The sequence below is a fragment of the Arachis ipaensis genome, chromosome B4, assembly GCF_059453495.1.
Source record: "Arachis ipaensis isolate K30076 ecotype BB chromosome B4, ASM5945349v1, whole genome shotgun sequence".
Classification (NCBI taxonomy): Eukaryota; Viridiplantae; Streptophyta; class Magnoliopsida; order Fabales; family Fabaceae; genus Arachis; species Arachis ipaensis.
This window is the reverse complement of record NC_142439.1, coordinates 12,116,858-12,188,946: the sequence shown is the minus strand read 5'-3', so window position 1 is coordinate 12,188,946 and position 72,089 is coordinate 12,116,858. Positions and strand designations below refer to the sequence as shown.

At 30.7% G+C, this 72,089-nt stretch overlaps 5 protein-coding genes and 1 pseudogene across 6 annotated transcripts; 2 read left to right on the top strand and 4 right to left on the bottom strand.

Annotated features, from left to right (window-relative positions):
- Window positions 1-2,687: 2,687 nt before the first annotated feature.
- Window positions 2,688-6,291, bottom strand: LOC107638942 (protein WHAT'S THIS FACTOR 9, mitochondrial pseudogene; annotated as a pseudogene). The gene is made up of 2 exons (XR_015880668.1): window positions 5,987-6,291; window positions 2,688-4,206 (listed from the first exon to the last, which is right to left on the bottom strand). The product of XR_015880668.1 is annotated as a protein WHAT'S THIS FACTOR 9, mitochondrial pseudogene (transcript).
- Window positions 6,292-14,888: 8,597 nt separating this feature from the next.
- On the top strand, window positions 14,889-15,844 carry LOC148566683 (uncharacterized). The gene is made up of 3 exons (XM_088483450.1): window positions 14,889-15,397; window positions 15,507-15,570; window positions 15,704-15,844. Exons 1-3 carry the CDS (start codon window positions 14,889-14,891, stop codon window positions 15,842-15,844), a joined length of 714 nt encoding a protein of 237 aa, XP_088339576.1.
- Window positions 15,845-28,866: 13,022 nt separating this feature from the next.
- LOC107638943 (ent-kaurenoic acid oxidase 1) lies at window positions 28,867-36,116 on the top strand. Its single transcript, XM_016342341.3, has 8 exons — window positions 28,867-29,495; window positions 33,305-33,782; window positions 34,401-34,664; window positions 34,750-34,839; window positions 34,915-34,993; window positions 35,140-35,249; window positions 35,350-35,468; window positions 35,580-36,116. The coding sequence occupies exons 1-8, from the start codon at window positions 29,266-29,268 to the stop codon at window positions 35,680-35,682; spliced, it is 1,473 nt and encodes a 490-aa protein (XP_016197827.1). The 5' UTR covers window positions 28,867-29,265; the 3' UTR covers window positions 35,683-36,116.
- A 1,005-nt stretch (window positions 36,117-37,121) lies between these two features.
- On the bottom strand, window positions 37,122-41,598 carry TRB1 (telomere repeat binding factor 1). The gene is made up of 7 exons (XM_016342342.3): window positions 41,395-41,598; window positions 40,592-40,769; window positions 40,050-40,267; window positions 39,813-39,897; window positions 38,884-38,967; window positions 37,798-38,145; window positions 37,122-37,521 (listed from the first exon to the last, which is right to left on the bottom strand). The coding sequence occupies exons 2-7, from the start codon at window positions 40,739-40,741 to the stop codon at window positions 37,507-37,509; spliced, it is 900 nt and encodes a 299-aa protein (XP_016197828.1). The 5' UTR covers window positions 40,742-40,769; window positions 41,395-41,598; the 3' UTR covers window positions 37,122-37,506.
- Window positions 41,599-49,489: 7,891 nt separating this feature from the next.
- On the bottom strand, window positions 49,490-52,570 carry LOC148566682 (uncharacterized). Its single transcript, XM_088484378.1, has 6 exons — window positions 51,503-52,570; window positions 50,755-51,349; window positions 50,242-50,663; window positions 50,033-50,095; window positions 49,826-49,939; window positions 49,490-49,729 (listed from the first exon to the last, which is right to left on the bottom strand). The coding sequence occupies exons 1-6, from the start codon at window positions 52,568-52,570 to the stop codon at window positions 49,490-49,492; spliced, it is 2,502 nt and encodes an 833-aa protein (XP_088340504.1).
- A 7-nt stretch (window positions 52,571-52,577) lies between these two features.
- Window positions 52,578-53,287, bottom strand: LOC148566681 (uncharacterized). Its single transcript, XM_088484377.1, has 2 exons — window positions 52,711-53,287; window positions 52,578-52,591 (listed from the first exon to the last, which is right to left on the bottom strand). Exons 1-2 carry the CDS (start codon window positions 53,285-53,287, stop codon window positions 52,578-52,580), a joined length of 591 nt encoding a protein of 196 aa, XP_088340503.1.
- Window positions 53,288-72,089: the final 18,802 nt, after the last annotated feature.

The following is a 72,089-nucleotide window of genomic DNA, read 5'->3' as shown; positions in this document are numbered from 1 at the left end:
GGATCCCACAGGCGATACCCCTTAACACCGTCAGCATAACCCAAGAATATACATTTTCTAGACTTTGGGTCTAGCTTTGTTCTTTCTTGGGAATTGTACATCACGTACACAGGACAACCAAATATATGTAAAGAAGAATAATTAGGTGGCTTACCTTGCCACATCTCCATTGGTGTCTTTAACCCAATTGCAGTTGATGGTGACCGATTTATCACATAACAGGCGGTTTTAACAGCTTCTTCCCAAAAAGACTTGGCTAAACCTGCAGTTTGCAACATAGCTCGTGCTCTTTCTAGGAGAGTCCTATTCATTCGCTCTGCTACACCATTTTGCTGAGGCGTATATGCAACTGTGAATTGTCGTTGAATACCTGCTTGCTTGCAAAATGTTAGAAAATCACCATCAACATATTCTCCTCCATTATCTGTCCTTAAACACTTGATCTTCTTTCCAGATTCAAGTTCTAACTTTGCTTTGAACTCTTTGAACATCGCAAACACGTCTAACTTTTTCTTGATCGGGTACACCCATAGCCTCCTAGAGTAATCATCAATAAATGATACAAGATATTTTGCTCCTCCTAGGGACATCTCCGGCGATTCCCACACATCAGAATGAATCAACTCTAATATGTGCTTGCTCCGAGCAGTTGATCTACCAAACGTCAATCTATGTTGTTTGCTTGTAATGCAGTGCTTACAAAACGGTAAGTTTACCGATTTGAGCCCGGGAATGAGATTACGTTCTACAAGAATCTTCAAGCCTCGTTCTGACATGTGGCCTAGTTTGCAATGCCATATCATCGTCATTTCTTCTTGGCTTGTTGAAGCAACTGATGCCTCTGCCTCTTGCAAAGTATCTCCCATAAGCATGTATAGATTTGCTGTAATCTTTTCTGCTTTTATTACCACAAGAGCTCCTTTAACAACTTTTAAGATCCCATCTTCAATATGGGTCTTACAACCAAGTTCATCCAATTGCCCAATCGACAACAAATTCTTCTTCAAGTCTTTCACGTGTCTTACTCCTTGAAGTGAACGAATAGAACCATCAAACATTTTTATTTTGACAGTACCCATTCCAACAATTTCTAAGGCATGATCGTTTCCCATAAACACAGATCCTTCCAAGACAGGTTCATATGTACAAAACCAATCACGATGAGGAGTCATGTGCCATGTTGCTCCTGAATCAACAATCCAAACATCAGTGAGCTGTTTACTGCCTTTAGAACCAATTGTTGCTTCGCCATACAGGATTTCTCCATCATCAGAGGTACTTGCAACACATCCTTGAAAACTTGATCCTTCTGGAACCTTCTCTATACTCTTCTTATTCCAACAATCTTTCTTGAAGTGCCCTCTTTTACCACAATTGTAGCATTTGACCTGCTTCTTACTTTGTGACTTTGGTCTACTTTGACTCCCACTGAAACCACGCTCCATTGATCTCCCTCTTGTCATCAACAAAGCCTCTGCTTGTTTTGAGCTTTCTAATCTATCTTCCTTATTCTTGCGCCTAGATTCTTCTTCAAGAACCGCAGCAGCCATGTCATCAAAAGAAAGATAATCAGTCAAAACATTATTAGTTAAGTTAATGATAAGCTGATCATATGAATCTGGTAGACTTTGAAGTAAGAGATCTGCACGTTCGTTTTCCGCTATGGTATATTCCAACGATGAGAGTTGGGAAAATAACGTATTTAGATTGTTGATGTGATCCGTTGCCGATGTGGATTCACTCATTCGAAGAGTATAAAGTCTTCTCTTCAAGAATATCTTGTTGTGAAGTGACTTGACTTCATATAATTTGGTGAGAGCATCCCAAATTTCCTTTGCTGTCTTTTTCTCTGCTACACTTGATAAAACCGAGTCAGCTAGTGCCAAGTGTAAGTTTGCAACAGCATTGTTATCCATCTCCTTCCATTTTTCATCTGTAATTCCAGTGGGTCTTTCTTCAATTGCTGTCACGCAATTGTCTTTTCTCATAATAGCTTTTATCTTTAATTTCCATATGGAAAAATTACTCCCACTGAATTTTGGAATTTCATACTTTGCTGTCATTTTTTTTTAGACGGTAACTCGCAGCGAAAAAAAAAATATTAATCAGCAACCTTTGGCTCTGATACCACTGTTAGGTACCAGACAAATGACACAGCAAAATATAGAGATGAAAAATTAGAAATTTGTATAAAATATGGAAACAATTGAATAACTTTCTTTGAGAATTACAACTTCTCTCTATCACAAGGAGACTACAAAACACTCTCTCTTGACAAAAGAAGAACACACTTCTCTCTATATATATATAGAAGAAAACTACTCAAAGAAATATTATGTTATTCTATCTGGATGACTTGATTGAAATGAATTAAAGAAAAATTCAATTTATAGGTGAGTCTCTTCAATATGAACCATCCGTCAATTAGAGGTATATAATTCTTCTCTTTTTCAACCACTAAAATTCTAAGGTTATAAATTAAGATTATTTATTACCTCTCATTTTATTTAGTTATTATTTATTTATATATTTTCTAAAATTAGCTTTACTAATTTTCACAAAATATAGTTAATCAGATTGTCACTTAACACTAATCACGAGTGATAATATTTTTCCTAATAAATAGATACGGAACTGAAAATATCTTAGGACAATAATAATACAACTAAATCTGCCACCAATCCATATTGAAATAGCTAATAGACCATTTCATTCTCATTCAGTAAAAAACAGTGTGGCGTTTGATCTGTTTTTCTTTTTCCCATAATAAATGTTTAAATTTTCATACAACCTGTTCCGCAGAGCAAGCTGCAATCTCATGCTCCTCTTTATCAACATTATCTGAATCTAAATCCTGTTTTGAACTACTCTTAGAAAATCGATTATTCACCCTCCTGTTCTTTAAAATCACTTGTGATTTCTTCATCAACTTGATATACTTCTTCCTAACACCCAACAAAGGATGCTTCTGAAAAGCTGATCTATCGAAACTATAGGCTTCCTTAAGAATAACTGAACAAGTGTTGTTCCTAAAAGATAGATAAAACATATGAGGATGCCGCTCAAATGCTCTGTGCATTTTCTGTGGCAACCCAAAATACTTTTTGAGGCAAAAGAGCTTCTTCCTCTCTGCAGAATGTTCAACAAAAAGCGAAAGCAATTCATGAAGAACCCCAATAAGTCGTTTCTCAGCTATGTCACTGTTTGGATCCAAGTTTGAGAAATCATCATAAGGTGAAATATAAGGAAGCTTTTGAAACTCATCTAGCCAATTCTGAATCTTTGTCCTCAACCTCAAACCTTTTGATGGGAATAAGGGAAATTCAATGGCCTCCATTGTTCCCCCAAAGATAAAACCTTTTTTCATCACATTCTCTTCCATTACAGAGAAAATCTTTTCTCTTCTTTCAACAGCCAATGCCTTCAATCCACCTTCCATCTCCACAAACTTGAAAGAGTCGTCAAGATTTCGTTCTGGATACTGCAAAAAGTCTTCAGGCAACCCCAAATACCACTGCATCCCTTGAATTATCTTTAAAGGAAGAACGTTCTCTCTGGTCATCAATATCATCTTCTTCAACCTGGATTGTAAATCCTCCCTGCAATCTTTGTATACTCTCTTCTCATCCTTGTCAATCTCGGCTGCTTCTGGTGTCAACCTGAACCAAGGAAGATTGTATTGAGGACCTGTAAACTCCTCGAAGATGGATGGATACTGTCTCATAAATCTGGCAACCTTCATGGGCACATCCAATTGTAATCCCCTCTTCGACACATCGGAGATAGGGATGCACTCATTGGGATCCCGAGCAATGCAGTTTTTTAGGGCAATTATTGGCTTGAGCAGAATGGACTGGTGGATGTCCTCAATCGAGTCATAGTATGAATCTTTCTTCCATTTCATGTACACATTGACATAACTATACCTCTGGATATGTAAAAGACTATTAACAGAAACCTTGCCATCAAAGGAGATGATTGATTCTCCAAAGCGCCCAAGCAACTTTTTGACTGTTTTGACTGCAGGTTTGTTAAAGACAAAGAACATTGATTGAAAGCTTATTAGCAGCAGGAGTACTTGCCAGTAAATGAACCAGGAGAAAAAGGGAAGTCTTGGTTTCAAACTTTTGATTGGTAATATCTTTCTGAGGAAGCTTGGTATTGAGCCAACCAACTACAACGACAGAGAGAAAGAGTGTGTTTAACCTGTTTATCATAAAAGCAATGAAAATGATTCAGCCAGAGATGTAAAGAATGCGTATTCAAAAAATTAATGAAATTGTGAATCTAAAGCTTAAGCACAAAAAGCATCTAAAGCCATTCACCAAAACTAACATTATGCCAAGACCTATTATCCATTGATAGTTGATAATATTTCCAACTTGTCAACATTGGTTACAATAACAAAGAAGACAATAAAGCACAATCCTGCAACATTCAAAAACACCAACAACATTTGTACCTCTATTTTTTCATACGATCACCCGATCAAAGAGATTTAACATATAAGTCATCAAATATCAGGAAATCATATAAATTTAGAAAATACCAGAAGAAGATCATGCACTATTTGCCTTAACTAAAAATATTTAGCCATCATATTACAAAATACATCACAGGTAAGACTTAAGAGCATTATATTATAGTAGCTAGAACATGCAACAAACCAAAAGTACAATAGTCAACTAGATATACATATGATTTAACACTCCTTTATCATATTCATTTATATCATAACTAGACAAAAAAAAAAAAAAAGAAATGATGGTACAACTAGATAAAGCCAATCCTCTAGAGTTAAGGATCCACTCGTAAAAGTAAGACGGATCAATGCAACCTAACCCTATATATATATATCATCCCTTATACACAAGGTTGCAAGACCGGACCGGTCAATAAACCGGTAAAATCACTGGTTCAATAGTTCACTGGTTCGACCGGAATTCAACCGGCTTAATTAAATATTAAATAAAATTATTAAAAAACCTATATAGAATTTTAAATATATAAATTCAATAATTTCTAACCTAATACAATTCAAAATTTCACAATTTCACATAATAAATTATCCATGATTTAATATTAGAAGTTCACAAACAACTTCAAAACATCAAAATTCATAACTAAAAACAACCAAAATGCATATAATGACAAACACATAATGTTCTACTATCAAAAGAAATATTTAACAAACAAGTTTTCAACTAATTAAAGGTGCAACTCATCACAAATCATAATCATCCTTAAGTATTGTGAACAACAAAGAGAAAGAATTGTAATTTCATCCACAAGCGGGATTAATTGCACCTTCAAGAAACTCCAGTGAGTTGAAGCCTTGAAAGTGGGGATTAAGTAAAACGATTCAAAGGCAGCATTTTTGCGGGAAAAAGAGAAAATAAAGAGAAAAGAATCTTCGATCAACTTTAACAAAACACAAAGACGTGGATAACAAATAACATGAATATAACTATATAAGTGATGAACAAATGAAAGCTCAACTGTCATGAAAAATGTTGCAACTGTGTATTAACCTTTTTTTTTTTAATTTGGTGTACTACTTTTAATATTAAACGTCATTTATCTTTTTTATAACTAACAGAAAATATCTTTTATACTCTAAAAAGGTGCATTAAAAAAATACTAAACGTCATTTCTCTTTTTTATACTAAAACATTTCTTCTGGAAATTTCTGTAAGATATTCCATGCGCATATCACCGTGGATTAATTTCTCTTTCATTCTTATATAGCAGGGAATGATTACAAACAGCCTATGACAAACAAAATTTTCGCTAACATTAACTGGTAGGGAGACACAAAGGTTACTAGAGTAATACAAAATTAACGCAGCAAACTCCACAATAAAACTAAATCAGCAAAAAAATAAAAAATAATTCAGAAAAAGGGGACACCAGACACAGAGGGGAGTGACGAATTAGCTCAGCAAACTACACAGCATAACTAATTAACTATTATCACAGTGCTTACCGGCGACGAAGAGGAAGGAGAGTGACGGCGACGATAGAGGAGACGGCGCGACACCGGCGAACAGAGAGAGAGGGGGCTCGAACAGAGAAGAGGAGATGCGGTGGCTGTGGGTTCTGCGGGGGCTGCAGTGGGTGCGGGTGCTGCGGTGGGTGCGGCGGCTGCGTTCTACGGGGCTGGGGGGCTCGGCCGCTAGGGTTCTTTTCATCTTTTGTTTGTTCTTTCAATTTTGAGAGAGGAGAGGAGAATAGGGGTGGCCACTGTCGGGTAGGGGCATGCTCTACTCGACCCGGCTCCGCCTCCGTCGTACAACAAGTTGCATAGAACTCGTCCCGCTTTTATATTCGCGGATAATAAAACGTTGAACTCTAATTTGTTTCTGCGGTTACCCGCCTCGCTCCTACCCACTCCTATAGTTATTAAAATTCAATAAATAAAATTAAATTTCAAAATTTATATAATCATCATCACATACATAACACAAATTAAAGTAAAAATTTAAATATGATACAATATTATTAATCATTTACTAATTATTTTGCATATATTATACATATTATATATATATTATATATATAGCGCAGCGGATAGGGGATATTACCTAAACTCGATCCCGTTCCGCCTCTCCTAAGAACTCGTCCCACTAAAAATTCGCCCCGAACAGGTAAAGGCGGGGTGGATACCCGCGAGTTCGGGTGGTATTGCCATCCCTAAAGGAGAAGAGAGGAGTGAGACTGGGGCGTCTGGACTGCGTCGGTAGAAAACTTAGGTGTTTTTTTTTTAAGCTCAAAACGGCGCCATTTTAAAGGAGACTCCCAAACTGAAAAATTTTTAAAGACTGGCCGGTTTCATCGGTTCACTAATTAACTATTGGTTCGACCGATTTTTTAACTGGTCTTTTGCCAATATTATAAGTTTTACCTGAATTTCAAAGTACCTTAGTTCTTATTATTAACAAAGCAAAAATAGTCACAACTTATATATTATAGTGCATCATATCTAGCTATCCTATTTATCTTAATTCAGTGCGTCACAAAATGAGAAAATTTCTATATCTAAGCAAAATATTTAATTAAGTCAAATCAAATTATTATAACTTTTTAAATCATGCATTCTTTCTTTTTTCTGTTTTCTTTTCTTTTTCCTTCTTCTTTTCTTACTCTTTGTCTTTTTCTTTTTCTAAATTTGCGCAGATTCTTCTTCTTCTTCCCTTCTTTTCCTTCTTTTTCTTTTTCTTCTTCTGTGCGTCTTTTTTTTTCTTTTTTATTATCGTCATCACCAACAATACTAACATTTTACGAATATTTTTATTAGTTCTAATTTTGTTTGTTGTCATAATTAAATAATTTTGGTTCATTTCTTAATTTATTTCGATTCATTTGTGTGTTAATCGAGGTTCACTTGATGCTGCTGATAAGTATTGACCAAATTTTTTATTCCTTAAGTAATTTCGGTTTATTTCTTAGTTTAATTGAGATTCATTTAGATCCAGAAATGAATTCGATGTATTTTTACTAATGATTGAGTCTTTTTTTAACAAAAAGTAATGAAATTATTTATTATCACTTTATTCAATTGTATTAGATTTCATTCTATTCCATTCAATTTGTCTTGAAAGATATTTGTCCATTATATAAAATTAAATTCAGAAATACCTATGTCTAGAAGAAGAAGAAAAAAAAACCTACGTGTACGAATTTGTAAGAAGGAGGAGGAGAAGGAGGAGGAGGAAATGGAGAAATAGAAAGACCTGTGAAAGAAGAAGAAGGATGAAAGGAGGAAGAAACGGAAAAATAGAAGGAAAAAACGAAGACGAAGAAGTTGCATTATTAAAACTATATACTATATACTATCAGAGTGCCATTTATAAATTGCAACAAGCTGAAAGCCAAAAGAAATTCTCACAAAGAGTGCAACGTGATTCTTTTTACAAATAAGTTCTCTTGGGAATTCCATTTCATTGAATAAATATAATACTTCAAGCGCATTAGCAGTAGTTGAAAATAAAACTGAGACAAAGAGAGACATACAGAGGGATGACACATAGCGTAGCAGTGACGATTTGAGAAGAGGGACATTGCAGCCACCTGCTGCCACGACGGCGACAGCGAGGGCGTTGACTACGGCAACAACGTCAAGAACAGAAAGTCTTCTCAATTCGGTGGTTTCTTGGGAGGGGTTTTCAGTTACTTTGCTTAGTGTTAGAGTTTGTTGGGTTGATCCGGATCTCTGTTTCTGTCTATGGGTCGGGTTTGTCCGGCCCATTCTGTAACAAAAAAATATTTTTTTGTTATATGAAGCCCATAATTTTATTTTTATTACCAAAGCCCAAAAATAATTTTGAAAAATTGTATGAGTCACGAAATTAGACTAGAATAACATGTATATTCGAAAATGATACTCAATTTGGTATCTCAATTTGTAAACAAGTTTTAGTTTAATCTTTATATTTTAATTACTTCTATTTAGTCTATTAATTTTACTAACATGACTTATATTAGTCATTAAAACAATTTTTAATGGAATGCAGACATGAACATTTGGATATCACATTAGACTCTGTAATCATTTTAATTTTAACATTTAAATAGTCTAAAAATATTATAGGTGATGTTTGTTAAAAAAAATTTTCCTAAACCAAGTGATACAGTATTGTTTTGGAACTATTTAAGTACCAAAACTAAAACGATGTCATTTTACAAATTCTAACGTGATATTTGACTATTTATATAAATGTTCTATTAATATTTATGTACCAAAAATTATTCTAAGAACTAATGTTAATCACATTTATAAAATTTAAAGATTAAATAAAAACAACTAAAATTTCAAAAACTAAAATTAAAACTCACGTATAAATTTAAAAACTAAATTGAGTATTAACTCATACCTTTAATAAAATGATATAATTAGTTAAATATAATCTCATCTACCACTAACATATATTTCTCTGTATATATGACTACGATTAATATATATTAACCATATCGGTTCAACTAGGTATCCTTTAAATATGGTATAATTTTCAGCCTTTTCTTACAGTAATTCAAAAAAAATAAAACTAACACATCTAAAAATTATAAATAGATTTAGTGTCTTTAAGAATTAAATTTATATTTAAAATTCAAATTAAATCAAACTAACATTTAAAATTTAAATCTTAAATTTCTGTTTTAAATTTAATATATTTAATATAATAATATTTTATAATTTAAATACACATATAAAATTTAAATTACTCAAAATTTAAAATTTAACTTTTAAAATTCTAAAGGTTTTGATTAAGTTCTATTTAGTAGTGTGTTAATGATCAAAAGATATTATTTTTGTTGCATAGTTTCATAGTCAATTAGCTTGCTGGGTTGGTTGCATGGGCTGGTTACACTGAAATTAAAAGAAATACATCTATTTGTTGGGATGAGAATAAAGATAAAAACTTGTACAAGTAATTAGCGTGGATTATTACGATTCAGGACGTGTACTTAATTAGTTTGAGTAAAGAAGCAAAAAGTAATTTAGAGTTTATAAGAGAAGATGTAGTTGGTATAGTCATAAAAAATTGTGTTTTTATTTTTCAATTATAACACATCTAATAGTATGATATTATATACAAAATATTCTTAAAACACATCTAAAATGATAAAAATCTAGTTTTTAGATATAAACGTTTTCAAAATCGTTAAATTCTAGTTTTTAAATAAAAACGTACATAATACAATTAATCTTTTGATTTTTGATTCAATAAAATGCATTTAATATTTATTATTTAAATTATTGGTTGGATTTTTTTGTTACTTTTCAATGATAACACATCTAATAGTATGATATTATATGCAAAATATTTTAAAACACATCTAAAATCGCAAAAATCTATGATGTGTTATAATCTAAAAATAACAACACAATTTTAAATTAATTGTTGATTATAATAATTTTAAAAACTAATAAGTATCGAAAAAAATTCTAACTAATAATTTAAATAATAAATATTATATTCATTTGATCGAATAAAAAATCAAAAAATTAATTGTATTATTAACGTTTAAATTTAAATATTTAAAGTTAGCCTGATTTTGGATGTGTTTTAAAAATATTTTGAATAAAATATCATACTATCATATGTGTTATAATTGATAAATAACAACAGAATTTTTATGACCATATCAACTACATCTTCTTTCTTAAACTCCAGATTTTTTTTTTGCTTCTTTACTCAAATTACTTACTTAGAAAGTACTTTATTTACAACAACTTTATTAATAAAATTAAATAAGATCAATCTTATTCCAATTAAATCAGCAGAGTGTTTTTATGTTTAAATTAAAATATAATTAAAAATATTGAACATGATATTTCTTAACAAATTACATAAATACATGTGTGAAAAATAATGATACCTTTCACCAATACAAAATGAGAGAGTGCTTCAGCTGGAAGGTGGTGATAGTCTTCACCAATGAAGACGAGATGGAGAATTCAGCTGTCAGCGTCCTTTTTGGTTTGGGATTCACTAATGCATGTGAATGTTCCGTAGAATAAGGAATTTAAAAAACTGTATCTATTACGTGAAGTTACGAAAGTAAAGCAAAGTCACTGTAACCACCAATGAAGTGGGTGGGTTTTAAAATTTAAATTTAAATTAAAATCTAATTATAGATATGTATCTACAAAATAAGAACATGCTACACTAAAAAAATAATTAAATATTATTTAAATTTAGTTAAAAACTGATTAAAAGCTGATTAATATTGTACAACTAGCATTTCCCTAACCATATATAGTAACATGGGAACTAGTACGTAATTACGTATAATTAAGAATGTTATGGGTTAAAAGCACCAATTATGACAACTGATTGGTTTGGTTTACGTAGCAGTGAAAGTCTTCAATGCCATCCCGCGATATGATTATCATGCATGTTCCTGGATCGCTTAATTGTTGGAAAATAATCCACAGTAAGATGCCTCCACATGTATATATAATAATATAATGACGACAAATATTAGGTAATCACTTTTTTTTTCTTATATTTGAGCTACCAAGAACACTGAAACAAGTTTGAAGCTAAGGCAAAGGATTTTCAACAACCAAATATGGTCCTGTATGTACCATTATTATTATTTCACTAATTTTGTTTCTCCTAGACAAATATATATGGAGAAGATTGATGCCTCTTGAGTGAATTTGAATCCCCAATTGAATTTAGAGAAAGATGTCTCTATTAATTCTTCAAATGTAACGACCCACAATATTATCTAATAACTTTGTCCAAATTTTTCAAAGAAAGTATCACATTAGAACCTTTATCTAATTCTTCAATTTTTTTTTTCTTGGGTTTGTGGGTTAATTAGAACCTTTATTTTACAGTATATATAAACAATTATTATCTACATAAAGTTTATTTTTCTTTTTTTATGTTATAAAAGTTATTCATTCCTCCAATATAAGAAAAAAAGGAAAGATTGCTAATGAGTAATAGCTCAAATGACATAGTCTCTCCATATTCAATTAAGAGGTTGCGGGTTCGAGTCTCTTATATTTAGTAAAAAAAAAAGAAAAAGAAAGATTAGTTTAAAAAATTGTTAGGAAGATTTTATTATTAAAAAGAATTTTTAATAATAAAATTATTAACAATCATTAACTTCTCTTTTAACAAGTATCATATTTAAGAGGAAAGACCATATTTTTTTATAAAAAAATAAATACATTCTTAATAATTTCTTTACTTATTTTTGTTAATTTGTATGTTAATGTCTGTTATATTCTCTAAAATTTTTGCTGATTAATTATTTTTTTAATTTTTTATTTTTTCTGTGATTTTCCATCATTTTTTCTCTAATTATCAATAGAAAATAAAAATAAAAAAAATTGTAAAAATTAGTTAAATTTTGGGGCAGATAAAATTTATTGATATCAAAAATTCTGAAATGAATAAAAAAATTATATTATGATATATTTTTTTCAATATTTACTTATTTTTAGCTATCATAAATATTAAAAAAATTTGTGATTAATGATTGTGAAATTAATTGTATTGTCTAATAATTAATTTCTGATAACCGTTCTTTTAGTGTTATTTATTTTAAAAAAATTATCCACATTATTTTAATTATAATCTTATATCTTCTATTAGTTTTTTCCCTTCTTTAACATTATCAAGAAAACATTAAAAAACCAAAGGTCACTCCCTCTTCTCCAACCCCTCTCCCCACCCCCACACACACGCAATAAAAAAAAAAGGTCACAAATAAGACACATACACGCAATAGAAAAAAGAAGGTCAGAAAGAAGACCTAACGCAGTGACCGTGCATCCTCTCTCTGGGGTCTCAGCTCACTCAATCGAGAAACACACCGCCCAACTTTTTACAGGGTTAAACCCAAAAGCATCCTACAAGATACAAACTTGTTGTCATCTCCAGTGGTCCCGGCGTCTCCATTTCGTTCAACAGGTAAATTTTCTGACAATCGAATAACAAGTTAAGGTTTTGCCTTAACTGTTGTAGTCCCAACATAATCTTCTCTTCACTCTTTTTTCTTTTGCTTTTCTTTTCATTTTCCGTAGCTTTCCTTTCGGTCATTTCATCAACTAAAGTTTTGTCTTCTGAAAATATCTAGTTAATACCTTTATGTGAATGGGCTCAATTCAACTATCCTTTCTGATTATTTTTTTGCCTAATACTAAAATTTTTGTTGCTCTCGCATATTGCTGAGTCTTAATTTGAACCAATATAAGAGATTGTCATATATTTGGACATGCATGTATCATTCAAGGCAACGTTCCTCCCCGATTTAAAAGGAAAAAAAGAAATGTTTGATTTCCAAAACAAGGGATCTCTGATACTTGGATATGTCCAACATCTGATTCTTATTAACTTCTTTTTTTATACTTTTTGTTACTAGATTGTGACAAGTGGGTAGTTGCTACTTTTGTTAATCATCTTGATTAGGAACCTACATTTAAGGTAACATACTAAAATGTAAGTTATTAACATGAGAGAAGTTTAAAGGATAATAACAGAAAACTATTTTTTATTAATTTTTTTTTAGCAAATTAATTAATTCAATTTCACTGAGGTTGTATTAGCCGTGTGAAATTCATTAATTTTGGTATTACTATATTGTATCCAATAAGAAAAAATATTAAGCAGATAATTTAAAATATTTTTAAGAGTTAAAAAAAATCATATTTATAATTTTTGAATATTCATTTTGGTCTTTTATATTTTATTATTGATCTAATTTTTGTATATTTTTTTTTTCATATCGTTTGTAATGCATATTCTAATTAACAAATTTATAATTTATGATTGTTTGTTTAAATTATTATTAGTAGTAGTGGTTAGGCTTCTGAAACTTCTGAACAGTATAATTAGTATTAGCAGAAATTTAATTTACTAGAATAAATAACGATATTTTTGTTCATCTATTTCTTCTTTTGTTTATCAATGGTTGATGTTTCTTCTTTATGTTTGTTCTTTATGTTTCTGGATTCAATTTTATCACCTGTTTTTCTTGAATTTGTTGAAATCTCCTATTAGAGTTTGCTTTATTATAATGCTCTCTTTTGCAGTAAGAGACAAGATCTTTTGTTTGTTCTTGAATCTTTATACCAAGTCTCTGTATCTGATAAAGTTGAATGGCGATGGATGCCAATAGAGAAGATCCAAACAGGTATAGTGCTGAGCATTAGAGAAGATGTTTTCTTTGCTGTATTTTTAATTCCATTGAAGTCTCATCTACTTTTCCATTCAATATATTTTAGATTAACTTGTGAAAATTTTAATGTCAATTAAATATCGATATTATGCCATCTATAGTTTTTTTTAAATTCTTTCTCAGATATTTTTCATGTTGTAATTTAATTTTATTACCTTTTCATTTATATGTAGGCCAGATTTCAGAAGTTGTCGTAATCTGTAAAATATGTTGTATAGTAGTTTTTCAAAGTGATTTGTTGGGTATTTTTCATAAATATGCTTTTAATTTGTTACTTTTTTATTTTTTTTGTATACTTAGTTAGTTGGTTTCTTGGTTAAAAGTCTCAGTCTTAGATTCTAATCATACCATTATATGCTAATAGGAGGTTTTTAGCAACCCAGCAATATTGGCCCTACGAAAAAGAACGGATTTTTAGATTTTGCCTTTTCAATAACCAGGTAACCAAATATATTATAGAATATTATATCATGCATGTTAACCGATTAAAGAGGTGGGTTAAATCCTTAACTTCGAATTTAGATTTGTTTTTAATTCATATTCAGTTAGTGGTCTTTTCTACTTTTCTCCTCTTGATAGTTTCTTTTTCCTGTTAGATAAGTTTGATTAACTAAACCCTGAGTTTCTGATCTTTCTAATTTGAAATGGGTGTAGACTACAACAACTCTAAAAAAATTAGTTTTGATAAATTATCAATGTGCATTCAAAATAAATAATATAATGTTTACTAATCATACATATATTGATACTGACTTTAAAAATTCAGCATTTATTAATACGTGAAAAGATGATTCGAAATTTATGTACATGATTTGGTTTCAGAATCCATCAAGATAATAGCAATTTCTTTTTCATTGTTTCTTTCAAAACTTCAGTATTTTTTCTTAGACATTCAAAAAGATCTCATATGTATTAGTTACTTAGTTATCTATTTTTGTGATGCTCATTATAATGCCAGTTTATTTACGTGATTATTGTTCTCTTGTGTTGCTCAGTTGGTAATAATGGTAGATTTAAAGATATATATACCTCTCTTTGCTAAATAATTACGTAAAATTATGTGAAACATTTTTAGCATGTTTTGTTAGACATGAATTAACTTTAGGAAGAAATTTGAATATAGGGTGACAGAGCTCTTCCCCCAACTTCTGTTTCAACTCATGGCGACTGGCGAGGGATTAGGGCCAATGTTCTATGTCATTGACGAGCTAGATAATTGTTTAGTGTTGGAGGTGATAAGAAAGAATGATCAATTGTTGATAACTGACACCTCATTTGAACAGATTACATCTTTCTATTTTATCAATAGAGGGGCATCTGTTCAATTTAGGTATGTTGGTTTCGGAATTTTTTTTATCTCATTGTGGAATAAGGACAACCAGCCCATCCAAATTTACTTTGATCCTGACTGCTATGTGCCTGAGCTAATGGACCCAGAGACACTTGATAATGTATCAAGAGTGTTCCACATAAAGTATGCCAGGATTGATGAGGACTCATCAGCTGATGTGATGGTTCTATCTGGGTCTGAACCATCTGATGATCAGTTTTCATCAGACGGTGATGAAAACAATGATCAAGATGAGACACTGGTAGGGGATAATCCGCATAATCTGATAGATTTGTCTAGTGGAAGCAGTTTATCATTGGAGGTCAACGAACAAAGTAACGTGACAAACGAATTGTCTGATCATAGGTAATGTTAGATGTAACTTTTTTTTCCTTGTGTTTTGGATTTTAATATCATGGGATAGCTTGCTATTTTTTATTGTGGTGACTAACATATTTAAATTATTCTGAATTAGATACGCTCCAGAGGTTTATTATGAAAAGATCATCACAGTTTCGGATCTGGGTCAATCTAGATTGGTAACTTGATCTCAAAAGAGTCATTTCTTTTATTTTTTTCTTCTTGCAAGCTTATTGAATATTCTTCCTAAATCTGTTATTCATTGTGTATGAAAATACTATGTTTATGTTAACTATGAATTATTCATTGCAGTATCTGACTTCGAAATTTGTTGCGTATCTTAAACTATTCGGAGATGGTTCGATTTGGACGATCACTGGTCCAGATTTCAATGTAGAGAAGAATGTGTTATTTTTCCACTTACTGAAAAGTGGAGGAAGAGGTGGAGAATAGAAGTTTGGGGTCGGGTGGAGTGAATGTTGTCGAGTATACAATTTAAAGGAGGGGGACAACATTACCTTGAAACTCAACTCGATACCTAACCGCCAGATAGAGTTGTCGATTCAGCGATGTTAGGCCTCCTATATATAACTGTTTAATAGACATTTTGAACTATATGTTAAGTTGTTTTGGACATATTTTGTTTTTTGATTAATGAACAAATTTATATATGTTGTAAATATTTTGTTTTGGTATCAATAAGTATCTTGATGTTATGTGTTTTTAAGATTATACGTAATAGTAAATTACATCTTTATTGGACTTCTTTTTTCTATTTTTTTAGTGTCTAACAATTGTTATTATATTTTATTATCTTTTATTATCTTAGAAAATATAGTATACTATTTATTAACATATTGAATAATTGTTGTATTCTATCATTTTATTTTAATATAGTGATAATTTTACAATTATCCAAATTTAATACAACATATCTATTTTTATAGAATACATTTTAGTTATATTCTTAATATTTTTCTTTTAAAATTATTTAAATTTCGTAAACCCGTGCATTTCACGGGTTATCACGCTAGTATTAACCATATATAATAACATGGGAACTAATACGTATAATTAAGAATGTTATGGGTTAAAGCACCAATTATTGGTTTATGTAGCGGTGAAAATCTTCAATGCCATCCGGCGTTATGATTATCATGCATGTTCCTGGATCGCTTAGTTGTTGGAAAATAATCCACAGTAAGATGCCTCCACATGTATATATAATATAATGACGACAAATATTAGGTAATCACTTTTTTTTTCTTTTATTTGAGCTACCAAGAACACTGGAACAAGCTTGAAGCTAAGGCAAAGGATTTTCAACAACCAAATATGGTCCTGTACCATTATTATTATTTCACTAATTTTGTTTCTCCTATACAAATATGTTAATGTTGCAAGTGTGAGAAGTGTTGAAATTAGTCCCACATCAAAGAAAGTAAGAAAGAGTGAAGAGTTATATAAGATGAGAGACTCATTAACTTACTACCTTAAAGTTTTGAGTTGGATGTGGTGTTTTCTCATCTTATGTTCTCTCACGGACGAATACTCGTGGTGGAGAACCTAGTGTGAGGAGTGTTAAAATTAGTCTCACATGAAAGAAAGTAAGGAAGAGTGAGGAGTTTATAAGATGAGTTTTGAGTTGGATGTGGTGTTTTTTCATCTTATGTTCTCTTGCTTGATTCCTCCCCAAAGTCTTTCTAGTAATCGAAAACTCTCCATGGTGACCCAACAAAATATATATGGAGAAGATTGATGCCTCTTGAGTGGATTTGAACTCCCAATTGAATTTAGAGAAAGATGTCTCTATTAATTCTTCAAATGTAACGACCCACAATATTCAAAGAAAGTATCACATTATACATGAACTCTGTTTCAAACCATTGGCAAGTTATATTATATGTTGTTTTTCCAAGTTTCAAAATGATTTCAGTGACTGAGGAGACTTGCAAGGAGCCAATATTATACATATTATCCTTTCATCTTCACTTCTTTCACTCATTTAATGATTTTCATAATTTAAATCATCAAGCGTCATTTGAACAAGTTTGACCTATATTTTTGCCTAAAATTTTAAATATTCTAAAGTGAATAATTAATAAAATAATAAAAAATGAGAAACGAATAATTTTTCATATCGATAATATTATTATGTGTGTAATTCAGTGCTCGTTCTTAAATGTTTTTTACTTAATACTTCACTCTTTGTTAATTAAACAAATATTTATTCTCCAATAATTATATTTTATTTTAATAATTTATATTTAAAATTTAAGATTAGGATTTATGATATTTAATTTTGTATTTTTTTATCTTTAATAGTAAGTTAATTTTGAAAATCGCTACACTATTTTTTTTTAAATCGTTGTAGTATTGTACAAAGCTTTGTTGTTGTTGTTGTTATTGTTGTTGTTGTCGCATTCGGTAATGTTTTAATAATAATTAAACATTTATTTTATTTTATTGGTTCTACAGCAACATGTTTATTTTAGATTAGACATGATATCTCTTTACCTAACTAATGTGAGAATTAGAAGGTGAGATTTGAGGGTGAAGAAGGTTAGAATAAAAAATAGCATACTTTTTGAATAGATGTAACATGACGACAGATGGAGCGATGGCGTGGATTGTTGTTGTTCAGTTGTTGTTGAAGAAACAACCAAAACAAAAGATATTTATACTATGATTTTGCTAAGTGGATTCCATTTTGGTATTGTTGAAAGGATAATAAAATCAGCACCACTTTCATAAAGTTCTGTCAAAAATGTTACTATATCCATAAAATCCTTTTAGTGAAGTGTGTTCAAAAGAGAAAAAGAGACTCAAAATATAATTTAACACACCGCCGACCTAGTAGGATGACATCAACTCAACAAAGATATTTCTTATATTTGCTTTTAGAATATCATCCTAGTTATTTTTAAAACAAAAGTATTCTAAATTAATATTAATTCAATAAACTAATTAAAAATTATTCAATAGCTAAAAAGATAAACATAAAAAAATAAAAACCAAAAATAATAATAAAAACAATATTTAAAAGTGAATCAGAATAAAACTAATTTAAAATTTATTATTTAGAATATAAAATTTTAATATTTAAAATTTAAAATTTTAGAATTAAAGATTTAAGATTTAGGATGGTTGAAAGTATCAGGTGACTAACCACGATTAGTGACTAGTGACGGTGAATAAAATTATAATATTAAGATGAATGGAAAGATGTGAAAAAAAGGTAAAAGAATATTTTTAAAAAAAATGTGAATAAGTGAATTTATTTGTTTGTTGACTAAAATGGATTGATTAGATAGTTGGCTCTTAGCATGGATTGATTTGGTTAATTATTAAAGAAAGAATATGCAATACATTTTTTTCTGGAATTTGTCTATGAATTGTGAAGTAGTGGAAGTCTTTTGTGGCCTTTTTAATCTTGAGATTTATTTCATCAATAAAACGTATGCAACTTGGAGCAACACCTGAATATCAATCAAGAAAAAGTGTTGTGCCACAAAAACGGAAATTGAATAGATTTGCGATTCATTTTTTCTGGAAGAAATAATATCTCTACATGATTCGTTGTTTCAAGGAATGTGCTCTTTTTTATTTTTATATGCAATTTGGCTATCTTATTCCTTATCTAGTGATAGTGGGGAATGAATGAAGAATCCTTTGATCAATCTGGGAATTAAGTACAAAATATTATGATTAGACACATCAAAGAGAAAAAACATAAGCAAGTTGGATAGGTTTAGTAGTTAATTCATTAGTCCGCTTAAGTAAATGTTGGAGTTTTGAATTTCATTTTATACATGTAATAATTCATTGACTAGCAGTAAATCCTTAAATAGAATTTCAATATATGACGAATTAGTCATTAACGTACTGAATTAAAAAACACCTTAAAAAACCGAAAAAAAACAAAAAAATATTATCTCATAAAACAATAGTTAAATATCTATTTTTAAAATATATATAAAATTTAAATTTTTAATATATTTATCGTGTACTTATTAAAATTAAAAATTTTAAAATTTCTAATAGTAATAATTTTTAACATTGACACATATATATTAGCTAAATTCAAAATTCACAATTTTTTGTTTTGTCCTCTGCAACCCCAAACGAGCAGGCAAACAAGGAATCTAGCATTTCCTGAATGGTATGACTTTAATTATCTCCATCTAATTCCAACTACCAAACATTTGAAATTGACCTTTTACAATAATTTTTGTGAAGCATACTTTTAAGCAGAGCTAAACAAGCATTGCGCAAGTGAGGAATGTTTAATTGATTTGGATAAACAATACGTGTTTCTTTTAAAATAATTGGTTAAGTTTAAACTAATTGTGGGCTCCATTACATAAAATTTAGAGGGTTAATTATTTTCTACTAACAATGTGACTAGTACACTCAACTTTTGTTAGATGCTCTTTCTTTTTAATTCACTTTTCTCTTTCTCAATCACTCACTTCTCCATTTTGAAAGGCCTTGTTAGTTTTTATTTTTTAAAATCGTTAGAAATTCATTAGTCTTTATTTTAGTAAATTATGTAGCATCATCACCTAATCTAGTAATGATAGATAGTAAATTAAGCAGGAAAATTGGTGTGATTGTGAGCATGATCATTCATAGATCATAATCTTGGTGTGTGTGGTGATCCTGTAAGGTTTCAAATCGACGACAGTGTATGGCATTTTGCAATTGGATTTGAACTATTTTGAAACTCAACTTATTGCATTCACTTTAGGGAACATAATATAAGATAATGTAACTCTTCGGGGGCCCTATTTTTCTCCTAAGAATATAAATTCACACCATAGTGCGATCTATGAACACCCAATACACAAAGATATAACATATCTTTGATATCCAGATTATCCACCCACTTTTCCTTGTCCACATACATTATGGTAAATTTCTAATTGTGTTACTTAATTTTCCTAAACTATTAGTTTATGCATTTAATTACTTTTTCTATATTTGGTCAAAGTTCTAATATGCTGGATTCCTCATTTAAAAAAGTAAAAAGTGCTATATCTTTACCTAAGCAGATATACGTTTGGCTTGCTGCTTCTTTCTTCTTTGCATTTCTTTTTATCGATATAGCTAAGTTTTAGTTAAAAATTACAAAAACGATCGATATAGCATAACATTTTTTATACATAATATAAAATTTTTTGCACACAATACAACTCGATATAGCACAAAAACTTGTTATACATAACACAATTTTTGCTGCACTCTCATAAATTGTTTCTGCCGTTGTTTTTTTTATATACTAATTTTCTATTTTTTATCTAATAATTTTGTGGAGTTCTAATGATACTTGTTATTATTTTATATGCATTTTATTAGTTGGGTGAGTAGGTATGGGATACTTTAAAGATTTCTGTATTACTTATTACAAATGTGTTGTGTATTAAAATTTTTGTGTTTAGTAGTTTTGTAGAAAAAGAAGAAGATGATGATAATAATGATAATAATGATAACTAAGAAGGATAGATAAGAAAGAAGAGAAGAAATCAAACAAAAAAAAGAAGTCGAATTGATGATAATGAAGGAAAAGAAAAAAGAAAAACAAGGAGAAGAATTTAATATTGGTTAAAAAAGAATTTAATTTTGATGCACTTTAAATGTAAAATCATTTTACACGTGCATCCAATCGTATAATATCATATTAGCAAAAATAACAATTTTTTATATTCCCCGCATAAATGGTTATTCAAAGAGAACGGTTATAAAAATGCTAACGTTTTTGTTGAAATATTTTATCAGTTTTATTAGAGAATTAATATTTTTTTCAGCCAATAAATCAAAGAGTTTAATTTTGATGCACTAACAGTGTAAACAATCACATCTGTTCTTTTAGATGATCATTCACGCGGTTAATGTAAAAAGTAGTTATTTTTACTGATTTGACGTTACGTAATTAAATACACGTATAAAACTACTTTACAGATAGATAGTGCATCAAAATTAAATTTAAAATTTTCAAAAATTTAAATTTATATATCTAAATACAAAAGAATTGCACATTTTAATATCAAAATTAAGAAGCCAACATTTTCTTTCAGCCATCAAATTGCATGTCCGGAATTTACATTTTAAAATTCGCACCTCCAAAATTATAAATCCAATTTTACAAACATACACAAAAGCTGCAAAGTCCATCCCTATCTCAGTTTATAGTTTCTTGGCTGATATTAAATCATAGAAGTTGACTTTATCAATTGATAGGATACAACAAAATTAAAAATAAAATGCGAGTTGATTCAATTAGGAATTGATGTGAATAAGTACAAATAAGCCACAAGCGAATTCCACTATACTTTATATGTATATTATCAAAGAAAAGAAATAAGAAATCCACTAATACTGACATATGATCTACGCAACCTTAGCCCTCAAACATGGCTCTTTTGGTGGCCCATTGATCGAGTTCAAATCATCACTGTTTAGTTCAAAAGGATTTTATTTTATAACGAAACGCAATATAATGTTAATAGAAAGTTCCAATTTTTATTTGTGTAATGGAAGTTGCCATCATATTCTGTTGTGTTTTGTTTTGCTTTATTTTATTTTATTTCTTCTGCACTACACATAGGCAAGTTTAATTTCATGATAATTTGTGGGGAATGGGAATTATTTACACGTCATATGGATAGGATACAATAATACTTGCAGATGAATTGACATAACACAAGCAAAAAACATTAATAAAAAGAGTAAAAAATATCTAGTAAAGAATAATTTGACTTATTTGAGAGCGTAAAGAATAATTTGACTTATTTGATGGATAATTTTTAATCTGCATATAGTATTTTTAAACTAATTCATATTGTTATATCCAATAATAAGGTCCCCAACATGTAGATTATAGTAATAATTTATTAAAAAAGTTGGTAATATAAGTTTACATCTTCAAATAATATTTTAGTCTAACACAGTATTTATACAATTGTTAAAAATATAATTATTTATGTATTTTTTTTGTCAATTTAAATTTTTGAGAAAAATTATTTCATAATATGGTATCAGAATTTTGATAACCGAAAAATCTATAATTCTCTCCTATTATCCCCTAAAAGAAAAAAAAGTTTAATTACTCTTTTGGTTTCTATAGTTTTACCAAATTTTTAATTAGGTCTCTATACTTTTTTTTCTTTTCAATTGGGTTTCTATAGGTTATTTTTTTTTTCAATTTAGTCCCTACCGTGACAAAATCGTTTGAAATAGCAGAATATTCTGTAAAAGAAATCGAATATTCTCATGATTGGATTAAAATACCTAATTAATGACACCTCTATTTTTTAAAATACCAAAAATACCCCAAAATCAAAGAATCCTAACAAGCCCTAAGTTATTATTCTTCTAAATTCCCAATTGGATTTCTCCTCCGTTGCACTCTGCTGCCGTTTTCCGTGGCATCGTCGTCGTTCGTTGCTGGGTGGTTATTGTCCCTCTGCATCGTCCACGGGTCCATAGGTGCTCTGCTCTGCTCCGTTCATCCGCCTTGTCCATTGCATCGCCTCGCTGCGCTTCGCGGTGCCTTGCCTCAAATCGCTGCTCCTCGGCCCCGTTTATAGTAGGATATGTGTGTTGCAATGCCTTTTTTCTTAGATGTAACTTGAGTAATTTGTGTAAACCTCGAGTAATTAGTAAATAATTAACCAATAAATTAATTATTATTCAAAAAAATTAGAAAATTAAATTTTATAGTTTAAAAAAATAAAAATAATTAAAATATGAACTTTAACACTAATTTTAAAGATTTGGCCTAGAATTAGACCGAACGGGTTAAACCAGTTGGACTAGGTCCAAACTGAACCCATGGCTCATCATATAAATACCAAACTCAGCCAATCTTTCTTCCTCATGGGCCTCATTCCATGAGGAACGCTGAATCAAGTGGGGAGGGGCTGAACATGGAGCTCAAACCCTAACTCCAACTTCAAATTCAATTATCTTTCAATCCGGAGTTCCGATTGGCGCACTGTTTGTGGCCACACGACTACCGCAATGAGCTCTACAAAACTCACCGTACAATTTAGTTGATAAGTCACATTTTCTCACCCAGCTGCTCCTCCTATAATTTCAAAAATTCTTGAGCCTTGGTGTTGAGATTTCGTTGAATCTTAATGTTTAGAAGCAAATTAATATTGAGATATTGCTGAGTCTTGCTCCAATTTTACGTTAGCAAGGTAAGACAACGCTTCGTTTCAGTCGTCGTGGTCGACGGAAAAGAAAGAAATGAATGAATGTTTTTTTGGGAAAATGTATAAGAATACACCTACCGAGACGGAAGCCAAAAGTTCTCTTTTCGGTAATTACTAAGGATAGCACTCTATTTTATTTAAGTAAGCTCATCTACCATTACTGGCAGTAAAGCCTCCATCCAGTAGATCTTAAGCTAGGATAGGCCGGTGAGTGAGAATTCTGCTCATTGCAGTCACCTCCGGAGTTCTTCACACCTGGATAACTTTTTTGTTAAGGCCCCAGCTCTTAGCCCGATTCAAATGCCGCTGATGCGTAACACATCTTTTGTGTCCTTGAGCATATAGGACACAGCGCCGTCTACATACATTCATACTCTAACCTTTGTGACAAATATGTGGTATAGTGAAATCCCTATTGATTGAGTAATGTTTATTGGTATTAGATGTGAATTATGGGTTTTGAGGCATATTGATGGAAATTGGAGGATAATTAGTGGTGTCGGTAAGCTAAATTTTGGGTCGCGGTAACTGAATTTCTGTTTGGTGCACTATTTGGGGCTGTGAACATTTGCAAAACGGTGATAACTTGTGGTGTTCTGAGTTAGGGAGGAATCGACCAAGGTATAGTTTTGGTTTCTCGTAGATAATATATATGCTTTCTTTGTACGCAAGTAAATGTTATTCCGGAGCGTTGCACTTTTAATTTTTCGCTTTTGTTTTAACTATTCTTCAAGACTCTTCGAATATTATATTCCTTCAATTATATTATGTATGTATATTTTATTTTAGATATCGTAATATCACACCACTTCTATTTTATGACTTAAACGTAAAACCCTATGTGATAGGGTGTTACAGCTTGCAATGGATGCAATTGTTAAAATGATTGGAATTATGTTAATTTATACAAGTATTCCGAGTAAACGTTATCCAAGTATGTTTTTGCTTGCAAGTGTTGGTGGAGATGTTGATGTGTGCTATTGCTTTCAGTTTAACCGTTCTATAGAAAGTGATAGGACACCGAAAATGAAAATTGAGAAGTAGCTAAAGAACACAGTGTAGTCAAGTCTCAAGAGTGAAAGGAAACAATTAAAAAGTAAACTCATTGTTAAGAGTCATGCTGATCTCTTCAGTTTTATTTTATGTTATTTTAAAAATATGATTTTTTGTACAAATCTTTGTCTGATAAAAAATTAGTTTTGATTATGAGTTTTGCCTATATTAATTAGTTGTTGAATTTTAGTTTTTATTGTGCTAAAAAATTTTGATTATGAGTTTTGATTATGTATTTTGTCTATAATTAATTAATTATGTTAGAAATAAGAGAAGAGGTGAGGTTGGGGATAGGGTGTTTGATTAAATGCCTTTGAAAGAGTTGACTTGAACGGAAAAGGTTGATGGTTTTTCTGTGTTAAAAGAAAGTGTAAATTAGTAAATTTACATTTTATAAACATTTTTTTAATGTTTACTGTTAATAAGGACTTAATTACAAATTCTAATATGGTATAGAAATTCAATTGTAAAGAAAAAAAAAATATAGAAACCTAATTAAAAATTTGGTAAAACTATAAAAAATGACAAAGTAATTTGACCAAGAAAAAACAAAGCATAAAACAAATAAAAAGAGAAAAAGAATAGTTATGCCCAAAATTCGAACAAATCTAAAAAAAAAAATTATTATTTAAAAAATGAATTAGAGATATAATTATTTATATATTTTTTATTAATTTAAATTAAAAAAATAATTTTATGATGATCATATTTATGTTTTAATTCTTATATAATCTAATCCTTTTTTTTCTATAAGTCTTCATAGTTTAATTTCCTACAATTTGAATAATTTTGATCTTTATAAAATTAAAATAAAATATATTGAACTTATGGATCTATTCGTTTTCAAAAATAAAACAGAGAAAACTTTTATATAGAAATAAAAATGTGATAACTAAGGCTATAAAAATCTTGAAAGACCAATAATAGTTAATTTCAAGGATCAAAAACAAATTTTGGACATTATTATCGTCATGGCTTTTAGAGATATCCATTGGTATTACTTGAATTTAATTTTGAAGATCTTCAAGCGATTGGTGCTGTGATGTGTTAATAGATTAATTTTATGCTAAATTATTAAATTCAAATGGGTGCAACCGTGAAAACAGTGCATAAATATTTTAGTTCAATACGAAGTAGTATAAATTTTTTAAAGACAAATGCTAAGAAGTAGGGGCAATACTTTTTAGTAGAAGAAAAATAAAGAGTTAATTAATGTTGATTCAAATACAAAAGTTGAGTTATTTAGTTAAATTTTTATAATTTTATTAAATTTTCAATTAAGTCTTTATATATTTTTTTAATTAGTTTTATATATTATATGTTTATTTGAGTGTCATTATTTTGATAACAAAAGATCTTTTTTAAATAAAAAAAATTATTTTTTAGTGTGTTTGATAGATTTTTAGTAGTAAAAATAAAAGTACTAGAAAAATAAAAAAATATCCTTTTTGAAAAGTTACAATTTACATCTTTTTTTTTTAAATTAAAGATATTTTTTCTTTAAAAAAAGATGTTTTTCATGTAATAAATAAACAAAAAAGTACTTTTATATTATTAAATCCAAACATAAAATTACTTTTACTTTTTCATAAGATCTTTTAAAAAAAGACAACTCAAAAATAGATCTTTTCTTCACCCAAACAAACCCTATATCAGATTTTGTAATTAAATCTCTTGCGTGATAAAAATATTGGAATTAATAGAATATTCAAAACAAATATACATAATATTTGACTGAATATTTTATTTTATTTAATAAAATATTTAGTTTGTGATAGTATACTTATTTTAAAAATTTAATATGGTATAAGGATCTAATTAAAAAATAAAAAATTTTAATTAAAATTTTAATAAAATTATCGATGGAGTAATTAAATCAATACAAAATAAATATAAAAAATATTAATCGGCTAATATTTTTTTATGAGCGTGGCAATAAACAAATTCAATATTTTGAAGTCAAATTTAATAAAAGATCAGATAATTTGGTGATCTTGTGTTAAAGTAAAAGTAATAAAAAAGAGTAAGGAAATAAAATTTTGATTGAGTGATAGATATAAGGTTGATATTACAATTTGAATTTGTATATACCTGAATAAAAATGGGCTCACAACAAAGTATAATGTTAATTAATTTTGGTTGATTGAGTAGTCAAATTATTCGTTTATTTAAGTAAGTGTTAAGATTCGAATTTCGTTTTGTGTATGCAATAATCCACTGTTTAAGTAAGTGTTGGGAGATTCTAATTCGACCTTGTGTGTGTAATAATTTATATTGGTCAACGACAAACTTTTAAATATATAGTAGTTAATGATAGGCTTTTAAATGGAACTCAGATATACAACAGATTAATCTTTAACCTGTCAAAATAGTAGGTTACCGTGAATAACAAAAAAAATATAATATATAAAGGGTTAAAGTTTAGGAACAGTATAAAGCCATAATTTTTATTTTTTAGTATTTTTTAATGCATTAGTTTTTTTATTTTATATTTAAATTATTATCGAAATAAATAAATAATTTTAGATGTAATAAATATATAATCATAAATGTTATATATATAAAATTACAGTCTAGCTATACATTCAAATATTTTTGGCAATCAAGTCCAACTAAATTGACCAAAACTTAACAAAAATCAATTTTATCACACTAGCATGTATCACACGCGCTTTCAATAATGCAACTTGTTTCTCCTTCTCCATTTCCTCCTCCTCCTCCTTTTGAATTCGTGCCTGATGCTATGTTTTCTTCTCTTCTTCTTTTTCTTTTTCATTATTTTTCTCTTTTGTTATGGTTATCACTTATCACTAACAATACTAATATTTTGCTAACATCTTTATTAATTCTGATTTTCTATAGTGACATCATTAAATAATTTCGGAACCGAAAATATTATTAAAACAAAACCATTGTATAATATCAAATGAACCGAAAATTGTCCATTATATAAATTTGAATTCAGAAACGCGTCTCGAATGAACCGAAAATATTATCAAAACGAAACCATTGTATAATACCAAATAAGCCGAAAATTGTCCATTATATAAATTCGAATTCAGAAATACTTGCGTCTCGAATGAACCAAAAATATTATCAAAACAAAACCGTTGTATAATACCAAATGAACCGAAAATGGTGTTCATAAACAACTGAATTTAGCAATTCCATTCCATTCAAAATTGAATAATCCAAACCTCGTCCATTTGATTCGATTCAGAAGAAAAATCCAACTCGCTCTCATTCAGAAGAGGAGGAGGAGGAGAAGGAGGCGCGTAATTTAAAAAGTTATTATAACAATTTGGTTAGACTTGGTTAAGTATTTTTTTTAATGTAAAAATTTATTCATAAAATTATAGATATTAAGTTAAATAAGATAACTTTTTGTTATTATCTCTCTATCATTATTGGATTTTAACAGAAGTTAGATCCTTTATCACTTGCAAAATTTGTCCACCAACAAACTGAGATTTTTAGTCAATAAATTATAACTCAAATGATATGGTCTCCTCGTACTCATTTAAGAGATCGCGAATTCGAGTCTCCCTATCTCTAGTTAAAAAAAAAAATGGGCTAAGATTTTTATCTTAACAAAATTGATTGCATTTTATATCATTAAGAAAATTTGTTTATAATGTTAATTTGAGATATAAATATTAAGCTGATGAATATTAATGACTTATTTTGTTTGTGTTTTTGTTTTAGTATTTTATGTTTATATTGAAAATAATAAAATTATATTTTTACTTTTTTACAAAATTTTAAAAATAAAAAATACTGAAAATAAAATCCTAAACCAAATGATTTTTTTTAATAAATAAAATAAATTATTTATTTACTGATAAATTCTTTGTTAAATTATTTATAATTTTTTTTTATTATTTATCAATTTATAGTAACAATCGTTGCTACCATCAACAAAACAAGCAATAAAAAAGATCACTTTATATTTAAATTATTTCTTAAAAAAATCAAACAAAAGAAACCCTCAATTTGTTGATGCTTGAAACTACATTGAAGTTTTTTTTTTCCCTAGAACGATGAGACGGATGTGTCGGGTGAAATATTTATAATTTTATACTCCATATATAGAATTCAGGTGTTGCAAATTTTGAAATTATACTATTAAAATTTGGATAGAGCTAAGCTCAAAACATATCGAATCATTGTGAAGCCTAAATAGGTATCTATAAATACTCAATAAAACAAGAAGTATGTTGTCGTCTTGAAATGAAGACAAAGCCTTCATTTAAATTAAACCTAATAATATGTATTTTATACGAAATATTTGATTGGGTATAGTATATAGTATATACGCATTATTGATTTGTAATGTAATTAGTTAGAGAGGACAATACTAAAATTGAGGGGAATGAAATGAAGGCCGGCCACCTCTATTATCCATATGTTGTGTTTACTTTACACAAATCCATTTTGGCCATAAATTAATTTTGCCTTTTTCTTTTTATTAATAGTTATTAGTGTAATAATGTCCCCTCTCCTCTCTCCTCACTCCTCACTCACACACTCACTCTCTCCCCTATAAAAGGGACTAACATGGTTGTGTAGAAGAAGTATTATTAGTAGTAGAAAGTAGTGGTGATGATGATGGAGATAGGAGTGGTGGTGGTGGTGGTGGCCATTGTAGTAGTAGTAGTATTAATGGTTATGAAGAATGTGAATTGGTGGCTGTATGAATCCAAATTGGGGGAAAAGCAGTACTCTCTGCCACCAGGTGACATGGGATGGCCCTTCATTGGCAATATGTGGTCCTTCCTCAGAGCTTTCAAGTCCTCTGATCCTGATTCCTTCCTCTCTGCTTTTGTCTCCAGGTATCTTGCTCGCTCCGATCTTATTGCGGCTTGTTAGAAATATAACTATTTATATGTTTTCTACTATCAGTTTAAGCTTTTAAGAGAAGGGATTCGTCGCGAGAATCTTATTACATGCTGGGGATAGTTTTAATTTGTATGTGTGTATGCTTTGAAACTGGATGATAGGTTCTAGCTAGTAGTAAGTATAGGCTTAAGGCATGTTTGGTTTGAAAATCTAGATTATAATAATTTAATGAAAAAGTTACAAGGGCAAAGGCCTTTTTTTTCTTTCATAAACTATGATTTAATCATGCATTTAGTTGTATGGTTCCACAGCTTTGTTGTGTTGAGCAAATTAAAGCTGCTAATGTTCGTGGCCCTAGTAATGCAAGATAACATGCTTTTTCACTTTATTTCTTAAGATGGCAGAAAAGCTTGGAGTATTGTGAAATTACCATAAACCTATGTGCATGTATATCTTTCTAGATTGACTTTTTTTTTCCCAAAAACAACTTCCAAACACTTAATATTATACCTTCATTTATTTTTTTTTTACCTTTTCTTTGACTCAGATTATAATGTTGGAATTAAAATAAATAAATAAAAGATACAAAAAGACAGAGGAGCAACACTTATATTACATCAGAAAAAAAAGAAGAGACGCACTTATTTGTCATTTTCCTTGTCACTTAACACTTTGATTCTATGTTGTGGCATAGAATCCACCATATGTCAACAACACTATACTCCTACTTTCACCTTAATTACTTTATTGCTTTTAATTAATTATTTATGTACATTTTTATTCACGTTATATAGGAATTTTAAAATATATATATATATATATATATATATATATATATATTTTTTTTTACTTTATTCAAAATTTCACAATATAAAAAACTTAATCATTTATTTTAGATTTAAAATTTATTTATTTATTCTTTTGTCATATATTACATATAAAAATATGAGGAATGCTAGGGACCAGTAACTTTTGTGATTTGTAGCTATCAAATAGCCATCAATGATGATTTTAATGGTGTGAGATTTCATCTAATAGCTCACTTTTCTTTGCTGGTTACATGCTGGCCAGAATTTAACAAAGTTGCTGCCCCTAAACTTTTCCTAAAAATATATTTAAGTTTCATAAATTTAAACTAGATAAATTTTCAATATAAAAAGAAATCATACTACATAATTATAAAAAAATTAACCATTGGTATAAAAATATAGAATAATTTTATCTTTATAATCAAATTTCATAATCGATATGATTAAACTAGATTCGTATTTATAATCAGACTTTACAAAAAAGAAAAAAGAAAAAAAAAGAATCAGTTACACAAAGCTTTTTGTTTTAAAAGAATATTTGATTTTTTTTTACCAAAGATACGAGACTCGAACCCGCAACCTCTTAATTGAGTATGGAAAGACTATGTCATTTGAGCTATTACTCATTGGCAAAAGAATACTTGATTTGCCAAGAAGCAATAGCTTAAATGACATAGTCTCCTCATACTCAATTAAGAGGTTGCGGGTTCGAGTCTCCATATCTTCGGTAAAAAAAAAAAAATACTTGATTTTCACATTCACTAATTGAATAATCATTTAATTAATTTTTTTTCTTTTTAGGAAAATATTAAAATGAAAAGATATTCCGTTTTTAAGTTTTGATGTCCGGATACGTACGTCAGGTTATGCAGTGTGGGCCTCCCATTATTTGGAATTGCTTAGGCCCTATTTTTTTTTTTTTTAGTTTCTTGTGGCTACGGTTTAGGGCCTGTCACATTATTGTCTTAATTTTTGGGATTTTGTGGATTAATTTGAGATAAATATAACTTAATGATGATTAATAAATTTTGGAGATAAACTTCAGCATAAGAAATAATAAAATAATTAAAAGTTCTAATTTTGTCAATTTTTTATTTTTTTAGTATGGTATACGTAATTTAGATATATGTGATTTTTTTTCTAAAAAAAAAAAGTTAACAAATAAGAATTTATTTAACTAATTTTATTGTTGGGATAATTGAATTTCTCGGGTATTTAACATTTTTATTTTTTAAGTTTTAATCATTATTCACTAGAAAAGTTACCTACCTAAATATATGATTACCTAATATTGGATATTTTTAGAATCCAAAGCAAAAGGTCATATGTTTATATTTGTATAATTTTTTAATATAATAATAATAATAAAATATAATTAGATATATATGTAAAACATTTATTATACTATAATTGCATACAAATTATAAATCCATAAAAGTGTAGAAATTACGGATTAAAATTCTCAGAGTGAAATTCATTTAAAATTGAAAATAGAGTGCATTGCATGTGAATCCAGTCCAAAAAACAAATGAAGGGAAGTAGACATGTTACTTTATCATTCTAAACGAAATCTTATTCAAAAAGATCAATTTTCCATAATGGATAGTAATGTTATGTTACATGGCATAAAGTTCTTCACTATTATGTGCTCTTCTGTCATATTCCGTAGGAATAGTTTTCTCTTTTTTAGAAAAAGTGGAGAATAATTATAATTCATGAAGCTTGAGGGGAGCAATGTTTTCAGTACCATTTGGCAGTGCTACCAATTTGAATCTGAACATATCTTTTGGTCATGCATAATTTGTTAAAACCTTATATCAATTGAGTTTTTACTTTTATTTTTATTTTTTAAAAATTGAGTGAAAGAAATTCAAGAAACAAAAAAGGAAATGAAGTACAAAATGATGATGGAGACAGTATGGGTCTATTAAGAAGATCTCACTTTGACCACCAAAAACAAATAACTCATTTAAAAAATAATTTATTTATTCAGATATAGAAATTTATTTATTTATTTATTTTTTATTTATTGAAGTATTGTGTATGTTATAACTCGCTGTGGTTGAAGAATATTATGGGCAGTGACTCAGTGATGCACTAGGAAGAAGCATCAAAATATATTAGTATAAAGTTTCTATATTTATAGGTGTTTGCTATAGTATCTAAAAGTTATTATCTAATTGCTAAAAAAAGTTAAATAATTAATTTTAAAATTTAAAAATATAAAAATTAAAAAATTCTAAATATTTAAAAGTTATTATAAAAGATAAGTTAGACACTAAATGAAAGATACTGTAGAATTAATCTTATTTATCATATGATGATACAAAATTCAAATGATTCACCTTCTTACTAGTATAAGTGATGAAAACTTTATGTTGATATTGACTTTTGATTGGAAATGATGTTAAACAAAAATCTGTTAGAATTAAAATAAATTTAACTTAATTGGTTTACACTTGATGTCTTTGAAAAAAATCCTGGCTTCATATTTTATAGAGATAACGTTGGGATAAAGATTTTTACTTGAAATTCAATCAAATCTGAATATATAAATACATAAAATCCCTTTAAAAATTTTCATATCTTGAAAGATCCCCCTTTTCTTTGTTTTTATGCAGCTGTTGCTGGATCACATAGTGTTATGTTTTATCTTTTTTGGATAATAATGATTTTCTTTGTTCTGTTTGTTCTTTTTCTGCATCACACCCCAAAAGTAGAAACCTCTTGTCCTTGGTACAACTGGTAGTAGGGTTATCAAAATAATTTTGATAAGTTAACCTAAGAACACTAACTATGAAATGTAATTGATAAGGCTTAATATAAAAAAACAAGTTAGTTATGTAAAATTGTACCAAAATTATATTATTGCATTATCTTGGTCTGCTACCATGTGACACTAATATAGGACTATTTGTGTTTGAACTTTAATACTCCATGTATATTCAATAACTAACATTTTTATTTTCCAATTAAAAATAAAATATGCACAGATTTGGAAAAACTGGAATGTACAAGGCTTTGATGTTTGGGAACCCAAGTGTGATTGTGACAACACCAGAAACATGCAAAAGGGTGTTAACAGATGATGAAAAATTCAAACCAGGTTGGCCTAGATCAACCATTGAGCTTGTTGGCAAGAAGTCATTCATTTCCATGGCGTACGAAGAACACAAGCGCCTCCGGCGTCTGACATCTTCGTCCATCAATGGCATGGAGGCGCTGTCGCTTTACTTGACATACATTGAAAAAAATGTGATAAGTTCTTTGGAGAAATGGACCAAAATGGGACAAATTGAGTTCTTAACTGAGATAAGGAAGCTTACATTTAAGATCATAATGCATATTTTCCTAAGCAATGAAAGTGAACCTATTATGGAAGCATTGGAAAGGGAATACACTGCTCTTAACTATGGAATTAGAGCCATGAAGATTAATATTCCTGGATTTGCATACCATAAAGCATTCAAGGTAATTGTTATTATGTTCTTCTAATTTGAATGAAATAAAGCACTGCCACAACAGTTTCAAAAAGGTTAATGGTTAAAGCTATTTGAAAATATTTAGTTACCAACTTCTCATGTTAACAACTTTATTTGTTAAAGATAGTGTATGTTAATGAAGCTGATTAGAAAGATAGTCAAGATAATTTAAATAATTCATTGGAAAATGAAAATACTTTTGCTCAGTCTATGGAAGATAAAGAAGATAATCTTTTTCTTTTTTTAAACCTTTTTGGTTTCTAATCAAGCATAATAGAGGGTAGTTATACTTATTTATTATCATTGTGCACATTCTTCAAACCAAGTTAAAGTTTGTTTATGTAAGATTCAGATTGTAACAGAATGTAGAACTATCAAAAACGGATTTAATTAGAATACTGGAAGTATGAAGAAACAAAAAAATGAACACTGTCACACTAGCTATTATCATAGATTTTAACTCTCACTACTTGAATAGTTATACAAATAAGATAATCTAATTTCACGACAATGTAAAAAGTTTTATATATATTGTCAATGTATCACAGTTAAACTCATTCAAAACGCGACATTTTATCGTCATTTAAGGGTGTTTCTTTTTTTTCAGGCTAGAAAAAATCTATTGTCTGTATTTCAATCTATTGTGGATGAGAGAAGGAAATTAAGGAAGGAATATTCGCCTATGAAAGCCAAGGATATGATGGATTCTCTGCTAGATGCTGAAGATGACAATGGAAGAAAGTTGAGTGATGAAGAAATCATTGATGTCATGCTGATGTACTTGAATGCTGGCCATGAATCTTCAGGACATATTACTATGTGGGCAACCTATTTCCTCCAAAAGCACCCTGAATATTTCCAAAAGGCTAAGGTTTCTGCTTGCTTAATGAATTTTTCATATCCATATGGTTCATTTCGAATTCGAGTTTAATTTTAATGCGCTGATCCTCGAATAGGAAGAGCAAGAGGAAATCATAAGGAGAAGACCTTCTACACAGAAAGGGTTGACACTGAAGGAAATTAGACAGATGGATTTTCTCTACAAGGTAGATTATTTGTTGACCGTTGATTTCGTCGTCTTAATTTCAAATGAAAATATGTTAATGTTAATTTCGTTCTAGGTGATTGATGAAACAATGCGTGTGATTACATTCTCACTGGTGGTTTTTAGGGAGGCGAAATCCGATGTCGTTATGAATGGTTAGTCCATGTTCTTGTTAGTTGTTAATACTTAATACTAGTTTCTTCTACTAATATCACAACAATTTGCTGTCAAAACATAAAAAGGAAAAGAAGAAGAAGAAAGAGTACTAATAACTCTATATGGAATTTGGATGAACACACAGGTTACACCATTCCAAAAGGTTGGAAAGCTCTTGTGTGGTTCAGATCAGTTCATCTTGATCCTGAGATATATCCTAATCCAAAGGAATTTAATCCCCACAGATGGGATAATGTAAGTTACATAAAACTCTATGTTCTTCAATTCTTGTCTGAATTGAGTTTGTTCCATGTCATATTATTTAACTTCGATAATTTTTTTTTTTTTTAAATAGAATGAACATAAGGCTGGAGAATTCCTTCCCTTTGGAGGAGGAAGTAGACTCTGTCCTGGGAATGATCTTGCTAAGATGGAAATAGCAGTTTTTCTTCACCATTTCCTTCTTAATTACCAGTCAGTAATTCTTAGAATTTAATTTGTATGTACTGAATTTGATTATATATTAGCATAGTGAGAGCAAAGTATTTCTAATAACTACTTTTCTGTTTTTCATATATGCAACAGATTTGAACAGCTTAATCCTAAATGCCCTGTGAGATACCTACCTCATACAAGGCCAATGGACAATTGCTTGGGAAGGTTAAAGAAACGTTCAACATCAACCTAAAATGGAAGAACATAGAATGCATGTGACATGACCATGGCTATTTGTAGTGTGAAAATTCATCTTCATGTTTGCCCTCAGATAAATCCACAAGTCCAAACCTACTTTGAGCTAAGATATCATAGAAGAAGGAGGGAGGGGAATTTCACAATCTACACAAATGTAAGAAATAAGAAAATTTATGAAAGTTCCATCTATCATCATTTATGCACTACTTAGTAATGTATGTGGTCCATCTAGGTGACTGCAAATGTTCTGAAAAAATGGACACATGTAATTTTAGTTTCACTAGCTGCTACTCATAGAAAGGAATTGAGTATAGTTTCTTTCTATGGTTCTCATTTGCATATTTCTTCTTGGTGCATGAAATTCATTAATCTAAAGTTGTAAACTATAGCCCAACATTTTTAATGTAATGGGTAATGGGTTGGTGGTGACTTAATCTTTTTAAGTTAAAATCAATAGAGAATAAGTTAAGTTCAATAATAATTCTCAGACAAGTCATCTAAAATCTTGACATCATTATTTTCCCAACTTAGTATTGATGTCCTTGTTTCTCAAGAATGATTACTCATTTCATGGTTTTTCCGGGAAGTAAAAAAAGTGACAATTAAACTACCCCTTCCACAAAAGGTTCAATCCTCTCAGATAATATTAAGAGCATTACCCAATTCAGTTCATATGTATGAATGCGGAAAAGGGGGCAAAGAAGTCCACTAAAATAAATGTCCTTAGTAACTAAAGTGAGGAAACAAGAAAATATTTGCATGTGAATTATAATTTCAGTTTATTTGATGTATAGTTAAGCATACATGTATTTACCGTACTAAAGTTATAGAAATTGTGAATAGGCACAGATACAGTTAGGAGGTGACTTACAAACTTACAGTGTCTAAAGTCTAAACTATGGCCAGTGTGCTTATCATTAGTAATCACTTAGGAGGAGAATATAAAATTATAAACAGGGTAGAATGCTATTAGCACCCTTTTTTAAACAATATCAATAAAAATACTATTTAACAATTTTATATTTCAATTAAAATGATTCAATTATTTTATTTTATATTACAAACTTTATAGTCAAGGGGATTTCATAAAGACACCCAAAAAAGAAACCAAGGATGATATGACCTTCAAATTTGTGACTATTAAATAAAGTTCGACAGCAATTAGAATCTACGTGGGATTGGTAGGGGAATGTGGGGACTGAACCTCCCAACATAAACCACACACTCCTAATAAGAGGGAGTTGTCTTCTACCAATTTAAGGAATATGGTAATAATAAATTCATAAAAATATCTTGTTTGTTTTCCTTTAATTGGAAAGTAAAAGACAGCTGGTTCCAACAGAAATCACAAAGCAGTCAACACTTCCAACAACATGGAGATTATATTTCAGTCTTGCTTTTCCACTTAACACGGGTTAAACATATGTCAAATAATGAACTAAAAAAGCTGTTTATGTTATTTGAAAAAATATCAACAGATTCCCATACACCTAAAATCTGCTTTCTACAAATGTTACATACAATGATCAACCATTATGCAACAATGACGGGAACAACAGCTCTGAAGAAATTACATGAAAGATTTAAGAGATGTTTCTATCTACAATAAGGATTTTCAAGATCCAAAAAAAAAAAAAAAAAAAAAGAATAATCTCTAATAAATGTAAAAACCTGCATATAGCCACTAGAAAAACCTCCAATATAGATGTGTAAGATATAGACATTAGACAATGCCCAGCAGAAGATAAATATGTATCTGGCTGTCAGTCCTACTGATTGCCATGGTAGATCGCTCTTCACGTCAATTCTTCAACTTCGATTAAGCATGGATCATCTACAAATTTAAATATGTAAAATGAATTAAAGCACAAAATTTATGTACAATGTCTCCAAAATGATAAATCCTCCATAACTAGATCACATATTTGAGACACTGTCCCTCCCTTATATCCAGGTTAAGATGACATTTGCTAGGCATATTTAAACATGAAGCTCTAATTCTAAATTATTTTTCCCCCAAGTTTTCATACAAAATAATATTCTAAAATCTAAATGTTCCAGCGGACGTATTAGAGTATCTCAAAAGAAGAGGAAAAATAATGAGTTTTACCATCTTTGGGGTGTTTCGACCCTTCAGTGTTTTCATAGCAGCATCTGCAAAAGCTTGTGCCGCCTCTGCATCAGCTTCTGCTGTCTCTGCCTCTCTTGCTGCCTCTTCAGCTTCTGCTATGGCAGCTTCTGCTTCTGCAACTGCTCGAGCAGCAACTGCAGCTGCCTCTTGTGCAGACATCGACCTTATCTTTGCTAATTCTAAATCTACCTGAGACTTCGTAAGGACATTGGTCTCTTCCTTGTCACCTCTCAAAGAGGCTTTCTGCCTCCCATCCATTAACAAGCTTGAGCTTCTTCTTCTGTCAGAATATGCTGGCGTAGGTGCAATCCTATATCTGCGTTTTACCTGAAATATCAACTCACCCACTAAGATCTCTGGTTGAAAATGTTAAACATAACTGCGACAAAATGAAAAGTATAGCATCCAGACTCCAGAATAGTGGATTCCTGAAAATAATACAACAAACAATTGCTTCTAATTCATTGCAGAAAACAAAGAAATCTTGCACAAGTCCATGCATGAATTCACAGTTAAAAGTCGCATGTAGATGCCCAAAAGGGCAAAATCCCATTCAATTTACCCAACTGGCAGCTGTATGTAAGCAAAGCAATATATCAATAAATAAGAGGAACAGCAACTGCGACAACAACTGATATCAAGGACATGAACTAGGTAAAATTCAGAGGCTTGGCATCCATTTCAAGCCTACATTTTGTAATTTCTCATTTTAGCAGAAGTGTAATATGTAACTCAGGTGGACACTGGGTAAAAGTATTCATGGTAGGACACTAAGTGGCCTACATTTCAGTTTGACATTTCTCCATGAACAAGCGACTAAAATTAGGGAGATAGGTAGAAAATTGTATGGTTAGAATTACAATTGACACTTTTTCTTCTCTCCATCTTAACCACATTCTGCTTTTGTCAAAAAGAAATTACAATTTGCACCTTTCTTTCGTGAATGTAAATGCATAATATTGTGCGAAACAAAACCAGTATTAGTCACCAGGTGAATAAAAATGCATTTATTGTTTCATATTCAAGTCATCCAAATATCGTCCACAACAGATGGATATGAGATACCTTGATCAGCTTTCCACATGCTGTCAAATACTTTAACTTTGCTGACAACAACCTTTTGAAGTCAGGTGGTGCCCAATATTGGTCCTACATATTACAATCCAATGACATTTAACTAATATCGAAACAAAAAGAATATAATATCTCATGAAATGTAAAACACAGTAGTATCATACAAAACAGAATCTATGATAATTTATAAGTTAATAACAAACACGAGGATTTCACAATTTACAAACAGGGTTAACGTCATTGCTCAACCACATAACGTTCGGTGCATGGAGAGTTCAAACGGTGTCACATTTTTTAAGCATCATTTCCACCACAAAGCATATTGATGATTCCAATTTCAAAAGATGCTTAACCGGTAACCAAGAAGAAAAAGGGAAAACAACCAATCCCACTAAGGGATATATATATATATATATGAAAACAGTCAATCATCTAGTCTAAAACTAATAAATTGAATCATATATACGTCAAATAAAAAAGTTTGAAGCCATAAATCATAAACATATCACAATAATAATCACAAAACACTTAGACTGAACAAAATAAAAAGGCACTTAAAACAGTATAGAAATTCTTATCCAATTAACACAAACTAAAAGCCCTTCCATTCTTCCACAAGGAGGATTAGAGAAGAATTTTAAGACAATAAGAACATACATATTAAGAGGAAGACTAGAGTGAGAAGGAATATAGAGAATTGTATGGTATTTTCAATTTCCAACTCATAATAATGAGACTGCATAACACATCAGGGCCAAGAAAACCACATTAGCCAAATTTTGTGACTGAAAACAGATCTTGTCTACAATCATAAATTAATTACACGAACTAAAAAATCATCCCAAAAACCAAAATTAAAAAAAAAAAAACAAATGAATAAAAAGTAGAACAGGGATTATACTTCAAAATAAGAATAATACCTCTATGAAAGCTGCAATAGTTGTCTTATTAGAACCACCAGTTTCCTTCAAGGTAGTTATTGCCTCCATTATAAGGTTATCCAATCTGTAAAATTTAAACATGATATTCATAAACAGATACCATTAACAATTGCGCATACAACTTCAACTACTAAAGTTCCACTTTTTTCTGCAAACCAGGTAGAGAAATTATAGTGAAATGTTTTAACAAATTTGAAACAAAATAGAGAGTCCAACCTTACAATAGACCTTTTTGGACCAGAAAATGGCACCACCTCTCTAGAAACTTGAATAGGCTTAACATCAACAATATCTTCATCACTTGGAGTAAAAGGAGGGACAGCGAAAGGGTTCTCGTCGTGTTTTGGGGCTTGATGCACCCTTCTGATAGCCAACCTAGACTTTTCCCTAGAACTCCATCCATTTGCCATCACACTCAGATTTCTCCATTTATCCTATCCAGTATAGCCCATATCAGCACCACACATATAAGTCAATTTGTATAATAACATTGCGAACATAGCGGAAATGGATATTGTCACTCCTATTTTTATAATGCTACTCTTCTTTCTGTAAATACATGCAAACATACAATGTGCAAAAATCATGTGTGAAGAAGTGGTATTATCAAAAATAGGAGTGGCAATAACATTTCCCTAACATAGATGGTCCAATACAAATTCATTATGATATGTATAAAATTTTGCACTTCTTGAAAGTATGACCTTCAACTTTGAGAAATAAAGCACCAACAAAGACAAAAGTACCAAGATACAGACCTTGAGATCCACATTGGACCGCAGATACAAAACACCACTAAATTCTGGATCCTTGAGTATTGTACGCCATTTACCAACCCCATGCTTGACAACTCCAGCTTTAAGAGCTGCTTCCTCTTCAGATGTCCATTTCTGCTTAGGAGCACCCATCAGGAGTAGCAGAGAACTACTCTCTTGGCTGCAAGGGTACGTTTTACAAATATTAAATCCACCTTAAATATCAAAAACACAAGTTTTCAGAATCTGAAACTGTAGAAACTCTAACTGCAAAACATTTCCTATCCAATAATGAATCTTAAAATGTTCTTAACTATAAATACATAATTTTATATTCAAACTTCAACTTTGGGGGCATGGCTTAAGAATCACTCATCATCCTAATAATAGCATAAAACACATGCCCTAGGTACTTACTCAACCAAAAATTATAGATCCAGCTTCAAAGCTTTTAAACCACATCCAATTCTTCAATTCCACAAGCTCCGAAACATTCAATTTCACGAACAACATGTTTTACCAAACCATCCAACAAGATCGTGCTAACAAATAGAACTACCCTAATGCTCGATTCATAATTTCATTTCTAGAACAATACCAGAACCAGAGAACATGCAATGCAAATGAAAACCAGTTCCGAATCAAATAACAGACCTAAGAATTGAGCATCATCGGAAAAAGAAGAACCCGATCACAAAAGCGTTAAGCATGATTTTACACAACAAATATATAGAAAGAGGTTATGATGTAAAAAAAACCCTAATCGGAGAGAGAGAGAGAGAGAGAGAGAGAGAGAGAGAGAGAACCTCAATTGGGGAAGAAAGTGACGAAGAAGAAAGAGAAGGTGAAAGAAAGAGGCGTTAGGGTCGCCAGTTTGGTGTGAAATTGCATATCCTTCTCAGCCACTCGACTCTCGTCCCGCGCCAGACGCCTCAGCCCTCAACCGCGGACCACACGACCAACTTCTACGTTCAACTCACCTTTCTATCTTCTTGTCTTTTATCATTTTCAATAAATAAATCATCTTTTAGTAATAATAAAGACTTGTTTGGATTCCATTTTAGAAAATATTTTTTTTATAAAAAATATTTTATAAAAATAAAAATAATTTTATGTTTCAGTATTTTATATAAAAAAAATTATTTATTAATTATGTTTGGATAAAATAAAAGTATTTTTTTGGTTATTTATTATATAAAAAATATTTTTAAAAAAATTTAAAAAATATAAATGGTAGCTACTTAAATTTTATTTTAATTTTTTTAATACTTTTATTTTTATTATTAGAAATTTGCTAAACTTACTAAAAAATAAAAAAGTTTTTTTTATTAAAAAAATTATCGACTCGTACTTGGAACCTCTTAATTGAGTATGGAAAGGTTATGCCATTTGAACTATAACTCATTGGCTGATTTGATAGAATTAAGTATTTAACGAAAATTGTAATTTAACCATTTTTAATTATCAAATGAAGATACGTGCAGGTGAGTTTTTATCTATACCAATATATCTATACCAATATAAAAAAATAGTAATACATTTACGGACAAAATAATTCATTTTATAGACACTATTTGCCCTCAAATAATTCATTTTACAAATCAAATTTATGGACAAAATAGTAATAATACATTTTTGTTTATAATTAAAAAAAAGTCATTAACACATTAAATAACTGCTGCAATCGTGAGGAAATTAAATAACTGCTCCACTTACAAATATTTCTCACAGTTGTCGATCCTTTTTTTCTACATCTTGCTATCTTTTGATTCTGACATGCATTTACTAAAAAAGGGATACCTGCAAATCATCGTGAGAGAATTTGACAAGGAAGTTGATACAATTTTTATTCCAACTCCATTGCCAAATACAGGTACCTTTTGAAAAATAATAATAGACGTTATGATAATACAAGTGATTGGTATTTTATATTTACTGTTTATTTTATTTTTGAGTACTAATTTTTAATTTTTAAAAGAAAATTCAAAGGACAAGTACTTTTTATCTTATTCCATTTTTACATTTAAAGTTTGTATTTTTTTGTATAATTATAGATCGAGCACCACTACTCAAATATATTCTATAGTACTAAAATTTATCTATAAATATATTCTATATTTATTAAAATTTATCAATATTTTTTTTTGCATTGTTTGATACATATTATATATTATTAAAGTCTATGTTTATTAATTGATACATATTATTAAAGTCTATGTTTATAATTTCCTAAACTATCTAAACTATTAATTATGTAGAGTATTAAATTTGACATTTATTTATAAAGAGTATTAAAATTGACATTTACTAATTTTTTAAATTATTGCAAAAAGATTAATTAATTTAATATTATTCATCTGTCATATGATTGGCATATAAAAGATGTAAAAAAATTTATACTTACCAATGGTAGAGTAAAAAATCTCTACGTATATTTTGTTAATTTTTTTCTTTATTTTTAATATGTTCTATATTAAAAAATATTATTTTTCATTAATTATTAGATTGACATATAACACAATAAATATAATAAATATAGTAAAATACGAACTTTGTTAATTGATTTTTTAAATATTTTGGCAACTTAGGATAAGAATTTTGTTAATTGATTTTGTTAATCTCTTTCTTATTTTTAATCTATTTTACATTGGATAATATTATTTTTTATTAATTATTAGATTGACATATAACATTTAAATGTCTTAAGATAAGAACTGTGTTATATATTTTTTCGTTATTTCAACTTTCATGATTATTTAGTTCTCTTTATTTTTCTATGTCATAGGCCAAATAAGTTTTAATTTATTATTTTTCTTTTATATATATATATTCTATTTTAAAAATTATTTTATTTTTTTAGGTTTTCGAATATGTTTTATTGTATTTTTCTTTTACTTTAAAAATTTTATGGTCGAAGATATTCTGTTAAACGATTCTAACCATATGATCAAGGAAGAAGTTCAAGATAATAAGTTTGAATTTTGGTAATTTATTGAGTCTAATTGAAATAAACACATTGAAATACAATAAGCAGAATCGTTAATGCAACATTTATTAATGAATAATTACTAAAAGAAATATTATCTATACCAATATATAATGGGGATATGGAATTGTGGTATCCAATTTTTTCTTCTTATTTTATCCTTGTTTTCTTTTTATTAAAAATTGGCTTTATCCCATGACAGAACTTAAAAATAGATTTCAATAAAAAAAACTGCTACTACGTTTTCAATTCTTTTTATTTTATTTTATTTTATTTTTTTAAAAACTGGCTTTAACCCACGACAGATTTAAAACTGATTCACTTTCAACCCACGACAGAATTTAAAGCTAATTCAGTTTCAATTAAAAAAAACTATTAATACGTACTCAATTTAAATACGATTCACTTTCAATAACAAAAACTTCTGCACCTTCAATCGTACTTTACTCAAGAGAGTTAAATATCTGTTTCACTTTCAATGGTGCTCTTGCAATCGTTTTTCTTCTTTGCGTCTTGCTACCTTATGTTCTGACAAATATAATTGGAAAATTCAACGAATCAGCAAACATATTATATCAACTAATATAATTTCTATCCTAAATCCATTGCCAAGATTAACTACAATTAGACAAATGGTAAGAGCCATCCATCATCATCATCATTTTGTTTCAGGTAACATAAAACTTAACATGTATTATGATAATTTAATTTTTTCGGCTATAAATTCAATTTTTGCTTAATATCTGTATTCTACTCTTTGAAAAATCTAGAATTGAAAGCGCATGATAATGGAGTTGGTCCAAATAACAGACGATGTCATAGTAACATAATTGGTTGGTATTCTATAACAAAATTAATTAAATTAATATACACTATTTATATATTTCTGATGCTTATTATTTAACTTAAAAAAATTATATATAATAGAGTACTCCTTAATAAAAAATACAAAAAGTTACTAGAATTTGGTGTCCAATTTTTTTTAGACTTCGTATATCCTTACATAATTTATTTCATAAAATAAATTTAGTGGACAAAATAATAATTTTTTTTAATATTCCATCTTTATCATATAGTATATAAATAATTAAAAAATTAAAATAAATAATGTATTCATAAAACTAATAATAACAAATAGAATAAAGAGAAAAAATATTAACATATCGCCTATTTTTTGCCACGTGTATTTTTAAATTTGAGTGATTAAATATATTTTACAAAGTAATAAGTATAAAATGAAAATAAATTTGTTTCTCTAAATTATTAATTTAATAATATTAAATATATAATAAATTTCTAATGTGAAATGTTAACATATAAACACAAAAAATAAAGATAAATTAGAGTATAACAAATAAACTATTTTTTTTAAAATATTTCTGCAATCTTAACGGACAAAATACTCATCATATTGTTAATTTATCATAATAAATTAAAAAAATAAATTTAAAAATGTCACAAATTAATGGACGATATTCAAACTTTGAAAAAAATCAATAAAAAAATTATAATAGAAGAATATTATTTTTAAAATATTCTCTATTTTAGAATAAAATTAAACAAATTTAAAATAATTAAAATCACCTTTATACGCGACATAAAAGTTAACTTTAATCATGATAACTAATTTTACTTTTATGAATTCAAATTATGCTTATTATCTGTATTGCTCTTTAAAAATATAGGTCTGGAATCATATTATAATGAAGTTGTTCAAGTAAAAGATGTGGTGATGTCCTAACTGGTTAGTACCCTATATATTTAAAACATGTAATAACGTCGTTTTAAGTCATTTTGCCTATACATTAAATCTTAATATAGAAGATTAACAAAATTAATTAACTTAATTTACGCGATTTGATTTGATTTCTGAGAACTAATTTTTAATTCTTTTAAGATAATCTACAACATATTAAGTTTGTATTTTTTTTTTTTTGTATTAGTATAGGTCGAGACATACACCACTGCTACTAATTCAATGCCTCAATCAATCTCTTATAATGAACCAGTTACAAACAATGCTAAAAGTCATGCAAATATGAAGTTAGTACTCACTTACTCTACTTATATTTTTAATATTTTATCTTCATCGCATAATATTCATTTAAAATATTTTTTGTATTGAATAAATTAAGAGGTTTGATATTGTACACTACTATATAAAATGCCTAATGTTAAACAAAATTATGAATTCTATAATAAAAAAAATAAAACAAATAATTAACAAATACTATAAATTTTAAATTGGCAATACATTCATAAAACTAATAATAACAATAACTTTGTAATAAAATTTTGGTAACAACATATATCTTTTAAAATTAAATAGTAAAATTAGAAAAGATCTCCCTTAAACACAAAATAACAACTATTGAAAAATAGTACAAAAATATGTCTTATTTTATCTCATGTATTTATTAATGTATTGTATAAATTATATGGATCCTTTTTATTATAGAATCTTTACCCAATTAAAAATTTAATAGATAGTAAAATTTGGTCATGGAAAAATGTGTTCTAATTTTTTAAAAAATATTAAAATACTATATTAAATATTATAAGTCAATAGCTAACTAAATTAAAAATATAGATAACATTGTATATATTTTTATGAGTTATCGGACAAATTTTTATTGAATAACTAATTTAAGTACAAACTAAAAAAATGCTACTACAAATATATATTATTTAATGGCAATAACCCAATACACATAACATCATTTAATGATAAAAAATAAATCTTAATTAAATTGCAGTAACTAAATAATAAGTCCTTGATGATAAAAAAAATTATCAAATTAAAATTTAATAATGTATGAAATATAACATAAACACCAAAAAAAAAAAACAAAATAAAATACAATGAATAAACTAATTTTTAAAAATATTTTCGCAATTTTAGCGGACAAAATCTTCATCATATCGTTATTTTGTCATAATAAATTAAAAAAATTAATTTAAAAATACTATAAATTAATAGACGACATTCAAAACTTTTAAAGAAATACAATAGAAGCATTATCATTCTGAAAATACTTTTTGTATATTTTAGAATAGTTGAGAATAAAAATTTACTCTATCGAATATTTCACCTCATATATTACCTAGAACTTTAAACTATGACGATTTTATATTACCTCTTTGTTGTGTGGTTTTATAATTTAACATTTTAAAGTGTTTTATAGTAATTTTAATTTCAACAAAATATGATATAAATAAGATCACGTCAATATTAAAATAAAAAATATTTATCTAATAAATTAGAAAAGTAAATAATATATTAACAGAAAAATAAAATTAATTTCTTAAAAACAATAGAAAAGCGGCTGAACAGGCACGTTAGTGCCTGTTGAGCCACTGGTAATTTATAATTTATATTAGTAATTTGACAAATTAAAATGTGTCACCAAATATTTTTATTATAATTAAAATAAAAAATTTTCTTAGCTTCCAAAATTAACAAATTCCCTCTCTTATTCTTCTTCTTTATTTTTTTCTCTCTTTTCTCTCATTCTCTATTTTTTTTCTACCTTTATGTTTTACAAATAAAATTAACAACATAATATAATTTAAATAAAAAATATTATTATATACATATTTTTTATTTAATTTTAAATTTTTACTGGTTATCTTTTTAATATATATTTTCACTTTTTTCTTTTAAATATTTATTACATATAATTTAAAAAATAATAATAATGTTGTAATTTGAAGTTAGAATCAAGACTCAATTGTTTTAAAAAAATGAATTAATTTTATAACAATCAATATAATTTTTTTATGTTAATATCTAATTATATTTTTATATATAAAAAAAATATTATTTTTAAATAGCAAGTATAAAAATTAATTATTTCTATTTGTGTAACAAATTTAATATCTAATCAAATATAAAAATATACATGTTAAATTCTTTCAAATTTTAGATAAAGAATATTAAAATTAAGTAAAAAAATTAAATTCTTTCCTTTGAAAATAATAACTAAAAAATTTATTATTTAATTTTGTTTAAGACTCTGATATTTTTAATCGACGGAAACTTTTGTCTCTTACGACCATCTTATAAAAGTAGTTTAATGCTATAAATTTTTCGTGTCATAATCTATAATATCAGGACCGACATAATTTTAAAAGATTTATATTCTCGTAATACTATTACGGATAAAATACTAGTATTTAAGTAAATTATTTAAAAAGATGGTTTTAAAACCCCAAAAAGTAAGAAACAACAAACTAAAAACAGGCCTTAGCTAGCACCCTTTTTCCTAAGAAAACCAATACAATTAGCATCTAAATCGAAGCAAATATTAAGAATAGGAGCTTCAAAGATGTGGATTCCTAGTATGTTTTTCCTGGCCAGCTTGTCTGTGTTTTTCCTCACCAAAAGTATCTTCCCATTCCACGTTAGAGTAAAGTACCAACCCGGTCCCTGTCCATTTCCCAAAATGTCAAGACGATCCTTAACCAAAAACACGTTCCATTACGGTCCCTGACCCTGAACTCCGGCTGCCAACCCGGTCCTTCTGTCACAGTCACGGCGGAAAGTCGACGAAAAATGCTGAAGTGTGAAGGCTAGGGTATGACAAGGATGGCTCGAGTTGTGACGTGGAAGAGAGAATCCTATCTGGCAATATGAAATGGACAGGGGCCTTTATGTCATAGCCCAGAACACAAAAACGATGGCGTTTTGAGGGTTCCATGCGTCCTTTTTAGACGAGTCTGGTCGTCAATGTTCCCTGTTTTGTGTATGGAACTTATACCACCATGAGCAACAGCAGAGATCGTGGGATTGGAGGAGATGCATCGGACGATGAGGGTAGGAGCATTTATGTGAGCTCCGTTGGTAGTGCTGGAGCCAGGATGAAGAAAAGATTCGTTGCCCCGAAATGCAATTGTGGGATTCATGCAATTCTATTCATGTCATCAACAAAGTCGAACCCTAAGAGGTTATTCTTTGGATGCCCAAATTTTAAGGTATGAAACAGTTAATTATCTTGCTAGTCATGCCAAGATCTGTAGCAGGCATCTCTGCATTAATAATTTGAGTTTGCTTTCTTTTTACTGTGCAGATTGCACAAGGTGGTTGCAAATATTTTCAATGGTTGGATGAATATGTTTCACTATTTGAAGAGGAGCAAATAAATAATGGCAGTCCTTATGCTCGGAATCGAAAGCCAAAAAATTTTTTGGATACTGATTTTTGGATGGAGGAGAAAGTGACAAGGTTAGAGGATAGAGTTTCTGGGATAGAGTTGCAGATGAAAAATTCTAGCCAGGATAAGTGTAATAGGTGGTTTAGTTATCCATTGATAGTTATTGTATTTGTCTTTGGAGTTGTATGTGCAAATTATCTCGTTTAGAGTGGATAGTGGATAGTTAGTGTATCTTGTTTGTTTTGTGTTGGAAGTTGCTGTTGCTGAATTAGATGTATTGTATCAGTTAACAGTGTAAATCTGAGTTTATTAAATGAAACAAGTGTGTTGGTTGTTTGGAAAAGAGACATTATGTAAATGTGTTATAATCGAATCCTTTCATACCATGAAAAGCAATTCAGTAATAACTAACAGTAATATATAACATTAACAACTACAAACAGCCACCAAATGTCAACATGTTGTTCACAAAATAACCACAAAAGTGGGCAATTTATAGCCCTATACCAACATCAGCAACACCAAAATAAAAAGATTATTGTTGACCCTTAATTCACATATGCTATGAAAACACAAAGCAAAAAACTGTTTGTGGTGGCTATATGTAAGCTAGTTTATCAAAAAGTCAGCATATTCTTTTAACTTGATATAAACCTAGGACTACACTTCTAGTTCTTCCTAGGAGGCCTAAATCCAGGAGTGGGGATAAACTTGAATAGTCTTGATGCAGTTCCGGAAGCTGCTGCAGCCATTGTCTCGGCACTAAGACCATGTGGGTTGACTTGGTTTAGGCATCCTTGATCCAGTAGGAACATTAGTATCATTGTTGGGTGGAATTTCCATGTTGGTAGGAGTGGGAGGCCTGAAGTGAGGTCCAATAGTTGGAGGAATTTGATTCACCACAGAACCTTGAACAAAGGTGGATGAGATTGGTGGCCTCACAATTGGTTGCTTCATCCTTTGTGGAGGTGGGTTATTGAAGGTGGGGGTGTCAGATGCTCCCTGCAAACCAACAAGATTGCATTATACCTCACACAAAAAGTAAGACTAAGACATTGCCTTTGTCTAATTCAATTGTGAACTACACTGGGCACTTACAACTTCTGGTTCGGGAGCAGACTGTGAAAGAGGAATTTCATCTCCTTGTCCCAGTGTTGTTCCTTCCTTTGATGTCGATTTAGGTAGCTTCTTTTTTTGTTTTTTTGCCTTTGTCTACATTCATGAATAATACTCTATCTCAATATGGAGTCAACAATAAAGATCATGAAAACATGTAAACAAATTAACCATTTTTGTTCTACTTACCACAGGGTCCAGTATTGTTCCTTGAATATTAGTACTCATATTGTTTTCCTCACCAACCTGGTTCTATGTGGATCATCATACAAAACAGGCATTTAAATACTGGATCAATCTTTGCTATAACAATTAAATACCTAACCATTCTATCATGTGACACTTAAATCCTTAACCATTATTAAAATATGACAAATCGAACCCTGAAGGAGGCATACCTGTGTGGTGCTAGCAGAGTCCATTGCTGGAGCAGACTGCTTCAAATTCCTCCTTTCCTTCTTGGTCATAGGCTTCCAATTTGGATCTTTGGGTGGGTTGGAGCATGTTTTATAGTAATGACTCTTTTGGCCACACCTGTTACAAGTCACTTCGAATGACTTTTTGGCCTTGTGGGAATTCATCTCTGCCTCTACAGAATCAACTTTTCTCTTCATCTTTGGACGATGTGCAGCTTTCTTAATTGGGGGAGGTAGTGGCTGTGGTGAATCAGTTGGATTCCAGTATTCTTCGCTGTTAACTGGATTAATGCAGACAGCATAGGCTAATCTGATAGCATCCATAGTGAGCCATTTATGCACAAAGTCCTCTGCCTTCAACCCCATCTTAGCCATGGCTGCAACCGCATGTCTGCAAGGCATGCCTGCACACAAATTTTGTTAAACAAATATAAACTAGTTAAAGACTACAGATTTGTTAACTAGACCAGTCATATAAGATGATGAATTGTATACCAGTTAGCTGCCACACATTGCAAGTACATGTCTTGCTTTGTAAGTTTACTCCAACTTTGTGCCTTTGCATATGAACCTCAAACAGTACTCTATCAGAATCACCAGCCCAGGTTGCTCTCCACTTGGTACTCTTGGGCTTGATAAACTGATCAAGCTTCTTCTGCTGCACAGGGGCCAATATACCAGTGTGGTGCTCCAGTCTCTTCTTGTGCATAGCCCTTTTCCTCATGATGTAACACCTCAAATCTTCACACATTGATAGAATTGGTTTCTTCCTGTATTCAACAATTTTGGCGTTCCACACCTCACACATATTGTTCGTTATATTATCAATTTTGGGCCCATGGCTGAAGTAGGCCTTGTACCACACACCCGGGTCAAACCTCTGCAGATACTCCCAGGCTCCCTGATTCAGTTTCTTCAATTTCTCCATTGCACTTCTGAATTCTTGAATTGTTGTACAACGAGAACACTCCCATACCATCTGCTTTGTTTGTTCATCTTTGAAATGTTTTATGAAGTTCTTCCAAATATGAAGAACACAGTTTCTGTGATGGGCAGTAGGGTTAACATCCTTCATTGCCAGTTCCAAACCCTATGGCAAATTCATAACACAATATCAGTCTGATTATTATCAGGAAAAGGTAAATTGAACATGTGACATTTAACAGAGAATGTAATTAACTTAAAATAATTTAATTATGATAAGAAGGTATACTTGTTAAATAATTTAACATAATTAACTTACTTTTTGTTGATCTGAAATAAAGTTCCAGCCATGTTGTGGAACTTCACCCAAGTCTTCTTTCAGTAAAGTTAAGAACCACTTCCATGTCTCCTTGCATTCATTTGGGACCACTGCATATGCAATGACATAGAAGTGGTTATTTGCGTCTTGGCCCACCGCACTAAGAAGCTGGCCACCATAACGTCCCTTCAAGAAACAGCCATCCAACCCTATTAGTGGCCTACATCCCTCCTTAAACCCCTTCTTGCAGGCATCCAAACTAATGTATAACCTATCAAATAGTGGTAGAGATTCAGGTTGGGGAATTACTTCCATCAACGCGGTTGATCCGGGGTTACTTCTGTGCAATTCCATCAGGTAATCCCGTGTCTTTCCATACTGTGCCTTTTCACTCCCAATGACAACCTCTCTCGCAACCTTCAATGCTCTAGCTACCATTCTAATGTTCACCTTCACATTGTATTCATCTATGATATGATCCCTGGCTGCACCTAGCTTCAGGTCAGGCTCTGTGAAGAGCTTCTTAACTAACTTATCAGTGACCCATGCTCTGTCAGCCAAGTTGCTACCAAAATCCCTTCCACAGTTGTGTTCATTGTAAAGGGTTTTGACCTGAAAACAACCTTTTGAACTGTTCCAGCTTGTAAAAATTAGCCAAGGACATTTTTCACCTGCACAAGCTGCTCTCACCCTCAGCTTCTCATTCTTAATATATAAAACATCCTTACCCTCGTGCACAAAATAATCTTTCAGAGCCTTCTTGAATGACTCCATGGTGGGGAACAACTGTCCAACCTTAAACTGGACCTCACCATATTCAGTGTCCTCATCAAAAGTATCATAGGCTGTAGTACCCTCATCTCCAGATGAAACTGGACTGTTGAACACTTCACTTTCATACTCATAAGGTTTCTCATACTCACTATCTAGCTCTGCTGCAGTTGGGTCTGGTACATGGTCTTCAGCTCCATTAGTAGCATTTGTTGTATTCTGCCCCCCAGGCCCATGTTTTCTGGAGGTTCTTGGGCCTCCCAGCTCTGGCCCAGGCCCACTGTTCTCCCCCTGCATATTTTGCCTACCAAGCCCCTCCTTTAGCACATGTTTTCTCCTAGCACCAGAGTATTTCCTACTAGCCCTTCTCTTAGTTGTTTTAGGAGACATCTTTGGCGCATCTTCTGCTGACTTAGTCCCCTTCTTCCTAGCCACACCAGTTTTTTTTCTTCCTTTAGGTGACATCTTCTCTTTAACTCGGGTCTTCTGCTTTTTCTTCTTCTCATTCAAACTGTCATCACTCCCACTGTCATCAGACTCATAACCAGGAGGAGGCAGTTTGTAAGCCTCATCCTCAGCACTTTCGTATCCATCATCCGAGGAAGATGATGATGACCTAAGCGAATTGACATCACTGGCAATCACATCCTCCTCCACAACTCCCTCAGCAACTACCTCTGGCAAGTCCACAGGATGATCAAAGTAGATGTAAAATTCATCTGTGTGCCTGTTCTTATCAATACCCTCCCTCAGTTCGTTAATTTCTTTATCCCCATGAATTTGATGAAGCCCAGATTCCATATTACATGCAGTCATATCACACCAATACATTGCCTTAAACTCCACATAGCCTAACTCTTTAAACAAAACAACCAAATCAAAGTAATTAATCAGGTCAACATCCATTGGTGGCCACCTATGAACTTTTCCATGCATGTAGCTAACATTTCCTTCACTGTCCTTCGTGAAATTCCCCCCATGGTGAAACACAGGGGTAACGAGACATTCAGACATCTGGAAAAGTGCAATAAAATTTTGTTCATTCCTAATTAAAAAATTTAAACATGCAACACAGTTTCTTCAATCTTACATCAATTTAAATAGCCAATCCTAATAATCTGTTCCAACTATCACTAATTTTTTAACTCATCTCTACAGTTTCATTTTTTTTAAATACATACAACTCCTATGTTATGGCAGCAGAACACTTTTTTAACCTCTCTTTACCCCACCAACACTGAATGCAAACAACAATGGTAGGAGAAGGACCACACACAAGCAAAATAGTGAAAGGGACAGTAACGACACCTACCTCAGCAATCACTCCAATGTGTCGAATCGTCCAACTTCCGTCAAGAGCGCCGTCCAAGAATCGTCCAACTTCCGTCAAGAGCTTCGTCAGCAACCTTGTCACCAAGATTTTCACCAGTCACCACTGCCTTGATGGAGAAGAGAGCTGTCTGCTAGGGTTTAGAATGTAATTGTATTTCAGAGTCAAGGGGTCTTTAGGGGATAACCCATAACGCGCGAAACCAAACGACGCCTGGAACCCTCAAAACGCCATCGTTTTTGTGTTCTGGGCTATGACATAAAGGCCCCTGTCCATTTCATATTGCCAGATAGGATTCTCTCTTCCACGTCACAACCCGAGCCATCCTTGTCATACCCTAGCCTTCACACCTCAGCATTTTCCGTCGACTTTCCGCCGTGACTGTGACAGAAGGACCGGGTTGGCAGCCGGAGTTCAGGGTCAGGGACCGTAATGGAACGTGTTTTTGGTTAAGGATCGTCTTGACATTTTGGGAAATGGACAGGGATCGGGTTGGTACTTTACTCTCCACGTTATGTAGGCGGCTTAAAAGAATTTTGATATCATCCGGAAGAGTTTTGCAAGGATGCCTTGGAGAGCCGTGCCATAAAAATAATTAATAATTGTTATATTTTTTGTAAATAACAAAAAAATTTATATTTAACAAATAATTTACTTATTTAATTTAAATTTTTGTGATATTTAAATAAATATTTAAAAAATATACAAAAAAAATCAAAATAAAATTTGATTTTTAAATTTTTTTTATTTTTTAAAAAAAATATGATAAATCACATTAAAAAAATTAAAAAAATTATTCGATTTAAAATTACCAAATTTTAAAAATAAAAATATCTTATTTTTCTAATAATTATTACAAAGATTTGCATCAAAATCTGATTTTCAAATTTTTTTTAAAATATATATTTAATATTTAATTTCTTTTATCGTATTTTAAAATCTTTCATAAACTTAATTGTTGTTAGCAGTTTTTAGAATTTTATTTGTCAGGGATGTAAATTTTTTAATATCATTTTAATAGTTACTCACCAAAAATTTACCATACTGCTGTAAATAATTTTTTACCAATTTAATTCTCTTATTATACAAATTTAATTATTTAATTAAAAAAATATAAATTAATATATATGAATATAGACAAATACATAAAAATTAATTTTTATTGTTTACTTACTATCTTTCCTTTAATGTAAACTAGCATCCGAGTTAGGCCTCTTTTTTGTTTATTGAGTACTCCAAATTAGTTTTGTGAAAATACTAATTAAAAATTCTCAATAAATTTTAATTACTAAATTAATTTGTAAATTTTATTTTATTAAATAAATTAGTTTTTACTAGCGGCTCACCAGGCACTTCGTGCCTGTTGAGCCACTTTTCTATTGAGTTTAAAAAATTAATTTTATATTTTTATTTTAAAATTATAAATTTAATAATAATTAAAAAAGAAATTATAAAAAAATAAATATCTTAAATTATTTAACATGTAAAATATTAAAAAAATAAATTTAAATTAAAAAGTAAGATTAAAAAAATATTAATTTGCTATTATGTGTAATACAATTAATATAAAAATTTATTGATATTATTTAAAGATTAGTTATTTATAAATATTATTAAATTTATTTATTTTTTAATCCTATTTAATTAGAAACAAATTTAAAAATTTATATCCAAAATATTTTTTATTTCCATCCATAATTCTAATAGATAAAAAAATATTTTTTTAATTTAATATTAAAATAATAGTACTTTTATCTAACATTTAAGTAAAAATTATCTTTTGTAAATAACTAACATGTATTTTGGTTTATATATACTCTTTTTGAATCAGAATAATGTTATTATCATTATTTTTTGAATTTTATTTTGGTTTATAGTAATTTTAATTTTAATAAAATATGATATAAATAAAGTCACATCAACATTAAAATAAAAAATACTTATCTAATAAATTTGAAGAGTGAATGATATATTAACAAAAAAGTAAAATTAATTTCTTAAAAACAATAGAAAAGCGACTGAAAGTGCCTGTTCAGTCGCTTTTTTATTGAGTTAAAAAATATTTTTATTTTTTTATTTTTAAAATTATAAATTTGATATCAATAAATAAAAATTAATTATAAAAAATGAAATATTTTAAATTATTTAAGATATTTAAAAAATATAAAATAATTAAATTTAAATTAAATAAGATAAAAAGTTATATTATTATTATGTATACTAAAATTAAGATAAAGATTTACTAACATGGTTTACAAATTAGTTATTTATATATTAAATTTATTTATTTTCTCAATCTTATTTAATTTGAAGCAAATTTAAAAATTTATATTCAAAATACTCTTTATTTTTATGTATAATTCGAATAGATAAAAAATATTTTTTTAATCTTATATTAAACATCTTTAATTATTTTTAATTTTATTATTATTTTAAATTATTAATTTTTATTTTGATTATATCATCTCATCATATTATACACTATCATTTTTTCTTATCATTCTTTTTACATGGATAACTATTAGTATTATCGTCTCACCGTCACTATTATGTTGTCTTGTTTTATTTTTTTCTTGTTTTCTTCTTCTATTAACCACAACTGCAATCAATTACCATAATACCATTATGGCAGCTCTCATTTTTGTTCATCACTTTGTATGTGAAAGACAAATTAAAAATATATAAGAATGAGTTAACAAAATAATTTATGAGAGTTCTTCATTTTATTATTGATAGGTATATACATGTCAAAAAAATTAAAAAATAAATATTAGATAAAAAATAATCATTTTTTTAAAATTAAATTGATGAGAGAAAATTTTGTATGTGAAAGACAGATTAAAAATATATAAGAATGAATACAGTTTGGTAAGTAAACAGAAGAGAAAGGAAAATGAAGGTAAAAATTATGCGTGAAATTAATATACGCAGTAAAATGGTATAAAATTTGCAATTGTAATAAATGAAAGCGAGGAAAAGATGGAAACGATACAATTACGATATTCAAGGAAGGAGAATGATGGCAACAGTAATAATATAGAAGAGTGCACCTAATGGTGAGGGGAGAAGCACTAAAAATTGAATAATGAGATCAAACTTGGTATAAAGTACTCACATAAAGAATATTCCAAAAATAAAACCATAAGATCCATAAAAAATTATTTATCCCCCCTAATTATTTTTTTCTCCTTTTATACATGGCGTCGAAAATCAACATTTGGCATAGTCATTATCTAGTTCAGAAAATTACAAAAATTCATCCAAATAATTGTTACATACAGAGATTCAGACTTGGGAAGAGAAGTAAAAAAGATTGAAAACGGATAAAATTAATTAAATGGATAAATTATTGGAATAAAGAATTGAAGAAGATGTTACGGTTTCTACAATTATTAGTGAAATATAGAATGAAAATAAGATAGAAGAACACCGGTTAACGGTGAAAGTTCTTTTATCTAGAGTAACTGACGCATGTACCGGAGAATCTCTATCATTAAGGGCAACATTAGAAAGTAAATTTGGATACGAAAATTTCGTATCCACATTATATATTGTTATAGATTTCTGTTACTTATGCCTGTTCCATCATCATGCGCTTCCATTCCTGTATGTTTCAAAAGTAAAATATAATTATTAAAAACTAATTGAATTCATAACAAAGAAAATTAGTTATCGTATTTCCGGTATCAAATTGATGATGGGTGGTAGCTCTTTTCATTTATCTAATTGTAGTCAATCGGGCTACTCCTATGTTTGTAGTTAATCGAGTACCTCTACCTGCATTTGGGATTGGAGTTGGAATTGGAGTCAGTTGATATGACAACTTATTTTTCTTGTCGAATCATCTTCCGATAAGTTGCTGTCTTTGTTCTTCGATCATGTTGTCTTCTTCGCCTAGCATATTCTGTTAAGTAGGTCGACATTGACGTGGTTGTTGATTTTGTGAAGTTTCTGCCTAGCATATTCTGTTCAAGTGGATCGACGTTGACGTGACTTTGTGAAGTTTCTATTTGTCAGAAAGATAGCAAGATGCAGAGAAGAAAAATGTTTGCGAGACCAAAATTGAAAGTGAAAAAGTATTTAATTCTGTTGGGGTTTCAGTTTTTAAATTGAATACGTAGTGGGAGCAGTTTTTTATTAAAAGTAAATCAGTTTTAAAATATGTCGTGGGTTGAAAATGAATCAGTTTAATACTCTGTCGTGAGATAAATTCTTTTTTTATAAAAAAAAATAAAAAATTAAGGATGGGGTAACAGTTTGTTATATTGAATTCAGTGTGTAACAAAAATAAAAAAGAAATAGGGATAAAATAGGGAGAAGAAATTGGATACCAAACTTTTCTATTCCATTATATATTGGTATAGATAAAAAAATAGTTATTATGACAAAAATAAAAAAATAGTAAATAGAAAATAATAGAAAAAATAGTTATTATAATAGAAATTAAAGTTGTCAATCATGCAATGAGACTATTTCAATTCGAAAAGAATAAAAAAAAAATTCAAATCTAAATTTATTTGATACTAAATAAACTAAAATTATATAAAACATTATTATTTACCGTATAAATTAAATAAAAAATTACCAATATTTTTAAATAAATATTTTATATAACAACTGTCAAGCAGAACTCACTGAATAGAAAAAATTAAACATCAAACTCCCATATTTTTTTTGTATATTGTTATTTTGTTATAGTATAAATAATAGTTTTGGAATTATCTAAATATTTTAATATAAATTATTTAATATTGTCAAAGCTAAAAAATTTAAGAGATAAAATTAATATTTCTTCTAATGATTATTTTTAAAATTATAAATACACAATAAAAAATTAGAGTACATTAAAATAGTACCATAATAAAAAATAATTTAAAAGATAAAATTAACAAACTAATGGAATATATATACACAACTAACCAATGTTATTATGTATTCAGAATATTATTTAGACCAATTCTAATACTTGAATATCTAAAAACATATTTTTAACATATAAATAATATTTTTTGAATTTCGTAAATCTTTTAATATAAATGATTTAATATTATCTGGACAAAAAAATTTAAAAAATAAGATTAATATTTCTTTTAAGAATGATTTTTATCAAAATTCTAAATACATAATAAAAATTTAGAGTACATTAAAATAGTATCATAATAAAAAAATTCAAATATTAAATTAGCAGTGTAAATTTTTTAAGTGAACAATTAACAATCATAATATACTGTATTATAGATATATGTAACATAGTATATTAGAAATAATTAAAAGTTTACTAAGTATGAATTAAAGCTTTTAAAAAATAATAATTTATACCCACTAATATTATTACAGTTCTATCTATTACTTAAATTTGGACCAATTTTATTATTATTATGAATATCTAAATATTTAAAAGCAAATCTATTATTGGCATGAGTCTAAGGTATTTTTAAAATCTATCAATGTATTCAATAATATTAATAAGAGATGAGATGAGAAGAAAAAAATGGGTAAAAAGTGACAGGTAAAAATTACGTCAAGTGGCCAAGTGGAGTGATGGGAGTTTTTCAGAGATAACTGACATTAAGTGGAGAAGTTGATTAAAAAGGGTAATACTGGAAAAAAAATTTGGACACCAAACCCATGTATTGCCATTATATATTGTTATAGATGTATTGCCATTATATATTGTTATAGATGTATACTAAAATTAAGATAAAGATTTACTAACATGGTTTACAAATTAGTTATTTATATTCTCAATCTTATTTAATTTGAAGCAAATTTAAAAATTTATATTCAAAATACTCTTTATTTTTATGTATAATTCGAATAGATAAAAAAATATTTTTTTAATCTTATATTAAACATCTTTAATTATTTTTAATTTTATTATTATTTTAAATTATTAATTTTTATTTTGATTATATCATCTCATCATATTATACACTATCATTTTTTCTTATCATTCTTTTTACATGGATAACTATTAGTATTATCGTCTCACCATCACTATTATGTTGTCTTGTTTTATTTTTTTCTTGTTTTCTTCTTCTATTAACCACAACTGCAATCAATTACCATAATACCATTATGGCAGCTCTCATTTTTGTTCATCACTTTGTATGTGAAAGACAAATTAAAAATATATAAGAATGAGTTAACAAAATAATTTATGAGAGTTCTTCAGTTTATTATTGATAGGTATATACATGTCAAAAAAAATTAAAAAATAAATATCAGATAAAAAATAATCATTTTTTTAAAATTAAATTGATGAGAAAAAATTTTGTATGTGAAAGACAGATTAAAAATATATAAGAATGAATACAGTTTGGTAAGTAAACTGAAGAGAAAGGAAAATGAAGGTAAAAATTATGCGTGAAATTAATATACGCAGTAAAATGGTATAAAATTTGTAATTGTAATAAATGAAAGCGAGGAAAAGATGGAGACGATACAATCACGATATTCAAGGAAGGAGAATGATGGCAACAGTAATAATATAGAAGAGTGCACCCAATTGGGAGGGGAGAAGCACTAAAAATTGAATAATGAGATCAAACTTGGTATAAAGTACTCACATAAAGAATATTCCAAAAATAAAACGATAAGATCCATAAAAAATTATTTATCCCCCCTAATTATTTTTTTCTCCTCTTATACATGGCGTCGAAAATCAACATTTAGCATAGTCATTATCTAGTTCAGAAAATTACAAAAATTCATCCAAATAATTGTTACATACAGAGAAGCACATTCAGACTTGGAAAGATAAGTAAAAAAGATTGAAAAAGGATAAAATTAATTAAATGGATAAATTATTGGAATAAAGAATTGAAGAAGATTTTACATTTTCTACAACTATTAGTGAAATATAGAATGAAAATAAGATAAAAGAACACGTGTTGCTGTTAATGGTGAAAGTTCTTTTATCTAGAGTAACTGACGCATGTACGGGAGAATCTCTATCATTAAGGGCAACATTAGAAAGTAAATTTGGATACGAAAACTCCGTATCCACGTTATATATTGTTATAGATTTCTGTTACTTATGCTTGTTCCATCGTCATGCGCTTCCATTCCTGTATGTTTCAAAAGTAAAATATAATTATTAAAAACTAATTGAATTCATAACAAAGAAAATTAGTTATCGTATTTCCGGTATCAAATTGATGATGGATGGTAGCTCTCCTCATTTGTCTAATTGTAGTCAATCGGGCTACTCCTATGTTTGTAGTTAATCGAGTACCTCTACCTGCGTTTGGGATTGGAGTTGGAATTGGAGTCAGTTGATATGACAACTTATTTTTCTTGTCGAATCATCTTCCGATAAATTGCTGTCTTTGTTCTTCGATCATGTTGTCTTCTTCGCCTAGCATATTCTGTTAAGTAGGTAGACATTAACGTGGTTGTTGATTTTGTGAAGTTTCTGCCTAGCATATTCTGTTCAAGTGGATCGACGTTGACGTGACTTTGTGAAGTTTCTATTTCTATTTGTCAGAAAGATAGCAAGATGCAGAGAGATGCAGAGAAGAAAAATGTTTGCGAGACCAAAATTGAAAGTGAAAAAGTATTTAATTCTGTTGGGGTTTCAGTTTTTAAATTGAGTACGTAGTGGGAGTAGTTTTTTATTAAAAGTAAATCAGTTTTAAAATATGTCGTAGGTTGAAAATGAATCAGTTTAATACTCTGTCGTGAGATAAATTCTTTTTTTATAAAAAAAATAAAAAATTAAGGATGTGGTAACAGTTTGTTATATTGAATTCAGTGTGTAACAAAAATAAAAAAAATAGGGGTAAAATAGGGAGAAGAAATTGGATACCAAACTTTTCTATTCCATTATATATTGGTATAGATAAAAAAAATAGTTATTATGACAAAAATAAAAAAATAGTAAATAGAAAATAATAGAAAAAATAGTTATTATAATAGAAATTAAAGTTGTCAATCATGCAATGAGACTATTTCAATTCGAAAAGAATAAAAAAAAATTCAAATCTAAATTTATTTGATACTAAATAAACTAAAATGATATAAAACATTATTATTTACCGTATAAATTAAATAAAAAATTACCAATATTTTTAAATAAATATTTTATATAACAACTGTCAAGCAGAACTCACTGAATAGAAAAAATTAAACATCAAACTCCCATTTTTTTTTGTATATTGTTATTTTGTTATAGTATAAATAATAGTTTTAAAATTATCTAAATATTTTAATATAAATTATTTAATATTGTCAAAGCTAAAAAATTTAAGAGATAAAATTAATATTTCTTTTAATGATTATTTTTAAAATTATAAATACACAATAAAAAATTAGAGTACATTAAAATAGTACCATAATAAAAAATAATTTAAAAGATAAAATTAACAAACTAATGGAATATATATACACAACTAATCAATGTTATCATCATTCAGAATATTATTTAGACCAATTCTAATACTTGAATATCTAAAAACATATTTTTAACATATAAATAATATTTTTTGAATTTCGTAAATCTTTTAATATAAATGATTTAATATTATCTGGACAAAAAAATTAAAAAATAAGATTAATATTTCTTTTAAGAATGATTTTTATCAAAATTCTAAATACATAATAAAAATTTAGAGTACATTAAAATAGTATCATAATAAAAAAATTCAAATATTAAATTAGCAGTGTAAATTTTTTAAGTGAACAATTAACAATCATAATATACTGTATTATAGATATATGCAACATAGTATATTAGAAATAATTAAAAGTTTACTAAGTATGAATTAAAGCTTTTAAAAAATAATAATTTATACCCACTAATATTATTACCGTTCTATCTATTACTTAAATTTGGACCAATTTTATTATTATTATGAATATCTAAATATTTAAAAGCAAATCTATTATTGGCATGAGTCTAAGGTATTTTTAAAATCTATTAATGTATTCAATAATATTAATAAGAGATGAGATGAGAAGAAAAAAATGGGTAAAAAGTGACAGGTAAAAATTACGTCAAGTGGCCAAGTGGAGTGATGGGAGTTTTTCAGAGATAACTGACATTAAGTGGAGAAGTTGATTAGAAAGGGTAATACTGAAAAAAAAATTTGGACACCAAACCCATGTATTGCCATTATATATTGTTATAGATATCAAATTGTTTGTTGATAGAAAGATACTAATTTAAGGATTTTAAAATTTTTAGAATTTTTTTTACTTTATTAAATAATAATAAAATTTATTTATTTAATTTTTTGTTAAATTTAATATGGAAATCAATTTACCAAACAAAATAAAATTTTTGAAACTAATTTAATACTTAAAATTTTTTGAGACTATAATTCAATTATTAATGTATAATATAAGTTTTAGGGTTAAGTACTGAAATCATCCCTAAGGTTTGGGGTGAAAATCAAAATCGTTTCCGACCTTTTTTTGTTATTAAAATCATTCTCAACATTACAAAACGTTAAAAATCGTCCTTTTCCACTTCAATTTTATTTTTTTTACCATATTACTCTTCATTATTAATAAAAATAATTAAAAATAATATTAAAAAATTAAAACAAACCCTCCTTCCGTAACCCCACTCCCTCACTCTCCCTCACTCACCCTCCCGTAACCCCCTTAACCCACTCCCTCACCCCCCCACCCCTCATCCTTCACCCCTCACCCCACTCCCGACTCCCGTAACTCCCTCACCCCCTCAGTCCACTCCCTCACCCTCTCACCCCCTCACCCTCCCGTAACCCCGTCACCCCACTCCCGTCACCCCTATCCCCTTCCTGATGCCCCTCTCTTCAAAACCCCAACCCCAATTTCAACTTCAATTTTTCTTCTCGCCGCCTCCGCCGCCCTACTTATTCGTTTTTAGGGTTCGCCGCCGCCGCCGCGTGGTCATCGTGAGGGGGACCCCGCCGGCGCTGCTTCTTCTTCTGTGACTGTCTTTGCTTCTTCTTTTGTGATTGTCTCTGCTTCTTCTTCTGCTCTGCTTGAACTTCTGCTTCTGCTTCTTCTTAAACTTTTGCTTCTGCTTGTGTTTATGCTTCTTCTTCTGTGATTTTTTAATTTTTTTAATTTCTGTTATTTTGCTATTTTTGGATCTGAAAACTGAAATTGTAGTTGATGATTATTGAATTATTGTTTATTGAAATTGATGTGATTATTGAAATTGTTATGCTTCTTCTGCCTCTGATTTTTTTGTTGATTTATTTTGTTTTGTGAATGTTGCTGTTAATTTGTTTTGTTATGAGTAATGAATGGCTATGGTGGCAGTGGTGATGGTTGTGAGAAAAGGGAGAGGGAGGAGGTGGAAGGAGATTGGGGAAGAGTGAGAAGAGGAAGGGAAAGAGGGGTGGATGTCCTTCGGCAATAGTAATTGCCACGGCGAAGGTGAGAAGAAGAGGATGATGGTGAAGAGTAGAAGGAAGGGGCTTGGAGGAGGGGTGGAGGGAGAGACCAAATAGATTTTTAAAAATATTATTTTTATTAATAATGAAGGGTAATATGGTAAAAAAAAATTGAAGTGGAAAAGAACGATTTTATAACGTTTTGTAACGTTAAGGATGATTTTAATAACAAAAAAAGGTCAAAGACGAATTTGATTTTCGTCCCAGACCTTAGGGACGATTTCAGTATTTAACCCTAAGTTTTATCTAGTGAAATTAGATAATTAACTCCTGCATATATACAATACATTACATGATTACACAGTTCCTTGATATTGATATCCACCTATCTATTTCTATTTTTATTTCTATTTTTAATACATAAATTCTGAAACCAAAATTATATTACAATGAGTTATTATTACCACCTACATGATCTAAAGTTTTGCCACAGCAGCATTTTCCTATAGGTGACAATTTGGCATTCTCTATGAAAGATTCTTAAGATTAAGGTAAGAAAGTAGGAAACAGAACAGAGATGATGACTTTTGAGTGAAAAGAATTCTAGAAAGAATATTAGTGAATCATGAAAGAACTTGTATCAGAAACTTGTGAATGAAATTGGGTAATTATGAGCAGCACACGAGACCTTATAGTGACTAATATGTAGCTCAATATAAGAATTAATTGTACGAATAGTTTACACGTCTGTTGACTTGTGTTGGGGAAAATTCAGCAAAAATTTAAAATAAGAACCTGTCTAACAGCGAAAGTATCAAAAATAATTTTTTCACAATCTGTGCAATTAAATAGGCAATACCAAAGATACTCCAAGTAACAATTATAATGACAGAAATTAAATAATCAGACACCAGAATTTTAACGTGGGAAAATCCCCAAAAGAGGGACAAAAAACCCACGAGACCTAGTCCAGAAAATCTTTCACTATCAGAATAATGGGTACACAAACAGTCTTTCTAGTGACACTAGGACATCTCAACAATCAACAAAATACATCATCAAAACTGATGGAATCAACATAAACCCTCCACAAAGTGGGTATCTCAAATCAGGCAAAAGAGAAGGCAATACAACTAGCAAGTTATATCCTAATGTTCATCTCTACACCAGGAATAACATACTAAAATTTCATAAGAAATTGAGCAAGTTTACCAGGTCAATATGATCAAAATGTAACTGCCCTTTTCCCTCAAATTCCTTCTCTTCGGCGCCGAAGCTTTGTGCTTCCTTTGCTTTCAATTTCAAAAGAAAGCTTCTCTCACTCTTCTCCCGTGGCAATTAGCCACTTTATTCTTTCTTTATTTTTTGTTTTTGTTTTAAAGCTTGTGGGCCCCACTTGGTTGGGGACCCACTAACAAATCTCCCCCTCACCAACTCAAGTGGGGATAGGCTGCTCCACCAAGTCTGCCTTCTCTTTTTTGGAATCAAACTTCACTGCAGGTAAATTCTTAGTCATCATATCTGAACCATTATCATCAGTATGGATCTTCTCAAGTGCATATGACTTCATCTCAAGCGCTTGACGTATCCAATGATACCTCACCTCTATATGCTTCGATCTGGAATGAAACGTCAGATTCTTGCTGAGATGGATAGCACTATGACTGTCATAAAATAACACAAACTTCTCTTGATTGATGCCTAACTCTTGTAGAAATTTCTTCATCCACAAGAGTTCCTTAGAAGCTTCAATAACAGCAATGTATTCAACCTCTATAGTAGACAAAGCAACACATTTCTGAAGTCGAGATTGCCACGACACAGCTCCCCCTGCAAAAGTCATCATATAACCAGAAGTAGACTTCCTTGAATCAAGATTCCCAGCCATATCCGCATTTGTGTAACCATCCAACACAGGTTGGCCATTCCCAAAGCACAAACAAACTCTGGAAGTACCATTAAGGTATCTGAGAATCTACTTCACTGCTTGCCAATGTTCCTTGCCAGGATTAGAGAGTGTTCATACCCGGGGTCGAGCTATCCGACCCGAGTTGTTTGACGCCAAGTCGACCAACCTCTTCAGATCAGAACTACCCGACCTCTTCCCAAAGAGCTCGACCAAACCGCTACAGAGGCCCAAGAAGGCCCAGACCAAGGAACACGGCCCAAATCTAAAGGCAGCCAACGCCTAAGAAAGATAAGGATGGTTTCCCCTAAAGATAAGATAACTCCACTCAAAGATAAGATTAGATAACTATCTTATCTCCAGAAAGGTCACTCCACACCATTATAAATACACTGGAGCACCCAGGTATAACTCATACTCTGATTCTACAAAAAACATGCTTAATACCCTTGCTAACTTAAGCATCGGAGTCCTTTGCAGGTACCACCACCCTTCGGTGATGAAGGATCAGCATCACCAACAAGTCCAACAAGTCAGACGCGGCGGCTCCGGCCACCACCCACAAGTCGGACACATCAGCGCTGACCAGCACAGAAGATCTCGTCCGAGATCGACCTATAGTTTCAGGTAATCCTCGGAACATTGGCGCTGTTGCCGAGGAATCTGGAAGTCATCCCATCGTCATGGTGGACAACCTTGACAACGACCACAATTATGATTTGGAGAACAGAACACCCCATAAGAATGCAGAGGTCACAATAGACGATACTTTTCAACCTAACAAAGACAAGAATTCACCAAACACGGGAGCCATGGAGGCACTTCAAGATCGCCTAAAACAACTTGAAAAAGAGGTCGAGTACCAACGGGAAGTCGAAAGAGACCTACGAAGGGAAGCTAGGTGACGCCGCGAGTTAGAGGACAAGCTCCTAAAACTCGAAGCAGATCTCAAGGGCAAAACTACTCAATCCGGCCACGAAGATAGCTCCCATAAGGACCAAGACCCATTCATCAAAGAGATCATGAAGACCAAAATCTCAAAGGACTTCAAACCTCCCGACATGACTCTATACGATGGCATAGCAGATCTCAGTCATCACCTCAGTAATTTCAGAAGTAGAATGTACCTCACTGACTCCTCAGATGCAGTTCGCTGCAAAGCCTTCCCGACTACCTTAACAAAAACAGTAATTAAATGGTTCGACAATCTGCCTCCTAGGTCCATATCAAGCTTTGACGACTTAGCCAAGAAGTTTCTGGCCAGATTCTTCATCCAGAAAGATAAAACTAAGCACGCCTCCAAGTCTATTAGGGATCAAGCAAGGAGATCGGGAAAGTCTCCGCGGCTACATGGAAAGATTCAACAAAGTATGTCTGGACATACAAAGTCTACCAACAGAAGCAGCCATTATGGGTCTCATTAATAGCTTACGAGAAGGACCTTTTAGTCACTCAATGTCAAAAAAACACCCCACATCCCTGAATGAATTGCAAGAACAAGCAGAGAAATACATCACCATGGAGAAAAACTCTCGACTAGGAGAGACCTCAAAGTCTGGATTCTCCTACTCCTCCCGAGATAAGGACAAAGAGTCCAAGAAAAAAGAAGATCAGCATGGAGAAAAGATCAAGAAATACCACAATTGCACCCCTCTTCGGGTGTCCCTTGTAGATGTCTATCGAGAAGTATGCCATACTGAAAAGATACCCCCATCTCGCCCACTCAAAAGCAAAAAAGGATGAGGAAATCGGACTGAATATTGTGAATACCATCAAATCTATGGACATTCTACCAACGAATGTTTCGACTTGAAAAATGTCATAGAAAAACTGGTAAGAGATGGAAAACTAGACCGGTACTTAGCCAGCCGAGCAGACGAACCAAGAAAAAGAAGAAGGGACGAAGATGTCGGACGAACTAAACGACCTCCTCATACTCCAGAGAGACATGTCCACATGATACACGGAGGATTTACGGGAGGAGGAATCTCTAAATCATCTCGCAAAAGACATCTTAAAGAAGTATATCATGTTGAGGGAGGAGAAGAAGCACCCGACATCCCCACTATCACTTTCACTAAAGAGGACGCAACTGGCATCGTCTCGGGACATGACGATCCCATGGTCATCACTATCATATTGGCCAACGCTAATCTCCACCGCACACTGGTAAACCAGGGAAGCTCGACCGATATCTTATTCAAAACCGCCTTCGACAAACTCGGCTTAAAAGAAAAAGAACTCAGAGCATATCCAAACAGCCTATTCGGGCTGGGAGACACTCCAATCCAACCACTTGGATACATCTCACTACACACAACCTTCGGAAAAGGAAACCGGTCAAGGACACTCAACATAGATTACATCGTGGTCAACGTGAGTTCAGCCTACAATGCCGTAATAGGCCGGACAATATTAAATCAGCTCGGTGCAGTAGTCTCGACTCCACATCTATGCATGAAGTTTCCAACCGCAGAAGGAATATCTACGATAAGAGCAGATCAGAAGATGGCGTGCCGTTGTTACAACGAAAGTCTAAACCTTAGAGGCAGAGGAGAAGAGTTCCACACCATCGAACTCGGGGGAGTTCGAGGGCGGGAAGAACTTCGTCCACAACCCGAAGGCGAAATAGAAAAAGTCCATATCGAAGATGTCCCAGACAAAACAACCAATATCGGCACAATCCTAAAAGGAGACGTAAAGGAGTCACTCATACAGTTTTTAAGAGACAATGTCGACCTCTTTGCATGGAAGGCCGCAGACATGCCAGGCATAGAACCTAAGTTAATATGCCACAAGTTGGCAGTTTACCCAGGATCTCGGCCAGTACAGCAGAGACGCAGAAAGCTCGGACCAGAACGATCCCAAGCTGTGGAAGAGCAAGTACAAGCTCTACTGGAGGCATGATTCATAAGAGAAGTTAAGTACCCACTATGGCTAGCTAACGTCGTCTTGGTGAAAAAATCAAATGGGAAGTGGCGGATGTGCACCGACTACACTGATCTCAACAAAGCTTGCCCAAAAGCTCTTTATCCACTCCCAAGTATCGACGCTCTGGTGGATGCCTCCTCCGGATACAAATACCTCTCGTTTATGGACGCCTATTCAGGATACAATCAAATCCTGATGTACCCACCTGACCAAGAAAAAACCTCATTTTTAACCCCGAAAGTAAACTACTGCTATATCGTCATGCCATTCGGACTCAAAAACGCCGGAGCCACTTATCAAAGATTAATGAATAAAGTCTTCTCAGACCACATCGGAAAAATCATGGAAGTCTACGTGGACGACATGTTAATAAAGACACAAAGTGAAGAGTTGTTACTGTCCGACGTCACCCAAGTATTCGATACCATAAGAAGGCATGGCATGCGGCTAAACCCTGCAAAATGCACCTTCGCAGTAGAACCTGGCAAATTCTTGGGTTTTATGCTCACACAAAGAGGAATTGAGGCAAATCTGGATAAATGCCAGGCCATACTCAACATGAAGAGTCCGACCAGCGTTAAAGAGGTACAGCAACTCAATGGAAGATTGGCAGTCCTGTCCAGATTTCTAGTTGGATCGGCAATAAGATCCCTCCCCTTCTACGCCACTCTAAGGAAGCGAAAGGGGTTTGAATAGACAACAGAGTGCGAGCAGGCCTTCCAGGATTTCAAAAGGTTCCTGGGACAACCACCTATTTTAACTCGGCCACGGAAAGGAGAACCACTTGTATTGTACCTCGCAGTAGGAAATCGGGCAATAGCCTCAGCACTGGTCTGAAATGACGATAGTGGACAACAACCTATATACTTCATCAGCAAAGCATTACAAGGGTCCGAACTGAACTATCAAAAGATAGAAAAATTCGCTTATGCTCTCATACTAACATCTCGACGACTTCGCCCATATTTCCAAGCCCACATCATCAGGGTTCGGACCAACCAGCCCATAAAAGGCATTTTACAAAAAACAGATTTAGCAGGAAGAATCTTGCAATGAGCAGTCGAGTTTTCCGAATTCGACCTTCAATATGAAGCTCGGACAACCATCAAATCACAGTATTTGACCGACTTCATTGCAGAGTTCACGGACACCCTAGAAATCCCTACAGAATAGAATCTCTACGTAGACGATTTTTCAAAAAAAAATGGGAAGTGGCACAGGCGTAATAATAGAAAGCAACAGGGAACCCAAATCGAACTTTTCCTCAAATTCGGGCTCCCTGCCTCAAACAACCAAGCCGAATATGAAGTACTACTGGCTGGTTTGAAGCTGGCTATGGAGATTGGAGCTCAGAAGCTTATCATCTTCAGTGACTCACAAGTAGTTACCTCACAAATAGCAGAGAGTTACCAAGCCAAGGATCCCACCATGAAAAAGTACTTAGACAAAAACAGGGAACAACTCGGACAACTTGGGGAATATGAGGTCCGCCACATATCCCGGGAACAGAATGCTCGAGTTGATGCACTCTCAAAACTAGCCAGTACCAAACTAGAGAGCAACAACAAAAGCCTCATCCAATAGATGCTGCAAAACCCATCAATCTCGGAAGAAGAAAAGGTCCTAGCCATAACAGGTCTGGATCAAGGATGGATGACTCCCATAATTAATTACCTCAAAACAGAAACACTCCCTACAGATAAGAAGGAAGCAAAGAGGTTAAAATGGGAAGCACAATACTACACCATCATAAACAATACTCTATACAAGAGAGGGATTTCAACACCACTGTTAAAATGTGTGCCGACTTCCAACACAAAAGAAGTTTTAGAAGAAGTACACAGTGGCATTTATGGCAACCATCTTGGAGCACAAGCCCTCACCAAAAAAGTACTCTGGGCCGGACTCTATTGGCCAACTTTACAAAAAGAAGCAATGGAATTCGTAAAGACATGTCCACCATGTCAGAAGCATGCTAATTTTCATATCGCCCCACCAGAGGAGCTCATCAGCATAACCTCACCCTGGCCATTTGTAAAATGGGGACTTGACCTCCTAGGACCTTTTCCCCAAGGATCAGGACAGGTCAAGTTCCTCATCGTTGGGGTAGATTATTTTATAAAGTGGATTAAGGCAGAGCCCCTAGCTAACGCCACTGCTCAAAGAAGTCGAAAATTCTTATATAGAAACATTATCACAAGGTTTGGGGTCCCCTACTTCATCACCACAGATAATGGCACTCAATTCACAGACGCAGGCTTCAAAAATTGGTGGCCGGCTCGAAAATAAAGCACCAATTCACATCCGTAGAACATCTCCAGGCCAATGGACAGGCAGAAGCCGCCAATAAAGTTATATTAGCTGGGCTAAAATGGAGATTACAGGATGCAAAGGGAGCCTGGGCTAAAGAGCTCCCACAAGACCTATGGGCATATCGGACAACTCCACACTCTACCACAAAGGAATCACCTTTCCGATTAGCTTACGGAATGGAGGCAATGATCCCAGTGGAGGTCGAAGAAGAATCACCCAGAGTAATCCACTACAATGAAGAGGCCAATTTCCTATTTCAGAAGGAGGAACTTGACCTACTTCCAGAAATTCGAGAAAGAGCTCGGATCAAGGAAGAGGCGTTAAAACGTCGGATGGCCTCAAGATACAACTGAAAAGTAGTACAGCGAGGTTTTGTCGAGAGTGATATCGTCTTAATCCGAAATGATATCGGAACAAGTCGACCTGGAGAAGGAAAGCTGGCAGCAAACTGGAAAGGACCCTACTGAGTCGTAGAAGTGCTCGGAAAGGGATACTACAGGCTGACCGAACTCGAAGGGCGAGAGCTTCCAAGGTCATGGCACGCCTGCAACTTAAGAAGGTATTACAGTTAGGAGGTAATAAAAGATCTTAGGATGAGGTGCACTCTTTTTTCTGAAAAAGGTTTTTTAACGAGGCACCAAGCCAAGATCCATGAACTGCCTCACTTAGAGGGATAAAATGCCCACATGTATATATTTGCATTTTCTTTATTTTAAATAAAGTTTTTAGATTCTCTACAAATCTTCTTATCAAGACGCATTAATCTGAAACGCAAAAAATTCATCGCCCGATTATAAAGCTACAAATCGACAGAAATTGAAAATCAAATTCACTGCTCGATCACGATAAAGACCAACAAAGATGAAAACCAAATTCATCAAAAGTTCGACCAAACGGGGATCAAACCCAATTTCTACAAAATCCGCAAAGATGAATAGGCGACAAAAACAAAATAATATAAGAAGTTATCGAAAGTGATCCATAGAAAGGACCTGACGAGGTCTT

What these genes read in the sequence shown, in the direction of transcription:
- LOC107638943 (XM_016342341.3), top strand. Translation starts at nt 29,266, where the DNA reads ATGATGATGGAGATAGGAGTGGTGGTGGTGGTGGTGGCCATTGTAGTA. An exon ending in AATATTTCCAAAAGGCTAAG is followed by an intron (nt 34,665 to 34,749) that starts GTTTCTGCTTGC and finishes ATCCTCGAATAG; the next exon opens with GAAGAGCAAGAGGAAATCAT. An exon ending in CATTTCCTTCTTAATTACCA is followed by an intron (nt 35,469 to 35,579) that starts GTCAGTAATTCT and finishes TATATGCAACAG; the next exon opens with ATTTGAACAGCTTAATCCTA.
- LOC148566681 (XM_088484377.1), bottom strand. Translation starts at nt 53,287, where the DNA reads ATGTCTGAATGTCTCGTTACCCCTGTGTTTCACCATGGGGGGAATTTC.
- LOC148566683 (XM_088483450.1), top strand. Translation starts at nt 14,889, where the DNA reads ATGTTCTATGTCATTGACGAGCTAGATAATTGTTTAGTGTTGGAGGTG. An exon ending in AACGAATTGTCTGATCATAG is followed by an intron (nt 15,398 to 15,506) that starts GTAATGTTAGAT and finishes ATTCTGAATTAG; the next exon opens with ATACGCTCCAGAGGTTTATT. An exon ending in ATCTGGGTCAATCTAGATTG is followed by an intron (nt 15,571 to 15,703) that starts GTAACTTGATCT and finishes TATTCATTGCAG; the next exon opens with TATCTGACTTCGAAATTTGT.
- TRB1 (XM_016342342.3), bottom strand. Translation starts at nt 40,741, where the DNA reads ATGGGTGCTCCTAAGCAGAAATGGACATCTGAAGAGGAAGCAGCTCTT. An exon ending in CCAAAAAGGTCTATTGTAAG is followed by an intron (nt 39,898 to 40,049) that starts GTTGGACTCTCT and finishes TAAATTTTACAG; the next exon opens with ATTGGATAACCTTATAATGG. An exon ending in CATGTGGAAAGCTGATCAAG is followed by an intron (nt 38,146 to 38,883) that starts GTATCTCATATC and finishes TTGATATTTCAG; the next exon opens with GTAAAACGCAGATATAGGAT.
- LOC148566682 (XM_088484378.1), bottom strand. Translation starts at nt 52,570, where the DNA reads ATGCAGGGGGAGAACAGTGGGCCTGGGCCAGAGCTGGGAGGCCCAAGA. An exon ending in TTATTTCAGATCAACAAAAA is followed by an intron (nt 51,350 to 51,502) that starts GTAAGTTAATTA and finishes AATTTGCCATAG; the next exon opens with GGTTTGGAACTGGCAATGAA. An exon ending in CTGCTCCCGAACCAGAAGTT is followed by an intron (nt 49,730 to 49,825) that starts GTAAGTGCCCAG and finishes GTTGGTTTGCAG; the next exon opens with GGAGCATCTGACACCCCCAC.